This window comes from Podarcis bocagei, assembly GCF_964188305.1.
Source record: "Podarcis bocagei genome assembly, contig: HAP1_SCAFFOLD_224, whole genome shotgun sequence".
Lineage (NCBI taxonomy): Eukaryota > Metazoa > Chordata > Lepidosauria > Squamata > Lacertidae > Podarcis > Podarcis bocagei.
Genome location: NW_027670224.1, coordinates 6,620 through 77,913, shown reverse-complemented (window position 1 = coordinate 77,913; position 71,294 = coordinate 6,620). Strand labels below are relative to the sequence as shown.

Below are 71,294 nucleotides of genomic sequence, written 5' to 3'. Positions count from 1 at the left end.
CCGCAGTATCTCGAGGAAGCGGCACCTGTGGGAGCCAAGCACATTTTTGCACCACAGGTGTGGGCGGTGCGTCGCGCTTTGCAGACGGATCCGTTCGCACAGTCCAAGATGGAAGAGGTGCGGAGAGGCACAGCGAGGGACGACGAGTTCCAGATACGCGACGGCCTGCTAACCCGTAAAGGTGCTCTCTATGTTCCGGGAGACGATCTCCACGCAAAGGTTCTGCAGCAGTTGCACGACCACCCAGCGCTGGCCACTTCGGCAAGGAAAAGACGGCGGAATTAGTGGCCAGAGACTTTTGGTGGCCCCAGATGCGAGGGGAGGTCGCGGACTACGTCGCCAGGTGTGACACTTGCCAAAGGTCCAAGCCAGTGCACCAGAAACCAGCGGGACTGATGGAACCGTTGGAGACGCCACTGCAACCGTGGCAGAGGGTGGCGCTGGACTTTGTCACTGATCTGCCCAGTTCGCGAGGCAAGACGGCGGTGCTTGTGGTTGTAGACCTGTTCACCAAGATGGCGCATTTCATTCCTTGCGCGAAGGTGGCGACTGCGGAGCAGACCGCCAAACTGTTCATAGACCACGTGTTCAGGGTGCACGGCTTGCCGCGATCCATCCTGTCCGACCGCGGTCGCCAGTTCGTTTCCAGTTTTTGGCAGAAGCTCCTGGGTATCCTGAACGTCAAGATCAACTTAGCGTCGGCGAGACACCCGCAGACCAACGGCCAAGCGGAAAGGGTCAACGCCATCATGCAGCAGTACCTGCGCTGTTACGCCAATCAGAAGCCTGCGACTTGGGTGGACTACTTGCCGATGGCCGAGTTTGCCTACAACAACACGAAGCAGGCGTCCACGGGGGTGACGCCGTTCTTCGCCAACAATGGGCGGCATCCCAGAACCTTTCCGGGAGTGGAGACGACGGTGCAGGGAGCGACGCAGGGAGCGGAGCATTTGGCCGCAGAATTGCAGGAGGTCCACGAGGAGCTCCGACGGCACTTAGAGCTGGCTAAACACGCCTACAAGGTGCAGGCAGACAGGCACAGGAGGGCAGGGGAAGACATACAGGTGGGGGACTGGGTATGGTTGGCAGCCCAGGCGGCGCCTACCAAGTCGTTAGCCAAGAAGAAGCTAGGACACAGACAGCTGGGGCCATACCAAGTTGAGGCCAAGATCAACACCGTAGCTTATCGGTTGACCCTCCCAGAAGGTTCCCGAATGCACCCGGTCTTTCATAGGTCGGTGCTTACGCCCTACAAAGCCCCACACAGGTTTCAGGAGCCAGGGACGGCACCGGACCCACGCAGGGAGTCCCCAAGGGGGGGGGAAGTCACCGAAGGCCGAGACACTCAACGAGGTCACAGAAATTCTGGACTCGAGATGGGGGGAGGAGGGAGTAGAATACCTCCTCGCCAGAGAGGGTACCCCGGCCAGTGCCAACAGTTGGGTGCCGGGCTATGCTCTGGAGGAGCCCCTTCTTAAGGACGAGTTCCATGCACTCTTCCCACACAGGCCCATGCCAGCGGAATTTTTCGACGACTGGCTTTTTACGCCTACACTTTCAGGCAGCACCTTCCGGGGGTTCTCCTCAGCAGAGGAGACCACGCCAAAATTGAGTCCTCCAAGGGGATCGTGCTCGGGGGTGGACACGGATCGCTCTTACTGGTGGGACGACCAACCAGAGGATGAGTGGCGCAGGAGATTGCTGAGGGGGCCCTGGCAGACAGCAACGTCCGAAGAGACAGGGGGAGGGGAGGACATGGACGTGTTAGGAGAGGACCTTGGTTTCGAGCACACAAGCAATGAGCTGGAAGCAGAGACGATTGACGTCGACGAACTTTATCCAAGATCTACCCCAGCGACTGAGGAGCTTCCGGAACCTGCACCCGAGCAGCGGGAGGGGGGAAGGGGGGGCTTCGAGGGGGGGATGGATGTCAGGGGTACAGGGACAGAGGCACAGGGAAGGCAGGAAATGGAGAGCGATGGAGAGGAATCCCAGGAGAGCGAGGAAGAGGATAGCAATGACGCAGGGGATTCCATGAGTCTCTCCAGCAAATCAGAGGATTCCCAGAAAGGGGCGCCTGTGGTAAGGGCAAGGGGAGCCCCGGGGGGAAAGTGTCAGGAGCGGGGGGCCAGCAGGGGACCCCAAAGCGGCAGCTGGGAATCAGGGCCAGCCTCCCCACCAGAGCGCAGCGAGGGAGGGGGAGGGTCCAGTGTGTCAGAGGGAGCAGCTCCGGCGACAGAGAAAGGGGAGGGATCAGAGCAAGCCGTTCTCCCAGAAGGGGAGGAAAGCAGTGAGGGGAGTAGCATAACTGTCAAAAGGAAGGTCAGAAGTTGGGCGCGCGCGCCAAGTTCAAATGAGGAGGCGCGCGGGAGAACAGGGAGCCCGGAGGAGGAGGGGCCAGGACCCAAAGCCCGCAGGAGGGGGCAGGAGCAGTCTGGAGACTCCGCTTCAGGAGAAAGCAGGAGGGGAGGAACCCCGACGGGCAGAAAGACCCTGCGGAAAAGGAAAGAGAGAAAGAGGTGGGGCAGCGTTAGCTTATTAAACTGGTGTAGGGGTGGGACCGATTCAGAGGGGACTTCTAATGTCTAGGAGAAAGAGACGCGGGGCTGCACGCCTCGGTTGTGGAACCCATAATGAACTGCAATAAACACCCTTGTATATAAGAAGAGCTTGGCGTTGGTCTTTTGTGAGCTGAGACCTGAGGCAGCCCTGACAACACCAAACTGGGAGGGGTGGCTAACACCCCAGAGGACAGGATCACACTTCAAAACGACCTTGACAGATTAGAAAACTGGGCCAAAACAAACAAGATGAATTTTAACAGGGATAAATGTAAAGTATTGCACTTGGGCAAAAAAAATGAGAGGCACAAATACAAGATGGGTGACACCTGGCTTGAGAGCAGTACATGTGAAAAGGATCTAGGAGTCTTGGTTGACCACAAACTTGACATGAGCCAACAGTGTGACACGGCAGCTAAAAAAGCCAATGCAATTCTGGGCCTCATCAATAGGAGTATAGCATCTAGATCAAGGGAAGTAATAGTGCCACTGTATTCTGCTCTGGTCAGACCTCACCTGGAGTACTGTGTCCAGTTCTGGGCACCACAATTCAAGAAGGACACTGACAAACTGGAACGTGTCCAGAGGAGGGCAACCAAAATGGTCAAAGGCCTGGAAACGATGCCTTATGAGGAACGGCTAAGGGAGCTGGGCATGTTTAGCCTGGAGAAGAGGAGGTTAAGGGGTGATATGATAGCCATGTTCAAATATATAAAAGGATGTCACATAGAGGAGGGAGAAAGGTTGTTTTCTGCTGCTCCAGAGAAGCGGACACGGAGCAATGGAGCCAAACTACAAGAAAGAAGATTCCACCTAAACATTAGGAAGAACTTCCTGACAGTAAGAGCTGTTCGACAGTGGAATTTGCTGCCAAGGAGTGTGGTGGAGTCTCCTACTTTGGAGGTCTTTAAGCAGAGGCTTGACAACCATATGTCAGGAGTGCTCTGATGGTGTTTCCTGCTTGGCAGGGGGTTGGACTCGATGGCCCTTGTGGTCTCTTCCAACTCTATGATTCTATGATTCTATGCGCCTGCTGGATGTCGAGGTTAGTTTCTCGACGGCCAGACATCCAGAAACCACGGACAAGCAGAGAGAGCTAACAGCATACTTCAACAATATCTACACTGCTACGTCAACGAGAGGGAGAATGATTGGGTGGACAACTTAGCGCTGGCTGAGTTTGCATACAATAACGCAGAACATGTGTCCACAGGGATGAGTCCGTTTATGGCGAATTACGGGTGTCACCCCAGGGCTTTCCCAGGGGAAGGGGAGGGAAGTTGGAGTGTTCCTGCAGCTGAAAAATTTGTGGAAGAGATGGAGGCTTTACACCAACAGCTTAAGCTAAACCTGGAAAGGGCCAAGGAAGAGTACAAGAGGCAGGCAGACAAGCACCGCAGAGAGGGAGAAACCATTAGAGTGGGGGACCGGTTGTGGTTGTCTACCAAAGGGTTACCTTTCAAAGGAGGGTGCAAGAAACTACGGCCAAAGAGACTGGGACCGTTCGAAGTAGCCCAGCAAGTTAACCCGGTGGCCTTTAGGCTCAAATTGCCATCTCACATGAAACTGCACCCCGTGTTCCATAGGTCCTTACTCTCACTGTTCAGGGAGGGGAGGGAATTTCTGGGTCAGCAAAGTGAAACACCCTTGCATCCACAGATGGAGGAAAGGGAACTCAGTGGCCATGCAGCTGAAATTCTCGATTCCAGGTGGAGAGGGGGGCGAGTGGAATATTTGGTGGCGTGGGAGGGGGAGTCAGAAGCGGAAAACACATGGGTCACAGCAGAAGAGATTAGGGATGAGTATCTGCAGGAGGAGTTTCATAGCAGGTATCCGAGAAAGCCCAAACCACCAGAGAGATTCTGGGGGGAGCAATTTGGCACCACCGATGAAGAGGAAGAGTTTGAGGGTTTTCCCGCCTCCGACCAGGAGGAAGGGGAATTATCCGAAGAAGAATCCGACTGGGGAGATTGGGGAGAGAGGAGAGACAGCAGCAAATGGAGAGGGATGTTTGAATCATCAGATGGACGGGAGAGTTCCTTCCGGGGGCTTCCTGCATCACCGTCCGAGGAAAGGACGGGGGAGGGGGAGGGGGAGGGCCCTGGGAGTGAAGTGGATGTCAGGGAACTGACATCAGAGCATAGTGGAGAGGCGAGGCTCCCAGATTCTGCAGGAGAGGGGACTAGTAAGGGAAGAGAGAGAACGTCCTCTGGGGAAAGAAGTCCAGGTGACACCAGGAAGAAGGGAGAGGCAGAGAGCAGTTTGGAGGGGAGGCTCCGAGACTCTTCCAGTGAAGTCAGTGGGGAGGGTGGAGGACCACCACTCGGCACGCCCACTCTGCGCAGAAGGCTTCCGCGCAGAGAGGTGAGGCGAAGGTTGTCCGTTAAGGAATTCTTATGCTGGAGGAAATTTAGGAGACGCCCACTCACGGATTCTGCTAGCGACTGAGCAGCAGCGCCAAGGCTGCTCAGTCAGGGAAAGACACAACCGACCCTAAGCAGTTTGGAACAGCTAGAGGTTTACACACAAGCAACCCCAATTCCCGTGACAGCAATTCGTGAGTCCCTTACGTTGCTTGTGTGCAAGAGGACCGGGGTACAATCATGAGTCAAACCGGAGGAGCCGGCGCAGGAGAGGGGGCCAAAGGCGGACAGAGTCTGGAGGAGAGAAACTGAGACTTGGAGCAGCAACTGGCTCTACTAGCGGCGCGGCTGGATGAAAGGAGGACACATGATGCCCAGGGGAAGATTACCCCCATCTCAAGAAAGGTACCGGGACTTGTGCAGAAGTTTGGGGGCAACCCCAGAGATTATAACGCTTTTAAGACAGAAGTGCAGTATGCGCTGGAGCTGTAGTACGATGACTTTGCCCACGATGGGGGAAGAGTCGCTTTCGTGGTGGGGCACCTGGAGGGGCGGGCCAGAGATTGGGTTCGACCCTTAATGGCAGCGGAGAACGCGGCCTTGAAGGACCTGAGAAAGTTTTTTAGCGCGATGGATCACATGTTCTCGAGCGATGTTGAACTGAGCGTGACGCGCAAAGAACTGATGGGGTGCAAACAAGGAAACCAGTCAGTGAGAGAGTACTGGTTGAGATTTGCTATGCTGATCCATAAACTTGGGTGGGATCTGAGTTCGGAACCTATTCAAATGTTGTTTGAGGAGGGCTTATCCCCTTGGGTGAGAGACGAACTTTCCCGCTCACCCTGCCCGGAATCGATGGACCAGCTGACCAAGTTGGCGCTCGCTGTAGGAGTCCGACAAGAGACGCGCGCTCTGGAAAGGCGGGAAGGGAGAGCAGAGCGTTGGCATGACAACTGCATTCCAGACATGCCAGCGTCTACTGTGCCACCCGAGGAGCCAATGGAGATTGGAGAAGCGAGCGTGCGCGGGTTTTCAAACTCCAGCGAGGCGCGTAAGAAGGAGGGGAAAACCAGTAAGAGGTGTTTCCGCGGACTTCCGGGTTGACGCGATCTGGAAATGGCGGATTCCCTCCGAGCTGCGGAGGGAATCGGCTCTACCGAGGATGGGTCTTTGCTGCGCCGGCGACGCGGGGACCCTTAAAAACCGCAGGCGCGGAAGCCTGCGGACTGAAGACTCGGCGGGTGCCTTAAGCGCCCCCCCTGATTCGCAAAGAGCCTTTTTAAAGGCTGCGGAGGGGATACGGGGGTGGCGTGGCACTGAGAGTCGATCGCTACCTTGGTAGAGCGAAGCCGCGAGCCATAACCAGAGAGCGCCGACTTCCTTCCTTGAAAATCTGGACTGAAAGAACTACCCGTGAGTAAGACGGATTGGGACTTTAAAAATTTTTACCTTGAATTAGAGACGACCGGGGGGTGTGTTAAAAGGAAGTCCGCACCCCCCCCCCTTGCAGAAGATCTAAGCAACGACATAAGAGCTAAGCTGGAGAGCCTACCCTTGGTGGGGTGAGTTAAAAAGGACATTAACTTCCAAGATTTAACTAAAGGAAATTTTGGGCTGGAGAGTGGAGTTTTGGAAACCCTCCTTTTGCTTTAAACAACCCCCCCTCCCGGGCTCGGGAACGTCCTGCCTTTGTGCCTGTGTAAGAGCTGCGGAGTTTGACAGCTGTCAAAGCTGCCAAACGGGCGGTTTAAAGTGAGAAATTGTCATTTAAGATCCCTCTGGACTAAGACGAGTTATAATTGAGCTAAAACTGTTGGAAACAAAGTAATAACAATCAGTTAAAGGATTGTTGGTGAAAAGGCAACTAAGTAACCAGATTCCCCCTAGGGGGAATTCTGTGAAACTACAATGGATACAATGGCTGTGGAAGGAAAGTTACTAGTGGAAATCGAAAGGATGTTTCAATTGGTGGGAATCTTACAGGAGCAGAGCTTGGCCATGAATAAACAACTTGAGACTATGACCTTGGGAACAGGCAACTCTGCTCTTTGTATTGAGGACCTCAATGAGAAAGAATCCACAGCTGATTGGGAAACAATATCTACAGAGCTGGAAGAGACTAAACAACAAGAAAAAGAAGAAGTAATCCTGGGAAGCAACAACCAAAAGTTGACATCTGTGGAATACAAGCAAGGAGACGCTGGGAACATATCCACCACAAGTCTGCGAAAGATACAGAAGAAGAAGGAGGAGGTCCCAAGACAAAATGGAATACAGGAATTTAAAACAAAGAAATATGATTGGGGCCTCCGTTTGGACTTAGACTTTGAAGAGATAGACTTTGTGGAAATTCTTCAGCAGCTACCTTTGAATCTTCTTGTGGGAAGAGGATATATTTTGATGGTGAAAGAACTTTTCCCAGATCCGACGACTGACATAAAGGACTACCAACAGGACAGGCGGAGAGGGACGGAAAGAGATTTGAAAGCCTCGGACGTGAGGAACCCAGGCTGAGAATCTCGAATTTGGATTTTTATTGGGAAGGGACAAAAACCGGGGATGGGAGGGAGGGAAGAAGAGATTCTTAAAAACTCTTAAGACTTTTAGGTTTGGTTAAGATGACTCTTAATCTAAGATAAAATGAAAATCGATGGAAGAGAACTTAAGTCCAACTTATGAAAATCAATTTTTATTATAAAAAAGGTAATAAGATGAATAAGATTGTTAAGAGGAGAAATATCAACTTGCTGATATAATCTTGAAACTGGGATGCACGAGGGGAGGTGGGGGGAAGTCAGGGAACAAGGTTATGAAACGGGGATTTGCTGATTCTATACATGTTTTTGGTCTTTTGTTTTTTCTTTGTGTATGTTTTGTCTATATAAAAGCAGAAAACCAAATAAAAATTTTATAAAAAAGAAAAAAGAAAAGAAAACCAGTAAGAGGTGTTTCCTATGGCAGCAGCCGGGACATTTTGCCAGAGCCTGCCCTCAGAGGAAGGCGTGGCAAGGAATGGTGGGGGCAGTGGGGAGTGAGGCGGGGAAAAAAGAGGCACCGGGAAACGGCCGTGCTTGGCTGCAGGAAGGAGGGCACAGCAGCCAGGCGAGCAACCAGTAGAAGTGCCCAAACCAGACCCTCCCCGAGCAGCCATCGTCATAGAGGTGGTGCTAGAACTCCCAAACGGACACCCCATCAAAGTGAAGGCGCTGCTGGATTCAGGCAGCTCTTGCAACTTCTTTAGCAAGGATTTTGCGCTAGAACACCAGCTACAGGTGGTGCCTCTAGAACATCCCCTGCAAGTAACCACGATTGATGGGAGAGAACTTTTGGGAGGGGAAGTAACCAACCAGACCCCTCCCATGAAAATGACAGTTCCCAGACACACTGAGACCATTGCCTTTCACGTAGCCACCTTAGCAGGACCACCCATCATACTGGGAATGAGTTGGCTGGCACTGCACGACCCAGTAGTAGGGTGGCACCAGCGGACAGTCACCTTTGGGTCAGCTCACTGCGTAGAGCATTGCCACGGAGGGGAAACCCCGAGGATGGCAGTAGCCAGGGTGGCAGGGATGGTGGTGGGAGAAAAGGGGAGGCTACCACCTCAGTATGCAGACCTGGAAGAAGTCTTCAGCGAGAGAGAGGCGGATAGACTACCCCCTCACTGGCCCTTTGACTGTCAGATCAACCTACTCCCAGGGGCTCAGTTACCAGTGGGTAAGCTGTACGCCATGTCAGACAGGGAGATGCAGGAGTTGCGGAAGTTCATTGACAAGAATCTGAAGAGGGGCTTTATACGTGAATCAAGGGCGGTGGGGGCAGTCCAGTGTTCTTTGTGGACAAAAGAGACTCCAAAGAGCCCCGCTTGGTCGTAGATTACAGGTCCGTGAACCGGGTGTCGGAACCGGTGACCTTCCCAATGCCCAGGATTGATGACATTTTGGCCAGGGTAAGGAAAGGGAAGGTTTTTACCAAGTTGGACCTTCGGGGGGCGTATAATTTGATAAGGATGAGGGAGGGGGATGAATGGAAAACCACCATGTTCACCCCTCTGGGGGCCTTTGAGTATCTCGTTATGCCCTTCGGATGACAATCGGGATCCAGCACATTTCAAGCTTCCATGCACCAGGTGCTGGGGTCCCTGCTGTACAAGAATTGTGTGGCCTTCCTGGACGACGTACTTATCTACTCAGAGAACGAGGAGCAGCATGTGAAAGATGTCAGGGAAGTGCTGAAAAGGCTGCAGGAGCATCAGCTGTGGGTCAAACTGGAGAAATGCCAATTCCATGCACGAGAGGTGGAGTTCCTGGGCTACAGGTTGTCAGACAAAGGTCTGGCAATGGACCCAGGCAAGGTGCAGGCCGTGCTAGAATGGAAGCCTCCCAAGAACCGGAAGGACGTGCAGAGGTTCTTGGGGTTTGCAAATTTCTACAGGAAGTTCATCAATAACTTCGCCCATCTAACGGCACCCATAACGGATTGTCTCAGCAGCAAGAAGAAGTTCGAATGGACGGAGGAGGCCCAGCGTTCCTTTGAAAAGCTTAAGAGGGCGTTCGCATCGGAAGAGCAGCTCCTGCACGTGGATCTGCGGAAGCCGATAAGGCTAGAGACGGATGCGCCAGACAGAGCTGTAGGGGGGATATTGCTTCAGCAGGGAAATGGGGAGTGGAAACCGTGTGCCTTCTTTTCCAGGAAGCTTAACAAGTCGGAGCAAAACTACACAGTGTACGATCGAGAACTGCTGGCAATTCACGAGGCTTTTCGACGGTGGCGACATTTTCTCATAGGCGCACAGCACAAAGTCCAGGTGTGTACTGACCACAAGAACCTGGAGTATTGGAGAACGGCAAGAGTGCTCAACCAACGACAGGTGCGGGGGGCTCAAGAGTTTTCCAAGTTTAATTTTGAAATTAGGTACGTGCCTGGGAAGGAAAATGTCAGAGCAGATGCCCTCTCTCGCAAGCCTGAATACGAGGAAGGGGAGGGAGGACCAGAAGCACGTTATGTCATACCCGAGGACAGGTGTGTGTGGGGGGGAGTGTTCGTAGGGAGGCAAGAGCTGGCCGGTCTGACGAGGGATGATCAGTATGCACAAACCAAGATCCGGGAAATTGGTATCACTGGGGAAACTCAGGGGGGGGGGGTTCGAAGTAAAGGATGGGGCACTGTACTATAAGGGTGCATTGTACATACCTGAGGGGGATTTGAGGAGCAGAATACTCAAGCAATTGCATGACAACCCCACGGCAGGACATTTTGGACAACATAAGACAATGCTACTGGTCACCAGGCAGTTTTGGTGGCCACGGGTGAGGGAAGATGTGAAGGAGTACGTACGTGGGTGCCAGTGCTGCCAGAGAGCGAAGGGGGAGAGGACAGCACCTGCGGGGTTACTGGAGCCCTTACCCACACCAGAGAGGCCATGGGAGGTGGTATCAATTGACTTTATGACGGATTTACCAAAAGCCAGGGGGAAAACGGCAGTAATGGTGGTAGTTGACTTGATGACCAAAATGTGCCATTTTATTGCGTGCTCGCATGCGGTGACTGCAGAAGAAACAGCAAAGCTGTTTGTAGAGCATGTTTTCAGGTTGCATGGCGCCCCCTTGAGGATTTTATCCGACAGAGGACGGCAATTCACGACCAGATTCTGGAGGAAGCTTATGAGTCTGCTGGACGTCGAGGTTGGGTTCTCAACGGCCAGACATCCCGAAACCAACGGACAAGCAGAGAGAGCGAACAGCGTACTTCAACAATATCTACGCTGCTACGTCAGCGAGAGGGAGAAGGATTGGGTGGACAACTTAGCGTTGGCTGAGTTTGCATACAATAACGCAGAACATGTGTCTACAGGGATGAGTCCGTTTATGGCGAATTACGGGTGTCACCCCAGGGCTTTCCCCGGGGAAGGGGAGGGAAGTTGGAGTGTTCCCACAGCTGAAAAATTTGTGGAAGAGATGGAGGCTTTACACCAACATCTTAAGTTAAACCTGGAAAGGGCCAAGGAAGAGTACAAGAGGCAGGCTGACAAGCACCGCAGGGAGGGAGAAACCATAAGAGTGGGAGACCAGGTGTGCTTGTCTACCAAAGGGTTACCGTTCAAAGGAGGGTGCAAGAAGCTACGGCCAAAGAGACTGGGACCGTTCGAAGTAGCCCAGCAAGTTAACCCGGTGGCCTTTAGACTCAAATTGCCATCTCACATGAAACTGCACCCCGTGTTCCACAGGTCCTTACTCTCACCGTTCAGGGAAGGGAGGGAATTTCTGGGTCAGCGAAGTGAAACACCCTTGCATCCACAGATGGAGGAAAGGGAACTCAGTGACCATGCAGCTGAAATTCTCGATTCCAGGTGGAAAGGGGGGCGAGTGGAGTATTTGGTGGCGTGGGAGGGGGAGCCAGCAGAGGAAAATGCATGGGTCCCAGCAGAAGAGATTAGGAATGAGTATCTGCAGGAGGAGTTTCATAGCAGGTTTCCGAGAAAGGTTTCCGAGAGGTTCTGGGGGGAGCAATTTGGCACCACCGATGAAGAGGAAGATTTTGAGGGTTTTCCCGCCTCCGAAGAGGAGGAAGGGGAAGTGTCAGAAGAAGAATCCGACTGGGGAGATTGGGGAGAGAGAAGAGACAGCAGCAAATGGAGAGGGGTGTTTGAATCATCAGATGGAGGGGAGAGTTCCTTCCGGGGGTTTCCTGCATCACCGTCCGAGGAAAGGACGGGGGAGGGGGAGGGCCCTGGGAGGGAGGTGGATGTCAGGGAACTGACATCAGAGCAGAGGGGAGAAGCGAGGCTCCGGGACTCTGCAGGAGAGGGGACGAGTAAGGGAAGAGAGAGAACGTCATCTGGGGAAGGAAGTCCAGGGGACACCAGGAAGAAGGGAGAGGCGGAGAGCAGCTCGGAGGTGAGGCTCCGAGACTCTTCCAGTGAAGTCAGTGAGGAGGGTGGAGGACCACCACTCGGAACGCCCACTCTGCGCATAAGGCTTCCGCGCAGAGATGCGAGACGGAGGTTGTCCGTTAAGGAATTCTTATGCTGGAGGAAATTTAGGAGACACCCACTCACGGATTCTGCTAGCGACTGAGCAGCAGCGCCAAGGCTGCTCAGTCAGGGAAAGACACAACCGACACTAAGCAGTTTGGAACAGCTAGAGGTTTACACACAAGCAACCCCAAATCCCGTGACAACGAATAAGCTTTGATTGGGCTTTTTTCAATTCGCATGGTGTTATTTCGGTGTGCACCAGAATCACCCCCAACCAAAGCAAAAATGCCTTTTGTTTCCATCTACATAAAAAGAAGATGATAAAGCTCTGATTGGGCTTATTTCAAATTGGTGTTTTTGGGGTTAGAATGCACATTCACACAAAAATCGCAGAAATGTTTGTTACCAGCCCAAATCAAGCATAGGTGTTTTGGTTCCCTCTCAATAGAAAAAGGACGAATAAGCTTCGATTGCTCTTTCGGTGTTCATTCACCCACAAATAGCAAAGCGGTGTAATAAGCCTAAACAAAGCCAAACAGGTTGTTTTGGTTTCGAACTACATAGAAAGAAGAATCTTGGATTGTGCTTACTTCATGTCGTGTTCTTTGCTGTTAATGCACATTGACACAGAAATCGCAGTGTGTGCAATGAGACCAAAATAACACAACACCATCTTTTCGCTTCCATATGCGTAGAAAGAAGTCGAATAAGCTTTGATTGGGCGTTTTTCAATTCGCATGGTGTTATTTGGGTGTACGCCAGAATCAGCCCAAACGAAAGCAAATAGGTATTTTGGGTTCCATCTACATAAAAAGAAGATGATAAAGCTCTGATTGGGCTTATTTCAAATTGGTGTTTTTGGGGTTAGAATGCACATTCACCCAAAAATCGCAGAGTGACATGTTTATTATCAGCCCAAATCAAGCATAGGTGTTTTGGTTCCATCTCAATAGAAAAAGGACGAATAAGCTTCGATTGCTCTTTCGGTGTTCATTCACCCACAAATAGCAAAGCGAAGTGTAATAAGCCTAAAGAAAGCCAAACAGGTTGTTTTGGTTTCCAACTACATAGAAAGAAGAATCTTGGATTGCGCTTACTTCATGTTGTGTTCTTTGCTGTTAATGCTCATTGACACAGAAATCGCAAAGTGTGTGCAATGAGACCAAAATAACATAACACCATTTTTTCGCTTCCATATGCGTAGGAAGACGACGAATAAGGTTTGACTGGGCTTTTTTCAATTCGCATGGTGTTATTTGGGTGTGCGCCAGAATCACCCCAAACGAAAGCAAATAGGTGTTTTGGGTTCCATCTACATAAAAAGAAGATGATAAAGCTCTGGTTGTCCTTATTTCAAATTGGTGTTTTGGGGATTAGAATGCACATTCAACCAAAAATCGCAGAAATGTTTGTTACCAGCCCAAATCAAGCATAGGTAAACATATGGTAACATCTCAATAGAAAAAGGATGAATAAGCTTCGATTGCTCTTTCGGTGTTCATTCACCCACAAATAGTGTGGCTTGATGATGCAGTCTGGCACGTTTCCCTGCGCCACACTGGACTCCTGAAACAAGAATCACACACAGAGAAACCACTCCCGTATGTGAACATAACCACGCCTCAGAATGTGAGACGTCACTCAGAACTGTTTAACCCTGTAAGTTCTGATTCTCTTCACACCCCCTCTCGTCTCGCATCCTGAGGGAAACTGTGAACACACATCTACAGACCTCTTTGAGTTCAACTCCCTTCCCATTGCCTCTTGCCCCCTTCTGGCATCTGTCTCAGGCAACTGTTGAACCTCCTCAAAACTCCCAGGTTCGCACTGCGCGAAACCAACCCATGCGCTGGTGACCTGAAACCTCTCAGGTGGCACCCCCTTTGTTGTGCGTGCGGATCGTCTGAGCACAGTCTCAGGTGCTCCTCCTGACCCACTGGGGCCAGCAAGTGTGTCTTCTACATCTGAAGACTCCCCCTCTGACTTACTGCGTCTTCGGGCCTTCTGCACTTTGCTAACAGGAGATGAAGGCTCACTCTTGGGCTCTCTATTAACAACCTGTGGAGAAACCCAACCCTGTTCTTGACTCTGTTCAGAGACCTGGTCCTCAGCAACAGGTTCAGCCTCTGGCTCTCCCTCCTCCTCAGAATCAGACAGACATTCTGAGAGAACATCAGGACCCTCATTGAGTCTTGACCAACCATTCTGTTCACAGAACTCAGCATGTTTGCTGATCAGAAGCTTGGTCTGATCACCTTCTTGATATGCAAACCTCCACCCCTTTGTCGCAGGCTCATATCCACAGAAGATCATTTTCTGGAACCTCGGATCACCTTCCTTCTGTTGGGCCTTTGGCACAAGCACCCAGGCTTCGCAACCAAACACACGGAAGAAATGCACCTGCGGTTTTTTCCGGTGCAACAAGAAAAACGGTGTGTCACCTATAACCGAGTTATAGGACCTATTCATCGTAAAGTTGGCAGCCCTCCAAGCCTCGCTCCAAAAGCTCTGAGGCAAACCGGAGTCACACAGTAGAACCTCAGCAGCTTGAGCGAGAGCTCTACTCTTGTGCACTGCCACGCCCCTCTCCTTGGGAGAAGTAGCACCCGTCACCCTGTGACGTATTCCCTTCTGGCTGAAAAACCTCTGCAGAGCAGACCCAGTAAACTCTTCCCCTCGGTCGCTCTTGAACCCCTGAACCTTGTTGGAGAACCGTAGTTCCACTTCCGCAACCCAGTCTTTAATCAGTTGCGCTGCCTCGCCATGCCGCTTCAACGAGAAAGACCAGCCATTTTGGCTAAAATCATCTGTCAGCGTCAGCACAAACCTGGCCCCGCCCAGACTCAGACTTTGCATGGGACCACAAAGGTCTATGTGCACAAGCTCAAAAGGTTTTGTGGTTACCCTCTTACTTCTGAGATAACTGCACCTTTGTACCTTTCCCTTCTGCATGCCCTACAATCTAGGGATTTACCACATGCTTTCAGTTTGCAACCTTTCGTGCATCTGAGCAACTTCTGGACATCTTCCAAACTGCTGTGCGACATTCTCCTGTGCCACAAGTGAACACAAGAATCATGAATGGGAACACTAGCACACTTCGCCTGTGCTGTCTCGGCGTCTCCCTTACCCTCCAGAGGTGTCTCCAGAACAAATAGGTTGTTCTGACATGCAACACTGACCAGTTGTCTCCCACCCCTGGAAATGGAACAGACATCATTTTCAAAGCAAACCTTATAACCCTCCTTTACAAGAGCAGGTACAGATAAAAGACAACAATGCATCTCTGGCACAACGTAGACTTCCAGCTCCGCCTGTAAAAAAGAAACAAAAACATTTCCCACGTTAGACAAAGGCCTCTGTGACCCATCAGCAAAAATAACAGTTTTCCCAGCTGAAACAGCTCTGCAGTTCCGCATTCCGCCACTAGGTGGTGGCTTCAGGTGATGGCTGGCTCCTGAGTCGATGACCCAGCGCATCACTTTGTCCTCACTGGAGTTGTTCCATAGCGTTGCCATGGAGGCAGTTAGGTGATAAGAACCGTCTTCACTCCCTGAGTCACGTCCTCCCTTCGCTTTCCCACGCTGGCCTCCTCTCCTGGACTGGCTGCCATGGAAACCTGGCTGACTGCCATGGGAAACGACCTTGGAGACATCCTGCCCGGCCTCTCTGGCTCTCTGCGGACAGGAACGACGCAGATGGTCAACAGACTCACAGACAAAACATCGACGAATGGGAAAAGCCTGAACCGTGTCTTCTGCTGGCTTGGCCCCCCTTCTCTTACAACTTGCAGGGCTCTCTGTGCCAGTTTGGCCCTCTCTTCTCACGGGACTCCCAGGACGCTTTCCTGCACCCCCTCTGGTGGGTAAAGGGCTCCCAGCACTTGGCCTCTTTCCAGGCTCCTCACACAGACACGTTGCAGCATCCACACAGCCCCCAGACTCTGCAAAAGCAACAGTAGCAGCAGCAGCAACAGCAGCAACAGTAACAGTAACAGTCCCTTCGCCCCCCTGTGGGGCCTCCCAGCTCCTCCCAGCTGTGTATCGGCTCTCAAGAAAATGGCCGGCGCCATCTTGCCTCTCCCCTCCGGATGCAGCCACTTCTCGGCCCTTGCTTCCCACTCCAGCTCCACAAGCTTCTTGGAGTGCTAGCCAAGCGGCCTCTGGCCTTCTTGCACCCAGGACAACAGGCACCAGATGAGCATCCACATTTTCTGCCAAAAAAGCAAGCACACTCTTCTCAACTTCACTTTGCTTTGCAGCTCTCTTAGCCTCTGCTTTCCCAGCTGCCTTCGGTATCGGCTGGACAACATCCCACAGCCGCTCCCCAACTAACAGCAGCTCTGCTTGAAAGCTCCACTCCAACCAAGTTTGGCTAGTCAGTTTCTGACATGGCAGCTTAAGCTCAAAGCCATGTTCCTGGAACTGAGACATTGCCTCCCTTCTGTTGGCTTTTCCAAAGGTACTCACTCAGCAGCCAAACTGGGCACTCCGGACGACGTGGCTCCTCAGCTCCCACTCCATCAGCCTCCTCCGATCTGCCTCAAACGTTAGGCAGGACTCTAGCTGGCTTTCACACACACCAGCACGACCTGGCAACAGCTTCAAAAGCTTGGCTGACTTCCATAACCTGTGGCTTGATGATGGAGTCCGGCACGTTTCCCTGCGCCACACTGGACTCCCGTGGGTAGCTCACTGTCAGTTTCCTTCAGCAGAGTCTCCGCAGTGGTAGAAAACTGTTGCAATGTGTGTGTAATAAATCAGACTGTACGCAGCCTTGTTGCTTATCTCCAACAGTCTTTAATCGTGTAGCAAAAACATCATAAATCAGCCAGGCGAAAGAGGGCATATCTTTCGACTCTCGGTCAAACCAAAACAAGAATCACACACAGAGAAACCACTCCCGTATGTGAACATAACCACGCCTCAGAATGTGAGACGTCACTCAGAACTGTTTAACCCTGTAAGTTCTGATTCTCTTCACAAATAGCAAAGCGAAGTGTAATAAGCCTAAAGAAAGCTGAACAGGTTGTTTTGGTTTCCAACTACATAGAAAGAAGAATCTTGGATTGCGCTTACTTCATGTCGTGTTCTTTGCTGTTAATGCACATTGACACAGAAATCGCAAAGTGTGTGTGTAATGGGAATTGGGGTTGCTCGTGCGTAAAGGATGTTGAAGTTCTAGGCAACGTTGCCTGGCTAAACCTTTCCCTGGCTGGACAGCCCTTCCTCCATGGCTTTGTCAGTCGCTGGCAGAATCCGTCAGTGGGCGTTTCCTGAATTTCTTCCAACATAAAAATTCCTTGACGCCCAGTCTCCGCCTAGCCTCCCTGCGCGGAAGATTTCTGCGCAGAGTAGGCATAGCCAGAGGAGGTACTGGACTCTCCCCGCTGGTCTCTGTGGAAGAGTCTTGGAGCCCTCTCTCCGAAGTCCTTCCCTGGTCCCCTTCCTCCCCAGTGTCACGCTGATAACCTTCCCCAAAGGGAGTGTTCTCTCTCCCTCTGCTGGTCCCTTCTCCTGCATGGTCGGGGAGCCTTACCTCCACTCTAGGCTCCGATGGCAGTTCCCTGACATCCACCTCCCCCCCCCGAACCCCCCTCACCTCCGTCCCGTTCCTTTGGCCTAAGTTCCTCCCTTCCCTCTGACGGCGATGTGGGAAATCCCCGGAAGGAGCTACCCCCATCCTCTGAAGATTCAAACATAGCTCTCCACCTGCTGCTATCTCTTCGTACCAGATCACCCTCCCAGTCCGATTCCTCACCCTCCGATTCCTCTCCTTCCTCCTTGTCGGAGGCCGGAAACCCCACAAACTTTTCTTCCTCATCTGTAGTGCCAAATTGCTCCTCCCAGAACCTCGCTACTGGTTTGGGCTTCCTTGGGAACCTGCTGTGAAACTCTCCCCTGAGATCCTCATCCCTGATGGTCTCCGCAGGAACCCACGTGTTTTCCGACTCAGGTTCCCCCTCCCAAGCCACCAAATACTCCACTTCCCCTCCTCTCAATCTTGAATCAAGTATTTCCGTGGCTTGACTGCTGAGTTCCCTCTCCTCTATGCGTGGGTGAGTGGGGACCTCTCTCTCTCGCCCCGGAAATTCCAGCCCCTCCCTGTACAGAGAGAGTAGGGACCTATGGAACACCGGGTGTAGTTTCATACTGGTCGGCAACTTGAGCTTGATTGACCTGCTGGGTTACCTCGAAAGGTACCAGCCGCCTGGGCCGCAACTTCTTGCACCTTCTTGCACCCTCCCTTGAAAGGTAACCCCTGGGTTGACAACCACACCTGGTTTCTCCTTCCCTGCGGTGCTTGTCTGCCTGCCTCTTATACACTTCCTTGGCCCTTTCCAAGTTCATTTTAAGTTGTTGGTGTAAGGCTTCCATTTCTTCCACAAACTGCTCTGCTGCTGGCACACTCCACCTCTCCTCCCCACCCCCTGGGAAAGCCCTGGGATGACACCCGTAATTGGCCATGAACGGGCTCATCCCCGTGGACACGTGTTCCGCGTTATTGTACACAAATTCTGCCAGCCCCAGTTTATCCACCCAGTCGTTCTGCCTCTCGCTGACATAGCAGCGTAGATATTGTTGGAGTATACCGTTCGCTCTTTCCGCTTGCCCGTTGGTCTCTGGGTGTCTGGCCGTCAAGAAGCTCACCTCGACTTCCAGCAAGCTCATGAGCTTCCTCCAGAACTGGGAAGTAAATTGCTTCCCTCGGTCGGACAAAACCCTCAAGGGGGCACCATGCAGTCTGAAGATGTGATCCACAAACAGCCGGGCAGTTTCCTCTGCCGTCACCGCATGCGAGCAAGCGATAAAATGGCACATTTTTGTTAACAGGTCAACAACCATCATGACAGCTGTTTTCCTTCTCGATTTGGGCAAATCTGTCATAAAATCTATGGACACCACCTCCCATGGTTTTCCCGGTGTGGGCAGAGGCTTGACAACCATATGTCAGGAGTGCTCTGATGGTGTTTCCTGCTTGGCAGGGGGTTGGACTCGATGGCCCTTGTGGTCTCTTCCAACTCTATGATTCTATGATTCTATGATTCTATGATTCTATGATTCTAAGGTTCCAGTAGTCCTGCGGGCGCCCCCCTCTCCCCCTTTGCTCGCTGGTAGCAGTCACACCCTCGTACGTACTCCCGTACATCTTCCCTCACCCTTGGCCACCAGAACTGCCTGGTGACCAGCAACATGGTCTTGTGTTGACCGAAATGCCCCGCCGTCGGGTTATCATGGAGTTGTTTGAGTACCCTTCTCCTCAAGTCATCCCCTGGTACATATAGTGCTCCCCTGTAATATAGTACCCCATCTTTCTCCTCAAACCCCCCATGGTTTCCCCCTGTGCCTCTGAGTTCCCGGATTTTCGTTTGGGCGAACTCGTCGTCCCTCGTCAGTCCTACTAGTTCTCGTGTCTCAACTAACACTCCCCCCCACACCCATCGGTTCTCGGGAATCACATGTCGTGCTTCTGGAGGTCCTTTTCCTTCCAGATACTCCGGCTTCCGGGAGAGGGCGTCTGCTCTGACGTTTTCCTCTCCCGGCACGTATCGAATCTTGAAGAAAAACTTGGAGAATTCTTGAGCCCACCGCACCTGTCCTTGGTTGAGTACTCGTGCAGTCCTCCAGTACTCTAGGTTCTTATGGTCCGTGCACACCTGGATCTTGTGCTGCGCCCCTATTAACAAATGTCTCCAGCGCCTAAAGGCTTCATAAATAGCCAGCAGTTCTTGATCATACACTGTGTAGTTTTGCTCAGACCTGCTCAGCTTCCTCGAGAAGAATGCGCACGACCTCTAGCTGGACTTGTCTCCCGGCTGGAGAAGCACCGCCCCTACCGCTCTGTCTGACGCGTCTGTCTCCAACCTCATTGGCTTCTGCAGATCCACGTGCAATAGGTGCTCTTCCGAAGCAAACACCTTTTTTAGCTTTTCGAAAGATTGCTGTGCCTCTTCTGTCCAGACGAACTTCCTTTTGCTACTGAGACAATCGGTGATGGGTGCCGTTCCTCATAAGGCATCGTTTCCAGGCCTTTGACCATTTTGGTTGCCCTCCTCTGAACACGTTCCAGTTTGTCAGTGTCCTTCTTGAACTGTGGTGCCCAGAACTGGACACAGTACTCCAGGTGTGGTCTGACCAGAGCAGAATACAGTGGCACTATTACTTCCCTTGATCTAGATGCTATACTCCTATTGATGCAGCCCAGAATTGCATTGGCTTTTTTAGCTGCCGCGTCACACTGTTGGCTCATGTCAAGTTTGTGGTCAACGAAGACTCCTAGATCCTTTTCACATGTACTGCTCTCAAGCCAGGTGTCACCCATCTTGTATTTGTGCCTCTCATTTTTTTTGCCCAAGTGCAATACTTTACATTTCTCCCTGTTAAAATTCATCTTGTTTGTTTTTGCCCAGTTCTCTAATCTGTCAAGGTCGTTTTGAAGTGTGATCCTGTCCTCTGGGGTGTTAGCCACCCCTCCCAGTTTGGTGTGATCTGCAAATTTGATCAGGATGCCCTTGAGTCCATCATCCAAGTCGTTGATAAAGATGTTGAATAAGACCGGGCCCAAGACAGAACCCTGTGGCACCCCACTAGTCACTCTTCTCCATCTTTTCGCTTCCATATGCATAGAAAGAAGACATATAAGCTTTGATTGGGTTTTTTTCAATTCACATGGTGTTATTTGGGTGTGCGGCAGAATCACCAAAAACCAAAGCAAAAAGGTATTTTGGGTTCCATCTACATAAAAAGAAGATGATAAAGCTCTGATTGTGCTTATTTCGAATTGGTGTTTTCGGGGATAGAATGCACATTCACCCCAAAATCTCAGAAATGTTTGTTACCAGCCCACATCAAGCATAGGTGTTTTGCTTCACTCTCAGTAGAAAAAGGACGAATAAGCTTCGCTTGCTCTTTCGGTGTTCATTCACCCACAAATAGCAAAGCGGTGTAATAAGCCTAAACAAAGCCAAACAGGTTGTTTTGGGTTCCAGCTATATAGAAAGAAGAATCTTGGATTGTGCTTATTTCATGTCATCTTCTATGGTGTTCATGCACATTGACCCAGAAATCGCAAAGTGTGTGTAATGAGACCAATATAACACAACACCGTCTTCTCGCTTCCATATGCATACAAAGAAGACGAGTAAGCTTTGATTGGACTTATTTCAATTCGCATGGTGTTTTTTAGGTGTGCACCAGAATCACCCGCAACCAAAGCAAAAAGGTGTTTTGGGTTCCATCAACATAAAAAAAAGATGATAAAGCTCTGATTGGGGTAATTTCAAATTGATGTTTTTGGGGTTAGAATGCACATTCACCCAAAATCGCAGAGTGACATGTTTTTTATCAGCGCAAATCAAGCATAGGTGTTTTGGTTCCATCTGAATAGAAAGAGGACGAATAAGCTTGGATTGTTCTTTCGGTGGTCATTCAACCCTAACCCTAACCCTAACCCTAACCCTAACCCTAACCCTAACCCTAACCCTAACCCTAACCCTAACCCTAACCCTCACCCTCACCCTCACCCTCACCCTCACCCTATCCTAACCCTAACCTTAACCCCAGCAAAGCGTAGTGTAATAAGCCTAAACAAAGCCAAACAGGTTGTTTTGTGTTCCAGCTACTTAGAAAGAAGAATTTTGGTTTTCGCTTATTTCAAGTCGTGTTCTTTGGTGTTAATTCACATTGACCCAGAAATCGCAAAGTGTGTGTAATGAAACGAAAATAACACAACACCCTCTTTTCGCTTCAATGTGCGTAGAAAGAAGACGAATAAGCTTTGATTGGGCTTATTTCAATTCGCATGGTGTTTTTTGGGTGTGCACCGGAATCACCCCCGACCAAAGCAAAAAGGTTTTTTGGGTTCCATCTACATAAAAAGAAGATGATAAAGCTCTGATTGGGCTTATTTCAAATTGGTGTTTTTGGGGTTAGAATGCACATTCACTGAGAAATCGCAGAGTGACATGTTTATTATCAGCCGAAATCAAGCATAGGTGTTTTGGTTAGATCTCAATAGAAAGAGGACGAATAAACTTGGATTGTTCTTTTGGTTGTCATTCACCCTAACCCTAACCCTAACCCTAACCCGAACCCGAACCCGAACCCGAACCCGAACCCAAACGCTAACCCTACCCTAACGCTAACCCTATCCCTAACCCTAACCCTAATCCTAATCCTAATCCTAATCCTAATCCTAATCCTAATCTTAATCTTAATCTTAATCTTAATCTTAATCTTAATCTTAATCCTAATCCTAATCCTAATCCTAATCCTAATCCTAACCCTAACCCTAACCCTAACCCTAACCCTAACCCTAACCCTAACCATAGCAAAGCGAAGTGTAATAAGCCTAAACAAAGCCAAAAAGGTTTTTTTGTGTTCGAGCTACATAGAAAGAAGAATCTTGGATTTCGCTTATTTCAAGTCTTGTTCTTTGGTGTTAATTCACTTTGACCCAGAAATTGCAAAATGTGTGTAATGAAACGAAAATAACGCAACACCGTCTTTTCACTTCCATATGCATAGGATATGGTTCTATCTGAATAAATAGAGGTTGAAAAAATTTCTATTGTTCTTTCAGTGGTCAATCACAAGAACCCTAACCCTAACCCTAACCCTAACCCTAACCCTAATCCTAACCTAAACCCTAACGCTAAGCCGAACCCGAACCCGAACCCGAACCCAAAACCTAACGCTAACCCTAACCCAAACGCTAACCCTAACCCTAACCCTAACCCTAACCCTAATCCTAACCTAAACCCTAACCCTAACCCTAAGCCGAACCCGAACCCGAACCCGAACCCGAACCCAAAACCTAATGCTAACCCTAACCCAAACGCTAACCCTAACCCTAAACCTACCCTAACGCTAACCCTAACCCTAACCCTAACCCTAATCCTAATCCTAATCCTAATCCTAATCCTAACCCTAACCCTAACCCTAACCCTAACCCTAACCCTAACCCTAACCCTAACCCTAACCCTAACCTTAACCCTAGCCCCAACACTAACCCTAACTGTCACCCTAACCCTAACCTTAACCCTAAGCACAGCAACTTGGATTGTTCTTTCGGTGGTCATTCACCCTAACCCTAACCCTAACCCTAACCCCAACCCCAACCCTAACCCTAACGCTAACCCTAACCCTAACCCTAACCCCAACCCTAATCCTAACCTAAACCCTAACCCTAAGCCGAACCCGAACCCGAACCCGAACCCAAAACCTAACGCTAACCCTAACCCAAACGCTAACCCTAACCCTAACCCTAACCCTAACCCTAATCCTAACCTAAACCCTAACCCTAACCCTAAGCCGAACCCGAACCCAAAACCTAACACTAACGCTAACCCAAACGCTAACCCTAACCCTAAACCTACCCTAACGCTAACCCTAACCCTAACCCTAACCCTAACCCTAACCCTAATCCTAACCCTAACCCTAACCCTAACCCTAACCCTAACCCTAACCCTAACCCTAACCCTAACCCTAATCCTAATCCTAATCCTAACCCCAACGCTAACCCTAACTTTAACCCTAAGCACAGCAACTTGGATTGTTCTTTCGGTGGTCATTCACCCTAACCCAAACCCAAACCCTAACCCTAACCCTAACCCTAACCCTAACCCTAACCCTAACCCTAACCCTAACCCTAACCCCAACCCTAACCATAACCCGAACCCTAACCCTAACTGTCACCCTAACCCTAACCTTAACCCTAATCACAGCAAAGCAAAGTGTAATAAGCCTAAACAAAGCCAAACAGGTTGTTTTGTGTTACAGCTACAGTGGTGCCTCGCAAGACGAAATTAATTCGTTCCGCAAGTCTCTTCGTCTTGCGGTTTTTTCGTCTTGCGATGCACGGTTTCCCATAGGAATGCATTGAAAATCAATTAATGCGTTCCTAGGGAAACCGCCTTCAGACCAGGTCCGGGGACAGTCTGTCCCCGGACCTCTTCTGAAGGCTGGGGGGGGGACAAGGGCTTTTCTTCCCACCCCCAGCATTTTAAAAAACCCTGGGACAGCGGAGGACTTCTCCGCTGTCCGGGGCGATTTAAAAGCCCCTGGGAAGGCAGGCAGGGGGGACAAAGACTTTCACCCCCTGCCCGCCTTCAGAAGGTGTCCCCGCCCCCCCGCCCCACTTCGGAACAGCTTTCCGAAGTGGGGCGGATGGGGCAGGTGTCCCCGCCCCCCCGCCCCACTTCGGAACAGCTTTCCGAAGTGGGGCGGCGGGGGCAGGTGTCCCCGCCCCCCCTCCCCACTTCGGAACAGCTTTCCGAAGTGGGGCGGCTGGGGCAGGTGTCCCCGCCCCCCCCACTTCGGAACAGCTTTCCGAAGTGGGGCGGCGGGGGCAGGTGTCCCCGCCCCCCCTTCGGAACAGCGTTTTAAAATGCTGGGGGTCGGGAGCGAAGCGCTGCCGACCCCCAGCATTTTAAAATCTCCCCGTGTCCCGGGAAGATTTTAAAATGCTGGGGGTGGGGAGCGAAGCGCTGCCGACCCCCAGCATTTTAAAACCTCCCCGGGACAGAGGGAGATTTTAAAATGCTGGGGGTCGGCAGCTAACGCTTCGCTCCCGACCCCCAGCATTTTAAAATCTCCCCGGGACAGAGACTTCTCTGCTGTCCCTTGGAGATTTTAAAATGCTGGGGGTCGGCAGCGAACGCTTCGCTCCCGCCCGCCAGCATTTTAAGATCGCCCGGGGCAGGCGGGGGGGGGGGAGAGGCAGGCGGGGGGAGCAGCGCTTCTCCTCTGTTCCCGGGGCTTGCGGTGGGAGGAGGGTTTTTCCTCCCCACCGCCAACATTCAGAACAGCATTCTGAATGTTGGTGGTGGGAAGAGGAAAACCCTCCTCCCACCCCAAGTCTTCAGGAAAGCCATCTGATGCCCGGCGGCGGGAGGAGACGTCCCCCCCCCCGCAGGGCATCGGAGCTTCGTTCCGATGCCTGGCGGCGGGAGGAGACGTTCCCCCCCCGCCGGGCATCAGAGCTTCGTTCGGATGCCCGGTGGCGGGAGGAGACGTCCCCCCCCCCGCCGGGCATCGGAGCTTCGCTTCCCGCTGCCCCCGGACCTCTTTTGAAGCAAGGGGCTGCGGGGAGATAGCGATCTCCCTGCAGCCCCTTGCTGCAAAAGACGTCGGGGGAAGCGGGAAGCGAAGCGCTTCTTCCCCGCTGCCCCCCGGACCTCTTTTGAAGCAAGGGGCTGCGGGGAGATAGCGATCTCCCTGCAGCCCCTTGCTGCAAAAGAGGTCGGGGGAAGCGGGAAGCGAAGCGCTTCTTCCCCGCTGCCCCCCGGACCTCTTTTGAAGCAAGGGGCGGTGGGGAGAAGCGATCTCCCCGCAGCCCCTTGCTTCAAAAGAGAAGACCCGCTGTCCCCGGGGCAAGCTTCGTTTTGCGAAGCAAGCCCATAGGGAAATTTGTCTTGCGAGGCAACTCGAAAACGAAAAAACCTTTCGTTTTGCGAGTTTTTCGTCTCGCGAGGCGTTCGTCTTGCGGGGTACCACTGTACATAGAAAGAAGAATCTTGGATTTCCCTTATTTCAAGTCGTTTTCTTCGGTGTTAATGTGCATTGACCCAGAAATCGCAAAGTGTGTAATGAGACTAAAATAACGCTTACATATGCGTAGAAAGAAGACGAATAAGCTTTGCTTGGTCTTATTTCAATTCGCATGGTGTTTTGTGGGTGTGCACCGGAATCACCCCCGACCTAAGCAAAAGGGTGTTTTGGGTGCCATCTACATAAAAAAGAGATGATAAAGATCTGATTGGGTTTATTTCATAGAATCATAGAGTTGGAAGAGACCACAAGGTCCATCGAGTCCAACCCCCTGCCAAGCATATTTCAAATTGGTGTTTTGGGGGTTAGAAAGCACGTTCACTCAAAAATCGCAGAGTGACATTTTTGTTATCAGCCCAAATCAAGCATAGGTGTTTTGTTTCCATTTCAATAGAAAGGAGGACAAATAAGCTTGGATTGTTCTTTCGGTGGTCATTCACCCTGATCCTAACCCTAACCCTAACCCTAACGCTAACCCTAACCCTAACCCTAACCCTAACCCTAACCCTAACCCTAACGCTAACCCGAACCCGAACCCGAACCCTAACCCGAACCCCAATCCTAAACCTAACCCTAACCAAAGTTTAATAAGCCTAAACAAAGCCAAACAGGTTGTTTTGTGTTACAGCTACATAGAAAGAAAAATCTTGGTTTTCACTTATTTCAAATCGTTTTCTTTGGTGTTAATGCACATTGACCCAGAAATCGCAAAGTGTGTGTAATGAAACCAAAATAACACAACACTGTTGTCAGGGGCTCAGGAACAGAGGTACAGGGGAGAGAGGAAATGGAGAGCGAAGGGGAAGAATCTGAGGGCAGCGTAGGGGAGTATGACAGCAACCCGAGAGATTTCATGAGCTTCTCCAGCGAATCAGAAGATTCCCAGAAGGAGGCGCCGATGGTCAGGGCAAGAGGGTCCCAGGGGGAACACACCAGAAACAAGGGGCCAGCGGGGACTCCCAAAGCAGCAGCGGGAGATCAGGACCAGCTTCCCAACCAGAGCGTAGTGGGGGGGAAGAGTCTCAGGTGTCAGGACCAGCGTCTCCTCCAGAAGGGAGAGAAGATGAGTCAGGGCTGACCACGCCTCTATTGGAGAGTGGGGGAACGGAGGGGAGGTCAGGTCCAGCTAGCCTCCCAGAAGGGGGAAGCAGTGACAGGAGCAGTGTAACGGTCAGGAGGAAGGTTGCCGGCTGGGCGCTCGCGCCAAGTTCGAATGTACAGGCGCGGGGGACAGCAGAAAACCCGGATTGGGAGGCAGGTCCTAAAGCCCGCCGGAGACAGGGGGAAGACTCAGGGGACTCAGCGTCAGATGAGTCTAGGAAGGGCGAGACCCCAGCTGACAGGCGGAGCCAGAGGAGGAAAGAGCAAAGGACGAGGTGGAGCAAGGCTAGAGTCTTAAACTGGTGTCTGGGGGGAGGAGATTCAGACGGAGCTTCGACGGTCTAGAGTTTCAGACGTAGAGCTGCGCGCTACGGTTGTGAAGGTGAAACTGAACTTCAATAAAGACTTTTGTATATAACAACGAACTGGCGTTGGTCCTTTGTGAGCTGGGACCTCGGGCAGCTCTGACAACCGTCTTTTTGTTTCCATATGCGTTGAAAGAAGACGAATAAGCTTTGATTGGGCTTATTACAATTCGCATGGTGTTTTTTGGATGTGCACCGGAATCACCACCGACCTAAGCCAAAGGGTGTTTTGGGTGCCATCTACATAAAAAAAAGATGATAAAGCTCTGATCGGTTTTATTTCAAATTGGTGTTTTGGGGATTAGAAAGCACGTTCACTCAAAAATAGCAGAGTGACATTTTTGTTATCAGCCCAAATCAAGCATAAGTGTTTCGGTTCTATGTCAATAGAAGGAGGACGAATAAACTTGGATTGTTCTTTCGTGGTCATTCACCCGAACCCGAACCCTAACCCTAACCTTAACCTTAACCTTAACCTTAACCTTAACCTTAACCTTAACCTTAACCCTAGCCCTAACCCTAACCCTAACCCTAACCGTAAGTGTCAGAGCTGCCCGAGGTCCCAGCTCACAAAGGACCAACGCCGGTTCATTGTTATATACAAAAGTCTTTATTGAAGTTCAGTTTTGCTTTCACAACCGCAGCGCACAGCTCTACGTCTGAAACTCTAGACCACTGAAGCTCCGTCTGAATCTCAGCAGTTGAAGAAGAAGCAAAAAAGGTTTTCTTGTGTGTGTGTGTTTCTTTGTGGCTGATTAGCTGTTCTCCCTGTGCAAAGGTCAGAGGGGGCAGGGTTTCTGTTGAGGCAGGGGATTAGCTGTGGGAGGAGCTTATCAGACCTAGCAGGGCAGCAGTTGAAGAAGGAGCAAAAAAGGTTTTCTTGTGTGTGTGTGTGTTTCTTTGTGGCTGATTAGCTGTTCTTCCTGTGCAAAGGTAAGAGGGGGCAGGGTTTCTGTTGAGGCAGGGGATTAGCTGTGGGAGGAGCTTATCAGACCTAGCAGGGCAGCAGTTGAAGACGGAGCAAAAAAGGTTTTCGTGTGTGTGTGTGTGTGTGTGTGTGTGTGTTTCTTTGTGGCTGATTAGCTTTTAGATTTAGGGGAGCTAGTCTCAAACGTTTTTTGGGGGAGACCTAGGTTATTTTTTTTCTTGTGGGGGGAGTTATTTGTCCTGTGTTCACGCTTTTTATGATGGAGGACCGCTGTAGCCACCCCCAACGACACGTTCTCAGGATGGAGGGGGAGGGAACAGCTGCAGTCGCCTGCAGTTCCTGCACAATGTTTGCCATCTTGCCAAAGGTTGCAGGCAGCTTTACCTGCAGCAATTGCATGTTGATTGCCCTCTTAAAAGACAAAGTCCAGCAACTGGAGGAACGTGTAGCTACGCTCCAAAGAATTAGAGAGCTGGAGCTCTTCTTGGAAGCAACAGAGCACACCGTCCCCACCAAGGAAGAGACAGGGGACTCCCCTGAGAAGGAGGCTAGTTCACCAACACAGGAGCCAGATATATGGAGAAACGTGACTCAAAGAAGTAGGAGGCCCAGGGTTCGCTCTGATTGTTTAGAAATACACAATCGCTTTGAGGTCCTCTCCCCTAGCATGGAAGACGAAGAGCAGACTCCATTTGAGGATCTCTCCCTCATTACAGTCGATCAGGTATATGAAGACGAGCAGCAAAGTCAGTCCTCAGGGAATGTGCAGGCGACCTTGGAACGGACAGCTCACGGAAGAACCCCGACCAAACCCAAGAGGAGGCGTGTAGTGGTGATAGGGGATTCCCTACTGAGGGGAACAGAAGCAGTGATCTGTGGGCCTGACAAGATGTCACGGGAACTGTGCTGTCTCCCCGGGGCTAAGATCCAAGATGTAACTGAACGACTGCAAGGAATCATAAAACCCACTGACAAATACCCCTTCCTCTTGGTTCATGTGGGAACCAATGACACTGCAAGCAATAGCCTCCAGAAGATCAAAAGAGACTAGGAGGCTCTCGGCAGGAAATTGAAGCAACTAAATGCACAAATTGTCATCTCATCTGTCCTCCCAGTTGAAAGACGTGGCCCAGGGAGAGAGGGAAAAATAGTGGAAGTGAACAGCTGGCTTCGTAAATGGTGTAAACAGGAACGGTTTGGATTCTTAGATCACAGACTGCAGTTTCTTGAAGATGGACTTCTGGCAAGCGATGGGCTGCACCTCACAACGGTTGGGAGAAATGTTTTTGCCAAAAATCTCAGAAACCTCATCAGGAGGGCTTTAAACTGACTAATGTGGGGGAGGGAGACAGTGCTCCTGAAGGTAGGAGTCTATCAATTGATGAAGATGATCATCCAAATGTCATAGACCAAATGGAGCAAACAGCACGCAGACCTAGTGGTGGGAGGAAAAAATCCTTAAATAAGAGACACGGGGGAATGATTAATGGACTTCAATGTCTGTACACTAATGCGCAAAGCATGGGAAATAAACAAGATGAGCTTGAGCTCTTGGTACAGCAAACTAAATATGACATAATAGGTATCACTGAAACCTGGTGGGATAAGTCCCACGATTGGAATGTAATAATGGGGGGATACAATCTATTTCAGAGAAACAGACCAGACAAGAAAGGAGGAGGAGTGGCGTTATATGTCAGGGATGTATATACCTGTGAAGAGATCCAAGATTTAGATCCTCAAAGCCAAAGTGAGAGCATTTGGGTCAAAATTAAGGGAGAGAAGAATAACAGAGATCTCATTGTGGGAGTTTACTATAGATCCCCAAGCCAAACGGAGGACATAGATGATGCCTTCCTGGAACAGATGGCCAAGCATGCAAAAGGAAGGGAGATAGTAGTAATGGGGGACTTCAATTACCCGGATATTTGTTGGATGTCAAACTCAGCCAAGAGCATAAGGTCAACAGATTCCTCACTGGCCTTGCAGACAACTTCATTGTCCAGAAAGTGGGAGAAGCAACAAGAGGAACAGCCATTTTAGATCTGGTCCTAACCAATGTTGATGACCTGGTTAGTGGGGTAGAAGTGGAAGGATCATTAGGCGCGAGTGATCATGCTCTTCTGAAGTTTACTATACAGCGGAAAGGAGCAGCCAAGCATACTAGGACTCAATTTCTTGACTTTAAGAAAGCCGACTTCATAAAACTTAGGGAAGTGCTGGGTGAGATCCCATGGACAGTAATACTAAAAGGAAAGGGAGTTCATGATGGCTGGGAGTTTGTTAAGAGGGAGATAGTAAAAGCACAACGTCAGGCAATACCAATGAGACGGAAACATGGAAGGTGCCTAAAGAAGCCAGGGTGGCTATCTAAAGAACTTTTAACTGAGTTAAGATTTAAAAAGGATGTGTACAAAAAATGGAAAAGGGGGGAAACCACCAAAGAGGAATTCAAACAAATAGCCAGCATGTGTAGACACAAAGTCAGAAAAGCTAAAGCACAGAATGAACTCAGGCTGGCTAGAGAGGTTAAAAGCAACAAAAAAGGCTTTTATGGGTATGTTCCTAGCAAAAGGAAGAACAAAGAAACAGTGGGGTGACTCAGAGGAGAAGATGGTGAAATGCAAACAGGGGACACAGAAAGGGCTGAACTCCTCAATGCCTTCTTTGCCTCAGTCTTCTCCGATAAAGAAAACAATGCCCGACCTGAAGAATTTGGAGCAAATGATTCAGCAAAGGAAACACAGCCCAGAATAACTAAGGAGATAGTACAAGAATACTTGGCTAGTTTAGATGTATTGAAGTCTCCAGGGCCAGATGAACTGCATCCAAGAGTATTAAAAGAACTGGCAGATGTGATCTCAGAACCACTGGCAGTCATCTTTGAGAATTCCTGGAGAACAGGCGAAGTCCCGGGAGACTGGAGGAGGGCAAATGTTGTCCCTATTTTCAAAAAGAAGAAAAGAGAGGACCCAAATAATTACCGCCCAGTCAGTCTGACATCAATACCTGGGAAGATTCTGGAGCAGATCATGAAGCAAACAGTCTGTGAGCACCTAGAAAGGAATGCTGTGATCACCAATAGTCAGCATGGATTTCTGAAAAATAAGTCATGTCAGACTAACCTGATCTCGTTTTTTGACAGAATTACAAGCCTGGTAGATGAAGGGAACGCAGTGGATGTAGCCTACCTAGAATCATAGAATAGAATCATAGAATCATAGAGTTGGAAGAGACCACAAGGGCCATCGAGTCCAACCCCCTGCCAAGCAGGAAACACCATCAGAGCACTCCTGACATATGGTTGTCAAGCCTCTGCTTAAAGACCTCCAAAGTAGGAGACTCCACCACACTCCTTGGCAGCAAATTCCACTGTCGAACAGCTCTTACTGTCAGGAAGTTCTTCCTAATGTTTAGGTGGAATCTTCTTTCTTGTAGTTTGGATCCATTGCTCCGTGTCCGCTTCTCTGGAGCAGCAGAAAACAACCTTTCTCCCTCCTCTATGTGACATCCTTTTATATATTTGAACATGGCTATCATATCACCCCTTAACCTCCTCTTCTCCAGGCTAAACATGCCCAGCTCCCTTAGCCGTTCCTCATAAGGCATCGTTTCCAGGCCTTTGACCATTTTGGTTGCCCTCCTCTGGACACGTTCCAGTTTGTCAGTGTCCTTCTTGAATTGTGGTGCCCAGAACTGGACACAGTACTCCAGGTGAGGTCTGACCAGAGCAGAATACAGTGGCACTATTACTTCCCTTGATCTAGATGCTATACTCCTATTGATGCAGCCCAGAATTGCATTGGCTTTTTTAGCTGCCGCGTCACACAGTTGGAACCATTGATGAGCACTCTTTGGGTTCGGTCAGTCAGCCAGTTACAAATCCACTGAGTCGTAGCATAGTCAAGACCGCATTTTACCAGTTTCTTTACAAGAATATCATGGGGCACCTTGTCAAATGCCTTGCTGAAATCAAGGTAGGCTACATCCACTGCATTCCCTTCATTTCATTTACCTTGATTTCAGCAAGGCATTTGACAAGGTGCCCCATGATATTCTTGTAAAGAAGCTGGTAAAATGCGGTCTTGACTGTGCTACCACTCAGTGGATTTGTAACTGGCTGACTGACCGAACCCAAAGAGTGCTCATCAATGGTTCCTCTTCATCCTGGAGAAGAGTGACTAGTGGGGTGCCACAGGGTTCTGTCTTGGGACCGGTCTTATTCAACATCTTTATCAACGACTTGGATGATGGACTCAAGGGCATCCTGATCAAATTTGAAGATCACACCAAACTGGGAGGGGTGGCTAACACCCCAGAGGACAGGATCACACTTCAAAACGACCTTGACAGATTAGAGAACTGGGCCAAAACAAACAAGATGAACTTTAACAGGGAGAAATGTAAAGTATTGCACTTGGGCAAAAAAAATGAGAGGCACAAATACAAGATGGGTGACACCTTGCTTGAGAGCAGTACATGTGAAAAGGATCTAGGAGTCTTGGTTGACCACAAACTTGACATGAGCCAACAGTGTGACGCGGCAGCTAAAAAAGCCAATGCAATTCTGGGCTGCATCAATAGGAGTATAGCATCTAGATCAAGGGAAGTAATAGTGCCACTGTATTCTGCTCTGGTCAGACCTCACATGGAGTACTGTGTCCAGTTCTGGGCACCACAGTTCAAGAAGGACACTGACAAACTGGAACGTGTCCAGAGGAGGGCAACCAAAATGGTCAAAGGCCTGGAAACGATGCCTTATGAGGAACGGCTAAGGGAGCTGGGCATGTTTAGCCTGGAGAAGAGGAGGTTAAGGGGTGATATGATAGCCATGTTCAAATATATAAAAGGATGTCACATAGAGGAGGGAGAAAGGTTGTTTTCTGCTGCTCCAGAGAAGCGGACACGGAGCAATGGATCCAAACTACAAGAAAGAAGATTCCACCTAAACATTAGGAAGAACTTCCTGACAGTAAGAGCTGTTCGACAGTGGAATTTGCTGCCAAGGAGTGTGATGGAGTCTCCTACTTTGGAGGTCTTTAAGCAGAGGCTTGACAACAATATGTCAGGAGTGCTCTGATGGTGTTTCCTGCTTGGCAGGGGGTTGGACTTGATGGCCCTTGTGGTCTCTTCCAACTCTATGATTCTATGATTCTATGATTCTATGATTCTATGATTCTACAGAAAAAGATGATAAAGCCCTGATTGGGTTTATTTGAAATTGGTGCTTTTGCGGTTAGAATGCACATTCACTCAAAAATCACAGAGTGACATGATTGTTATCAGCCGAGATCAAACATAGTTGTTTCGGTTCTATGTCAATAGAAGGAGGACGAATAAACTTGGATTGTTCTTTCGTGGTCATAAACCCTAACCCTAACCCTAACCCTAACCCTAACCCTAACCCTAACCCTAACCCTAACCCTAACCCTAACCCTAACCCTAACCCTAACCCTAACCTAACCCTAACCCTAACCCTAACCCTAACCCTAACCCTAACCCTAACCCTAACCCAAACCCAAACCCTAACCCTAACCCTAACCCTAACCCTAACCCTAACCTTAACCCTAACCCTAACCTTAACCCCAACCCTCAGCCTAACCCTAACCCTTACCCTAACCCTAACCCTAACCCTAACCCTAACCCTAACCCTAACCCTAACCCTAATCCTAATCCTAAACCTAACCCTAACCCTCACACTAACCCTAACCCTAACCCTAGCAAAGAGAAATGTAATAAGCCTAAACAAAGCCAAACAGGTTGTTTTCGGTTCCAGCTACATAGAAAGAAGCATCTTGGATTTCGTTTATTTCAAGTCTTGTTCTTTGGTGTTAATGCAAATTGACCCAGACATCGCAGTGTGTAATGAGACTAAAATAATGCTTCCATATGCGTAGAAAGAAGACGAATAAGCTTTGCTTGGTCTTATTTCAATTCGCATGGTGTTTTGTGGGTGTGCACGGGAATCACCACCGACCTAAGCAAAAGGGTGTTTTGGGTGCCATCTACATAAAAAAAAGATGATAAAGCTCTGATTGGGTTTATTTCAAATTGATGTTTTGTGGGTTAGAATGCACATTCACCCAAAAATCGCAGAGTGACATTGTCGTTATCAGCCCAAATAAAGGATAGGTGTTTTGGTTCCATCTCAATAGAAAGAGGACAAATAAGCTTGGATTGTTCTTTCGGTGGTCATTCACCCTAACCCTCACCCTCACCCTCACCCTAACCCTCACTCTCACTCTCACTCTCACTCTCACTCTCACTCTCACTCTCACCCTAACCCTAACCCTAACCCCAACCCCAACCCCAACACCAACACCAACCCCAACCCCAACCCCAACCCCAACCCCAACCCCAACCCCAACCCTAACCCTAACCCTAACCCCAACCCCAACCCCAACCCCAACCCCAACCCCAACCCCAACCCCAACCCCAACCCCAACCCTAACCCTAACCCTAACCCTCACTCTCACCCTAACCCTAACCCTAACCCTAACCCTAACTCTAACCCCAACCCCAACCCCAACCCCAACCCCAACCCCAACCCCAACCCCAACCCTAACCCTAACCCTAACCCTAACCCTAACCCCAACCCTAACCCTAACCCTAAACCTAACCCAAGCCCTAGCAAAGCGAAGTGTAATAAGCCTAAACAAAGCCAAACAGGTTGTTTTGTGTTCCAGCTACATAGAAAGAAGAATATTGGATTTCACTTATTTCAAGTCGTTTTCTTTGGTGTTAATGCACATTGACCCAGAAATCGCAAAGTGTGTGTGATGAAACCAAAATAACACAACACCGTTGTCAGGGGTTTAGGAGCAGAGGCACGGGCAAGGGAGGAAACAGAGAGCGAAGGGGAGGAGGCAGAAGAAAAGATGAGTGATGACGACGACCCGAGATCTCCTAGTCTTTCCAGTGAATCAGAGGATTCACAGAAAGGAGCACCAGTGGCCAGGGCAAGGGGGGCACCCCAGGAAGATAGAGCCAGAAGGGACTCAGGGGGGAGCAGCTGGAAATCGGGACCAGCGTCACCGCCAGGAAGCAGGGAAGAGGAAGGGAGCCAGGGGGGAAGCGCTGGCAGCTCACCACAGGAGGGAGGGCATGAGTCAGGAGTGGCCACACCTCCATCGGGGAGCGAAGAAACGGTTAAGAGGAAGGTGGAAGGTTGGGCGCGCGCGCCAAGTTCAAATGCAGAGGAAGGCGGCGCAGTAAGCAGCCCCGAGAGGGAACCAGGTCCTAAAGCCCGGCGCAAGGAGGCAGGAGGGTCCGGGTCAGCGTCAGAAGAATCCCGGAAGGAGGAGGCCGCGGGGGGTAGAGGGACCCAGAGGAGGACAGTCAGGCGGAAAAGGTGGAGCAAGGCTAGGATATTAAGTTGGTGCTCACGGGGCGGAGACTCAGACGGAGCTTCGCCGATCTAGCTACTAGACGTAGAGTTTGCGCGCAGCAGCGTGAGAATGGAAACTGTAATTCAATAAAGACTTTTACTTAATGATCGCTGGCTAGCGTGATCCTCTGTGAGCTAGGATTTTCAAGCAGCTCTGACAGTAAGCTCCGTCTCCTCATTGTGGGCATCTACAGCCTCGAGGAGGGGAGAGAAACAGGTGCCTACTAGCGAGCTCACGAACGGCAGACGACATGACGGCTGAGCAGCAGATAGAGGACCTCAGAAAAGCAGTGGCACAACTGAACGCCGAGGTTCTCGCATCCAGGAAGAGAGAGGAGGAGGCAGCTGCCGCCTGCAGGGATCTCCAGGTCAGGTTAGACGTGCTGACAAAGCAGACACCCCGGCAGGAGGGAATTGGGTTGGCGAGACGGGCAGGCGGGCTAGTCTCTCACTTCGATGGGAACCTGCAACAGTATCCCAACTTTAGAGCCGACGTACTGTGCGCACTGCAACTGCTGCATAAAGACTTTAGAGATGAACAAGAGAGAGTGGGGTTCATCATGTCCCATCTGCATGGGGATGCGAAAGCATGGCTACGCAATTTATGGAGAGATAAGGATCCGGCGCTCCAGAATGCGGATGCCTTTATTAAAGCGATGGATGGGTGCTTTTTATCAAGTATTGACGTGGATCTTGCACGGAAGGAGGTGCATGGGCTGAGACAAGGGAGGGCCAGCGTCAGGCAGTATCATGCCCGCTTTTTCGCCTTGGTCAGTGCCCTGGAATGGGACAGAGATTCGACCCCTGTAAGAGACCTCTTTTGGGAGGGGCTGCACAACTCGATTAAAGATGAGATCGCGAGGGGGGAGAGACCCCGAACCACCCAGGAGGTCGTTCAGAGGGCACTGGCAGTGGGGGTGAGGCTGGAAGGACGTCCGTGGAGCAGGGACGAAGGGCGTGGAGGGCGCGAACCAGCCGGGGGCCCCTCCTTCCTTCCCAGAGAAGCAGCGCGGGCGCAATCCACGCCTCCGCCAGGAGGAGGAGCCGAACCTATGGAGGTTGGAGGTGCAAGGGCTCAGTCAGCAACCAGAGCCCTAGCACCGGCAGCAGTGAAAGCGAAGCCTCCTAGAGGGAACAGGAAGTGTTACGTCTGTGAGGAACCAGGGCATATGGCAAAAGAGTGTCCCCAGAGGCCCCACAAGCTCACTGCAGCCTCAGCAATGGTGACTGCAGCAACGCAGCAAGGAGGACCACAGCAGGGAAACGACGCAGTCTGGCTGGAGGAAGAGGCACTGGGGCCCAGCCAGACGTGTTAGTGACGCAGTCCCCAGAAATTTTGCAGCCCGTGAACCCCCTCCCGCCCAAACCAGTAGTGCGGCTCACAGCATCTCTCCAGCTGCCCAATGGAATCACCATAGACGTGCCAATCACCATCGACTCAGGCAGCAATGCGGACTTTATAGGGCAGGACTTTGTCGACAGGCACGCTGTGCAGTTGCTGCCAGCCACACTGCCCCTGCAGGTTGTCACGGTGGATGGCAGGGAGCTGCTCGGGGGGCAAGTGGTGAAGCAGACGCCACCAATGGTGATGCGACTTGGGAATCACAGAGAAATCATCAGCTTCAACGTCACTCAACTATCTGACACGCCCGTTGTATTGGGCATGAGTTGGCTGGACAAGCACAGCCCAACGATGGCTTGGTACCAGAGGCAGCTGACCTTCGGCTCTTCCTTTTGTGCTGAACACTGCATCGTGCCCAGGCAGGAAGGAGAGGAAGAGGAGTCACAGCTGCTGCTAGGCACGCTGCAAGCGATTCCCCACAAGTACGCTGAATTTTTGGAAGTTTTCTGCGAGAAGGAGGCAGACAGGCTACCCCCTCACAGACCATATGACTGCAAAATTGACCTGCTGCCGGGGGCGGCGCTGCCTAAAGGGAAACTGTATTCCATGTCAGAGGACGAACTGCAAGAACTCAAGGAGTTCATTGATCATAATTTGCAGCGCGGCTTCATCCGGGAGTCCAAGGCAGTGGGGGGCAGTCCCGTATTCTTTGTTAAGAAGCGGGACACGCCCCAAAAGAGACTCGTAGTGGATTACAGGATTTTGAACAGTGTGACTAGGCCATCGGACTTCCCCATGCCCCGAATTGACGACCTCCTCGCGAAGGTACGGAAGGGCAGAGTGTTCACCAAGTTGGACCTGCGGGGGGCGTACAACCTCATTCGCGTGCGGGAGGGTGATGAGTGGAAGACAGCCATGTTCACGCCACTGGGGACCTACGAATATAGAGTTATGCCTTTTGGATTGCAAAATGGCTCCCACGTTTTTCAAGCATTTATGCATCACGTGTTGGCGGGACTTCTCTACAAGACGTGCGTCTGTTTCTTAGATGACATCCTGATCTTTTCGGAGTCGCAGCAGGAGCATGACAAGCACGTCAAGGAAGTGCTGAGCAGGCTAAAGCAACATAGGCTCTACGCCAAGCTGGAGAAGTGCCAATTTGATGTGACGGAGGTGGATTTTCTGGGCTACAAGCTGTCTGACAAGGGGCTCGCCATGGACAGCGCCAAGGTTCGAGCGGTGCTGGATTGGAAGAGCCCGCGCAACCGGAAGGAGGTCCAACGGTTTGTCGGCTTTGCGAACTTCTATCGCAAGTTTATCAAGGGCTTCGCGATGCAGACGGCGGCCATCACTGACACGCTTAGCTCCAAGAAAAAGAAGTTCATTTGGACAGAGCAGGCGGAGCAGTCCTTTCAGGCACTCAAGCGTCTCTTCGCGTCGGAAGAGCAGCTGCTTCATGTCAACCCCAGCAAGCCGATGAGGGTGGAGACAGACGCTTCGGACAGAGCCGTGGGGGCGGTCCTGCTGCAGAAAGACCCGCAGGGGGTGTGGCGACCGGGAGCGTTTTACTCCAGGAAGCTCAGCAAGTCCGAGCAGAACTACACCATCTGGGACAGGGAGTTGCTGGCCATTCACGCAGCGTTCAAGGCGTGGAGGCACTTTCTGATCGGCGCCAAGCACACGGTGCAGGTTTGCACGGACCACAAGAATCTAGAGCACTGGCGCACGGCACAGTTCCTGAATCAGAGGCAGATACGTTGGGCTGAGTTCTTTGCGAACTTCGACTTCCGAATAGAGTATGTCCCGGGGGACACCAACATCATGGCGGATGCTCTCTCCCGTAAGCCACAGTATCTGGAGGAGGCAACGCCAGCGGCCGCCATGCACATCTTCGCACCGACAGTGTGGGCGTGCGCTGCGGCGACAGTTGACCTGGAGGCGGTGCGACGAGCGTTGCAGGATGACTCCTTCGCGCAAGCAAAAATGGCAGAGGTGCACAGGGGCACGGCGGCGACCGACGAGTTCCAACTGCGAGATGGATTGCTCCTCCATAAAGGGGCGTTCTACGTGCCGGGAAACGAACTTCGCGCCAAGGTACTGCAGCAGCTGCACGACGCGCCCACGGCCGGGCACTTTGGCAAGGAGAAGACGGTGGAATTAGTCGCCAGAGACTTCTGGTGGCCCGGAATGAGAGGGGAAGTCGCGGACTACGTGGCGAGGTGTGACATCTTAAAGGTGTGACATCTTAAAGGATTAAGATTGGTATGATATTGGGAATACATAAGAGAGAGAAAAGCAGGAACAAGAAACAAAAAATTTCTCCTGACAAGCCAAAACATGGGAAGTCTCTTTATATCATTCAGAATGTTTAACTGCTTTTATTATTTGTACAGTGGTACCTTGGTTTAAGACCAGACTAGTTTACGACCATTTTGGATTACGACCAACTCAAACCCAGAAGTGCGTGCCTCGGTTTGCGACCTTTTTTGGATATTATGAACCGAGTGAAACGGGACAAACCCCAGAAACCTGAAAAGTGGCAAACATTACTTTGATACCCAGACAAGATAAGGACATAGCAAATCCTAGAAATGTCCGACCGATTTCATTATTAAACTGCGACTATCAACTGCTTGCAGCAATATAAGCAAACAGACCTTAAAAAGTTATGAATGATTGAATGCATCCCCGGCTGGCAGTTAAAAGATAATGTTAGAAATCATAATATATCCAGCTGGCTCAGTGGAAGGAAGCAGTATTTTCCGGTTCCTGCCCTCAAGACTTTAGCCGTGACATTTTGTCCCACTGCCAGAAAAGCACCTCTAGCTCCCTCGTTTCTGTGGCAACGCTTTTTGGGATGTGGTTCTTTGCAGGCCCATTTGTATTTCAATAAAGGCCTATCTTTCCACTTGGAGACTTCCTCCTTTTTGGGGGGGTTTCTGTGGGTAACCTCCAGTCTAGGAAACTCTTTTTGAATTTATCCTACATATATGAGACTGAAACACTATAAATATTGGTAGAAACAACTCTACTGTGAAGTTCAGTTTACAGATGGGGGGGGGGGATATTCCAAAGCAGAGCCCATCTTTTTCACGGGATCCAACTGTTACAGAAATTATGGGGGGGGGCACATCTTTAAAGTTGTTAAATGTTACAAATATTATGCATAAAGGTATACTTTCGACTTAACAGCTCAGGGATGTTACCTAGCTTAAAAATCATATAAAATCAACTCCTTTGCCATTTTCCTTCATTCCACTGCCAATTTGCTTCACTGGCCAAGGACTTGGAAAGCACTCGGTCCCCACCATAATCCCTCAAGCGGGAGGTCACATATGCAAAGGAAGGTACTCATAGGTGTCAATCGCTGGGCAAAGGCACTCCTCCGGACTTGCCCAGGTGGCAGACTATGCAGACCCAAGTTCTATTGTCCCTTTGTAGCAGGTGCTTAGAATGTACTTCCCAACACATATCCTGTATCCGCCTGTTGCCCCAACACATTCCTCCTAGTTGATCATGTATAACCCTCCCCTTTTCTGATGTAGGAATGATGTAGCGATGATGCTTAATGAACTGTATGCTGGGATAAGATGGAACCTTTGAAAAGTCCTTGTCACCCCATCCTTGGGATTCAAAATTCCTCTTTGACCCTGTTGCGCAATAAACTTTGGTCTACAGCAATTTGCTCCAGTTGGTGGCTGGACTCCTTCCTTTATTCTGGCTCTGCCCAACCAGCTGGGGGACTGAGCAGCCTTGCACATAGATTTTCCCATAACACTTCTTAAACTTGGGACTGTCTGCATGTGACCCCATCTCTACAGCTCCCATAAACACCACAGAGAAGGTGGCCGGAGCCTGAAAGGCGAAAGCCTAGGCCTCGAATGCAGGTCTCAGGGATGCTTCCCCAGTTTCCCCCGTGGAGACCTGGGACCCCTTCTCCTTCGGAAGGGACCTCCGAGGAGGAAGCCAGGGCAGATATAAAGTTCCTTTCCCCACTTGCCAGGAGCCTGAGCTCCATTTGGGGTCCCTCCTTCCGCACCCCAAGGTTCCTCCAAGGCCTTGGGGAAGGAAACTGAGGCAGACTCTGCTTGTTCCCCAGGGCCCTGGGCAATTTCCCTAGAGTCCCCCCCCCCACTGCCTCCTGAGACCCGCAGGGATCCGGAGTGGGAGCGACTTCTCCTGTTCCGCCTGAGGGGGAGGAACAGAGGTCTTGGCCCATTTGGGGGGGCAAGCGAGGGCCATCCAGAAAGGGCTCCTGGGACCCCGAGGGGCCAGAAGGGGAGTCTCCAGCCTGGCCTTTCCCCTGTTCCTGCAGGTGGAGCCCTTCTCCTAGCGCTGACTCTTGGGGTGACAAAGGTGTCTTTGGCTGGGGAGGATAAACTAAGCGTCCCAGAATCCTTTTCGTGAGGCGGAGGAGAGGATGGGCTCCAAAAGGATGCCTTCTTTGGGGGGGGGAGGGTTAGTCAGCCAAAATCAATAGATGGGGGGCGGTTCAAAGAGGGCTTGGAGCCCCTCTCAACCTGGCAGAGAAAAACACCCCCCCACTCCCTCCCTCCCCCCCCCGGCTGCTGCTCTCCTCTCTTCCCGGCTCAATCCACCCACTTCCGGGTTCTCTCTTGCCCTCACCCAATCGCCATGCACAGAGCACCCTGCTCCCCTCCAATTCCTGACCGGTCTGGAAGTGAAGCTGCGGAGGAGGCCCAGGAGGCGGTCCCAGGAGCTCCCCCTTCCACAACAACCCTGCCAGGCTGGCCTCTGGCATGTCGCCCCCTTTCCAGCAGGCGAAGCTGCAGGGACCACTCACTTCCTGGCCCTCCAAAAATGGAGGAGGCCTTGGACCCTGGATGAGCCTGAGAGGAGCCTTGAGGGGGGCAGAGAGGGGCTCTTGCCCCTTCCCAGACTTCTCCTCCAACCATTTATTGCTACTGTTTATCAAACTTGGCCACCCTCACCAAACAGACCCACAGCATGCAGTTCTTTTCAAGGCGTGTTTATTCTCCAGGTTGGCTCTGCCCCACGGGGCTTACAGTTGTAGCAGGAACCCCCCCACCCCAATCATTCTGTTTGCACAAACTTCACACACACTCACACTCACACACTACATACGCCACATTTCTGTTATAAATTCATAGAAAATCAACCATACATCGGATTTGCACTGTTCCATTTTTTACTCCATGTGACAAAGACTATCAAAGGATCAAAGGGGGGTGCTTGGTTTCTGGTCAGCCATAATCTCTTCAGCATACCAGCACATCCACAGGAGCCCTGCCCAGTTGCTATGTCAACCCTGATAATCCCAGACAGAAGACAATCAAAATCACAAAGAACAGTGGATTCACCACGGGCTGAAACAAAGGACAATGATCAGATCTTCCCTCTGGGGGCAGGAAACTGCAAACTCCCCATTGTCACCTGGAAAAGTACTCATGGGGAGGGGGAAAGGAGGAACCAGCCAGGTGACAGGACACTCAGGTTACCACCACAACTCCTCCCTCAACCCCTCCTTTCTGTAATGAATGCATGATGTCAACCCTTTCTGTAACGTATGCATGATGTCAACCCCTCCTTTCTGTAATGTATGCATGATGTTTCTGGGGGTGGGCTTGACCTAGAGGAGGGGAATTTCAAAAGTTTTTATAAGGTCTTGCAGCCCATTGTTCTGGGTCTTTCCTCTCTCCTGCAAGTGAGGGGAACACCCTGATGCATCAGTTCAATAAAGGCCAAGCCTACAGGCTGCTGTTTTGCTCCAAGTTATCCTGGTTGGTGTCTTTGTTTTGTCCAAGGGAGCCCTCAGATTTTTCCGTTAACAGTTGGCGACCGCGACTCAGGGACACTTGGTTCTCCTGTAAAGGTGAGAGGGGAGATAGAAGGGATCGGGCGCCACTGGGCAACCTTAGCCCAGGGATCCTTCTTCCTCTCCCTGCCTCCTCTTTGCGGGCGGTAATCAATCGTCACCAAAAGCTCAACCAGGGGAGCAAAGGCAAGGTCAAGCCGGCTAAAAAGAAAAGGATCCTGAGATTTGCGGGGGACATCTTCGAACGTGAGTATGGTTTGAAGTCAAATACATTGGGAGGGGGGTGGAAAAGTAACGTCCCCACGACAGCCAGACTTTCCTTCTTTCATTTCTGACGGTATCCTTCGGAGTCGGCCGGGTACGTTCTCTCTCTCTCTCTCTCCTTTTTTCCCCCGATTCTCCCCCTCGGAGGGTGGCCAGGGAAATCGCGGAACTTTTCTGTCTGACGTTATCTCTCGGGGTCGTCTAGGAACGTCAAATCCTTTCCCTTTCTCTTCCCCAATTCCTTACGCGGAATGTGACCGGGGAAATTGTGGTACTATTACTGTTTTCCGATGTTCCCCCTCGGGGTCGTCCAGGAACGTCTTAATCTCTCTCTCCTTTTCTCCCCCGTTTTCCGTCTTGGAATTGAGTCCGGGAAAGCGTGGCTCCTTTACTGTTTCTCTGACGTCTTCCCTCGGAGGCGTCCCTACAATTTGTTTTCTCGACCCCCGATCTGGCACTGCACTGCACAGGCGTCCAGTAGGGAGCCCGAACTTAGTCCAAAAGGCTAGGCAGGAGGCTGTTGTGGAGGGTAGAAGGTAGAAGTTTTCGGGCCAGGTGTCCCGAGGTAGAAGTTTTCGGGCCAGGTGTCCCGTGGTAGAAGTTTTCGGGCCAGGTGTCCCGAGGTAGAAGTTTTCGGGCCAGGTGTCCCGAGGTAGAAGTTTTCGGGCCAGGTGTCCCGAGGTAGAAGTTTTCGGGCCAGGTGTCCCGTGGTAGAAGTTTTCGGGCCAGGTGTCCCGAGGTAGAAGTTTTCAGGCCAGGTGTCCCGTGGATGAAGTTTAAGTTCATGTATAAGATTTATTGAAATGAGTTTGTAGCTTGAAGATAAGTAGGAATTGTGTTAGTCAATGGTACTTTGAGTACTGAAAGGATCTTCTATCTGTCCCCCCTTTCTTTCCCATTGCCTTTCCTCCCTTGTGTGTGTGTTTCCACTCTTTCTGTCTTTAGCGTACTTCGTTAACGAAAAAAGCCCAATAATAACATATGAGAGAATGGGAGCTCGCTAAACACCCTAGCTGGACTCCTCCTGGCAACAAAGCTTCCATGAAGCCTTTTTGCCCCAGAGAGGACTCTAATATGCCCCTCCAGCTTGTCATTTCCAATTAGAGAAAAATAGAAATAAAATAAAGGGGCAAAAATGGTTAAGTTTGTGTTGTTAAACTGTAGCCTAGAGCTGGAACATGAAACTGTAAACTTAATGGTGCTCAGAAGGCAGTAGATATAATAACAGCCCAGCATTAGAGATCTTAGTTTCTCTTAAAAAAAAAAAAGAAGAATAAAATTAAAAAAAATGAATAAGAGATGTACTCAAAGATTTAGAAATATTTCAAGGGTTTGTATTTACATTGGCCTTGGCATCCACAGACTGTTCTTAAATGCACATAGTTTTAAATTGCAAGCTTGCTTCAAAATTTTAAATCTAAGAAAGCCATGTTGCGCCTTATCAATCTTAAAACAAAACAAAATGGAGAATGGAGTGTGCAAATGTTTGTTATTTGAGAGAGGCTCTAAAAGAGAGTTTCCCTCCCAAGTGGTGAAATCCTGTATACGTGCTACTTGTGTTCTGAAAGGGGGATTACCCCACCTCTTTCTTCTAGTTTTAAGTGAGGAGGGTGATTCTAAGTCTAATGGCAAATGATGTTTGTTGTAACTTTTGAGTTTGTGAGAAGGTGAAGTTAACCTAATGTTTCTGCTGCAAAAGCCTAGTTGAGCACAACTGCTCTCTCAAACTAAAATGCAGTGTATGTATTTCATTAAGCGTATGCCTATAAAAGTATGGTGTTCATTCTAAGAAAAAAAATATTTGAGTCCAGTTTTAACTTTGATTTGGTTGGACAGAAGAGTTATTGTAAGGCTCCTGATATCAGTCTCTATAAGGCTTCATGGCCTCTTTTGTTAGAAAATGCCCCCCTCCCCCTTGTTTCACCCTGCCTATTTCAGTTGGTTTCTCCCTTCTTACTTCTGTGCTAGGTAAATTTACTCCCGAGTAAGCTTCCTTTAAAGGAAACTGCAAAGGGGGGAGGGGGCAACACTTGTGTATTCCCTTTAAAAAAAATCAAATCTAGGGCTGCTTTAACTGTGCTTTATAAGAGATCCTCTCCCTATCTTACGAAAACTGTTCACTTCTTCCTTAAATATCATTTCAAACTCACTCAAACTATCTCAAGATCTGCAAAAAGGGTTCTGTGTAAAGTTATGTACTTTTATTTTCCTCTTCCTTAGTACATGATATGAGCATAGATGTTTCCTTTCCCAGCTGGAAATCTGTACTTAAATGGTGTATGCCTCTTTGGTAGTACAAATCTTGCTGCGAAATCTTGCTGTGAACCCTATATTTTGGAGGGTTGGACTAGATGACCCCAGGGTCCCTTTCAACTCTCCCAATTTGTGGCTGTGTGGAAGACCATGTGTCTGCAAGCATTGGAGGGTAATTCTTAAATTCTGGTGTGGTAATGGAGTTGAAATTCAGCCTAGCTTTGCTTTTTAGTTTTAAAAGGTGCGAGATGAAGCCATGATGTTTTGAAGCACAACTGGTAACATCAAGCATTTGGGTGATTACAGTGTTTATCATTTTGTCTACTATTAAAAAATCAGACCTCAAAGTCAGCTCAATACATAGACGCCTTGACCATCCATCCTGTAAATAAAGGGCAGTAGAATTTGTCTGCAAATGGTAAGGCTGAAATGGCTGAGAATGTTAAAAAAAAAAAAAAATCCTATGAATTCTAACTCTGGCCATTTTTACTCATAAATAAGAGAGCGGTTGATTGTTCCGCGAATGGCCAGAAGGATATTAGCCCTTTCCTGTACATAAAGGAAGCAGTCTCTTGCTTGGGCTGAAATTGCTAGTTTTGGTGAATACTTAAATTGCTGAGTTCCTCTTTTTCGTTTAAAATCAAACCCTGTTTTCAAAATCTACTCCTTGCCCTTCCCTTCCCTTATTCAAATGGTAATTTAGCCAAAGGATGCAACATTTTCAATAGTATAAAAGGTTTGCTGAGACATGAACTCTGCACATGCACAGAGGCTAGATCAGCTAAAGAAGAGAGGGAGAGGAAGGGGGGAACTGTAAGGGGGGAGAGGAGGTTTCTTCCAAATGTAAAAGAAAACTCGGAACCATTGAGGAACCATTGAGGGAAATCACCCTTAATCTGTCTTTGCTCCAGGGGCTATTTAAGACAAAAGGCTAAAAAAACAAACAAAAAAAAACAAAAAAAACTAGCCCATCAAAAAGTCAAGAGCTTTCCAGGTTCCAAATCTTAACATGCCAAATTCTTTTCACAGGTAAATATCAAAGCATTCCCCCCCTCAATGGGAATTTTAGGAACAGCATTTCCTGACAGACTTCTCACATGAAATAATTTTCCCTTTTAACAGGATATGTGAACCCCGATAACAAAGTGTTTGTCCCTTTTTCCTCCCACAGCAACTTTCTTTCTGTTCTGTGAAACAAGTCTGAATCCCTGCTACAGTTTGACTTCCATCTCTTTGTGGCTTTGACACTTTTTTTTAAAGTTACAAATAATCTGTTTTCATTTATTTAATCTGTCTCTCCATGATGTCTATGAAGTTAATCGAAGCACAACCAAACATTGTTTGTGGAATGGTATTTGTTTACCTTTTTGCCTGAGCATTTCTTATTAATTCTGTCATCTTGGCTAGTGCAAGGTACTTGCACAACTTTAAATTGCCATTCATTTTTTTTCCTTGGTATTAAGTCATTTTCCAGTATTGTCCTATAGCCGATGTTGTCACTTCAAGAAACACTCTTTTATTTTCATTGTTACTTCAGATTTCTTAAAATTGTGTGTCTTAGCATTTATTTATTTTTCGTTCCTCATAAGTCATTGTGTGTGTTTCATTATTATTTTAACCTTGTATTTTTTACAGTTCTCTTTCTCTCCAAAGTGAAGGAAAGCAAACGAACTTGGCAGATAATAACAGTAGTTATAGGAAAATGTGATAATAATATTGGAATGAATGAAACGCTTAATGTGCTAAGATTTTTTATTATTTGCAGCTTCCCATGAAAAATGGAGGACATCCTTCTTGTCTAACTGTGTTTTTAAGTCGCCCCAAAACCCTGCCCCTTACAGGATATCACTTCTACAGATGTGCAATGATGAAAAGCAGCAACAACCCAACCCCTTCGCCATCACAAGACCTGCAACGCCAGAGTTTTCAAAGTGCCCACAGCTATCTCTTTCAAAGGATATAGACTGATGGGGAGTGGGCCTGACAAAGGGGGGTGGAGTTGACTTGCAAGGACATCTTTTCACTTGAACCTCAAGCCTCTGTGCTCCAGGATTCAAAAGATACATGCGTAAAAGATCACAATTGTGTCAAGATATGCAACTGATATTTAATTAGTTTGTTTTGTATTAAGTGTTATTATGTAGGAATGTTGAAATGTGTCTGACAGTGTGTTACTTCCACAAGGGGGGTATTTTTGTGTGTAATTTTTATGTTTAATGTCTTATTGCTTGCACACCAATTCTCATGCATTTTATACTTTCTGATAGCTCACACTATTGTGTAGTCCAATGTTTAGATAACCACATTTCATTGTCCCACCTGGCACTCTGCCAACTTTCCCTATCCATTTTAAAATGTGCAAAAACTTGCTTTACCAAGGAGAAGCTTATAAGATACATGAAGATGCACATGCTTTGGTTTAGCAGGAATGATCCCTTATAGAGTTAAATTGACTTATTTGGACAAAGTGCCCTTTTAAGAACGGTTTTCCTTTACAGACTGGTTTGAAAGGTTGAGAACCATGGGCACATAAATTCAAATTGGACTCAGTTTGAATTGGGCAAGTGTATCCAGGCTGCAATTAGCTTTTTGGTCCTTAAAGTGCAAGTGATCTGCGAGACCAGAGCCTGTAATAATAATAAGAAATCCCATGGATTTTGGCCAAGGCGAAGACATTTCTCTCAGGACGTGTCCGAAACCTGTGCCAGCTGTGGTGGGTGCCAGGCTACATGATGAATATGAAAGCCCTAAGTGGATTCACCAGGGATTGCCACTACTGCGACACCATGCCGATGTGAGACCACAGAAGAGCTACCTTGACACCTGAGAACACACAAATGGCGGGGGGGAAGCAAACTGCACTTTTCAGTCATTAGTGGACCTTCCTGCCTAAATGTAAAGCATAGATCACTATTGAGAAAATATTTCTTCCAAGGTGCTAGAATACCACAAGTAACTGAGCAGTGCACTGTTACACCATTATATTTCCATGCAAATATCCTTAAAGTAGCATGATATCCAAGTCCCTTTCAGGTTCACATGGACACACACATCTGGGACGGAGAATACCAGGTTATTATTTACCACCTTAAATTGTGCGGAGAAAAGGATTGCAAAGTAGCCACCTTTGCAATCTTATCTCCGAAGGGGGGAACTGTAGCAGGAACCCCCCCACCCCAATCATTCTGTTTGCACAAACTTCACACACACTCACACTCACACACTACATACGCCACATTTCTGTTATAAATTCATAGAAAATCAACCATACATCGGATTTGCACTGTTCCATTTTTTACTCCATGTGACAAAGACTATCAAAGGATCAAAGGGGGGTGCTTGGTTTCTGGTCAGCCATAATCTCTTCAGCATACCAGCACATCCACAGGAGCCCTGCCCAGTTGCTATGTCAACCCTGATAATCCCAGACAGAAGACAATCAAAATCACAAAGAACAGTGGATTCACCACGGGCTGAAACAAAGGACAATGATCAGATCTTCCCTCTGGGGGCAGGAAACTGCAAACTCCCCATTGTCACCTGGAAAGTACTCATGGGGAGGGGGAAAGGAGGAACCAGCCAGGTGACAGGACACTCAGGTTACCACCACAACTCCTCCCTCAACCCCTCCTTTCTGTAATGAATGCATGATGTCAACCCTTTCTGTAACGTATGCATGATGTCAACCCCTCCTTTCTGTAATGTATGCATGATGTTTCTGGGGGTGGGCTTGACCTAGAGGAGGGGAATTTCAAAAGTTTTTATAAGGTCTTGCGGCCCATTGTTCTGGGTCTTTCCTCTCTCCTGCAAGTGAGGGGAACACCCTGATGCATCAGTTCAATAAAGGCCAAGCCTACAGGCTGCTGTTTTGCTCCAAGTTATCCTGGTTGGTGTCTTTGTTTTGTCCAAGGGAGCCCTCAGATTTTTCCGTTAACACAGTCTACAGCAGAATCTACACAGAATGGGGAGGGGGGCGAGTTCTGGGCTCTGGGGGAGGGAAGGGGGGCAGGTCCTAGTCCGTATCGAGAGAGAGGGCCGAGGGGAACGAAAGCTGCTCTGCCTGGCCGTCTCTGCAGGGATGTTGCGGGGAAACGGGCTCCTTTTGCACCCAGGTCTCTAGAGGGGATAAACCTGGGTCTGGACTGTACCACTTCAGGTCCCCCAGAGGGGGAGGTAAAGGGACACCCAATGACCCACATTCTGTAAGTGGAGGATCCCTGATTGATTTATTTGGGGGGGGGGAGGGATATGCCAATCTTGCTCAAGTCAGCCTCCCCTCCTCCAAAAAGGTTCTCTCCCACAATCCCAAAGACAACACAGGCCCCCCTCAAGAGTCTCCCAGAGCATGTGCAGAGTTCAGAGATGCTTTTGTTGCGATTCCTGTCTTGCGGAAGGTTGGACTACATGACCCTCAGGGCCCCCTCCCAATTCTACACTTAAATAATTTCACAGCACGGAAGTGAGGAGGGGCAGGGACTGTCAGAAAGGGGGGCTTTTGCTATGCAGAGATCTGGCCCCCCCCTTAAAATCAGAGCTGTGAATCTGCAGGATGCGAAGCCAAGCAGACCCCTGACCCCAAAAAGGCAGGGGAAGGGGGCTTCCCACAAGGGACCAGTGGGGCAAGACTGGGCAGCCAAAGAGGAGGGACCCAGGAGTCCGGGGGCCTACGATCCACTTTGCTCTTTCAACGGGATCCGGAGACAGGCAACAAACCAAGCCGGGAGCAGGGTTGCCCAGAGTCCGTTACTGCAGAAAGAAGAGAAATCCGTGAGATACTGACCCGATTCAGAGAGGAAACATTAGCTGGCTGGGGGTTGCAATTGCAGGAATTGCTCCACAACAACCCTGTGAAGCAGGCAGACTGGATCCTGCCCCCCGGGACCCCTGAGAGCTTTATCATGGCCAGGGACTGGGGATTCGAACCCAGATCTCTCTGCCAGGGCCTAGTCTGGCCCTCTCACCACTGCACCGCACTGCCTCTCAGTGGGTGGCACAGAGATGTTTTTTTTAAAAGAATATAAAAATGAAGAATCGAGAGAACTTGGCAGTCTTGGGCGTATCTTGGACACTGACCTCGGATTTGGGCTTCTCCGATTTGGGTTTTTCTTCAGAAGCTGAAAAGGAGGATAATGAAGCAGGGAAAGGTTAATGACCAGAAAACCCAGGGAAATGGACAGGAATACTTGAAAGCATGCAGAAAGCTAAAAAGGAAATCAACATTTCTGAGCCGCTGGGCAGGGATGTTTTTAGCAGGCGACCAAAGAGAGTCTGGCCAAGGCGCCTGGTTGGTATCAAGAGGCAGGGAGTTCCAAAGAGCCTTGGAGCCGGGAGGGACCCCGAGGGTCATCTAGTCCAACCCCCCGCAAGGCAGGAATCTTGAACCCACAACGCTGATATCAAGAGTCTCAGGCTCTCCCGGCTGAGCTTCTTGTACTGGCAAATGTGGGAAAGGGGAGTCAATTGGCCAGTGCCAGTTCCGCCATTCAAAGGGGTCAGGTGGTGGAGGAGAGATTTCTCAACTGCTTTTACTGTCAATATTTGCATGGTCTTAATAGATTCTGAATAGTCTCCCCCAGGAAAATATTTCTATTTTTCATTATAATAATTAGACTTGAGGGAGGCTGGGTTATTTGTTTTGGTTCTCATTTTTATCATGTACGTTGTGTTTTCATCGTGCATTTTTATGCCACAAACTGCCCGGAGATCCAGAAAAGGAGGATGCTGTGTACATTTATAGAATCCTAGAATTGTAGAATCAGAAGGGACCCCAGGAATCTCAGCTAAAGTATCCCCTAAAATATTGACCAAATGGTAAAATAGGACCATATTGATAACAAAAATAACAGTACAGAAGGGGTGGGTGGGAACAACCTTACCCCATCGGAAGAAGGACCGCAAGACCCCCAGGAGCACAATGGCGACCAGGAACAAGCCGATGGCGTCCTCCAGGGAGGGGCCCAGGGACCCTGGGTGGGGGGAGAAGGGGCAGAGGCAGAAGGGGGGCGTCAGAGAGGGAGAAGGGGGGCGATGTCAGACCCCCACCCTGCCTTGGCCACCCAGTGCAGGTCCCAAAGCTGCACCTTCGCCCCACCCCCCATATCCTCCACCCCATGCCCGACTTGATCAGTGCCAATTCACAGAATCCTAGTTGGGAGGGCACCCCAGCGGTCATCCAGCCCAACCCCCTTCAAGGGAGGAATCCCAGCTAAATCACCCAGGACAGGCGACCTCCCAACCTCCGCCAGTCAGGAATCGCACCCGCAGCCAATCTTCTGGGCCTTGCTACCCAGCCCCCAGGGGACCCCGGCACAGACCCCCAAGTGCAGACCCCCACCTGCCACATGGAGCACGACCGCCTTCTTGACCCCCGCCTCGCCCAGCCCTGCATGGCCTACATGGCAGACGTAGGAGACCCCGTGGTCCTCGGTCGGGACGGGCAGCAGGCGGGCGAAGCTGGTGAAGCTGAAGGTGCCGTCAGGAGCCTGGCGGTGCCCCGAGTCCCCGATGTCCAGGAAGGCGTCCTGGGGGGCGCCGGACCCCCTCCGCTTCCAGCTGACCGAGGCACCCAGAGGGAAGAAGCCGGAGACCTCGCAGGCCAGCTGGGGCCGGGCACTGGGGGGCACGGAGAGCGTCGTGGGGCGCAGCGTCACCTGGGGGGGCTCTGCAGGGCGAGAGGGAGTGAGCAGAGCGCCCCCTGCTGACAACCAGGAGCACTGCAGGCTCCCAGCTGCCGGGAGGGGAGAGGGGGGCTCTTGGATTCGAATCCTGAGGAAGACAGGGTCCCCGTTGGCTTGACCAAGTGGCCAGGCGCTTCTTCAGGAGCCTCCCAACCCAGGGGCAGTCTCTCTGGATCGCTTGGTTCTTAGAAGCGTAGAATCAGACAGGTGGAAGGGATCCCCAAGGGTCATCTAGCCCAACCCCTGCCAGGCAGGGATCTCAGGGCAATTGGGCCACTGCGAGGTTGAAGCACTCTCCCTATGTTCTTTTGGCGCCTCCAGGCCCAGGAGCAGTCTATCTGGATCCCTAGGGCCTGGCCGGCATTTGGCCACTGTGAGAATGCAAGATGCTGGCTCCATGGGGGTCCCTTTGGGCAGTGGACCCCCTTTCCCCTTCCTTCCCTCCGCCCTCCCTGCAAGGGAGACCCCCCCGGTCGCTCACTCACCCACCACCTTGAACTCGAGCGCCTGCTGGGCGTGCAGGTGGGGCAGGTAGACGGTGCAGATGTAGGTGCCCTCGTGGCGGACGGCCACGCTCCACAGGCGCAGGGAGGCACCGCCGCCCTCGGCGTCCAGCAGCAGCTCATCCCCCTCCTCGGCCACCGACACCCCCCGCGTGGCTCCGTCGAAGGCCAGCACCACCTTCCCGGCCCCCCGGAACTGATGGCGCCACTCCACCGAGAAGGCCGAGGCCGGCGCTGAGAAGCCGCAGTGCAGGACTGCCGGGCGCCCGAGGCGGGACTCCAGGCGCGGCGTCCGCGTGAAGACCGACAGCACCGCTGCGCAAGGAGGGAGGAGGGCGAGGTGAGCGGGAGAGATCCCCAGCGGTCATCTAGACCCACCCCCGTGCAAGGGAGGAATCCCAGAAGGGAAAAACAACAAACCCAGGGCTGTGTTTAGCAGATGCGGCGCCAGGCTGCAAATGTCCGCCCGATAGTGTTGGGGTGGCCGTAGCTGCGCACTGCCAGCCATTGTGGGGGGCGCAACTCTCCCTCATGCCAATGCAGGAGAGCGATCCCCCGAGAGGCCAGCGCCCTATGGGAAAGACCGCTCTGAACAAGCCCACCATCTATTTGATTTATTCATTTAATTTCGTGGTTCTCAAATTTGGGGGGACCCCCATGAACGCTCTCCCTTTCAGCCAGTGCCCTAAAAGAGGCATGGTTTGGAACAACTGTTTGAACGACCCAGTAAGATGAAAGCAAGATTTGAAAGAGCAACAATTACTTGCCAAATGACTCAAAATCCACTTCAAACTACTCCAAGTAGTTCAACCCAGCAGATGCCTTTGATCCAGGGATTTCTGCTTTCCGCTTGCCCCACGGTGCCCCCTATCTCCCGCCCCCCAGGAGGGTGGAACCAATGACATTGGACATTCCTCATTTAAATCATGGCCTTTCTGCCCCGCCTTCTCCTCCCAGGGGCTGAAGGCGGCCTCCCTCCCCTTCCCCTCCCCTTCCCCCGCGCTGACCCTGCCAGGCCGGCCTGCCTGAGAAGCACCGACTGGCCCTCGGTCCCTCTCTCCCAGGCTGCTGGCGCAGGGCTCTGACCGCTAGGCCGCTCGGCTGCTCCCCTTCCGCTCGCCAGGTGGGACCTGCGGTGGTGGTGACGCTGCTGACCCCATCCTGCTGCTTCCAAGGCGGGGCCTCCTCCGTGTGCAGGACGCTGCTGACCCCGAACTCGGCCTCGGGGGCCTGCATGCTGGCGATGAGCCACTTGCCCCTCTCCAGGGCGCGGGGGCAGCCCCCTCCGCCCACCAGCCCCTCCGCCCAGGCGACAAAGTGGGACTCTTGCGGCGCGTAAGCGTTGATCTCGCAGGAGGATTCCGCCTCGCTGGCATCCGGACTCAGCCAGGGCGGGGGGGGTGGCCGAGGCCTGACCGCCCCACAGGGCCCCTGAGGGGTCTGCCGGGGGGACAAAGCGGGGGGAGGTGAACCAGTGTCTGGGGGGGGAATGATGAGCCTTGTCTCTCCACTGCCGGACCCCCCCAACCTACATCGCAGGGGGTTGGAGTGGATGACCTTTGGGGTTCCCAACTCCACCGTTCTGTGTCAGCCAGTTCAGTTCAACTCGCAGAATCACAGAATTGGAAGGGACCCCCGAGGGTCATCTAGTCCAACCCCCTGCGATGCAGGAATCTCAGCGAAAACAAGATGCCCTCTAAGGAGGATTTGTTTTGTCTATTTAATGGGATTTAAACGCCAGTTAATAAACCAAAGCAACCAAGCAGTTTGCTTGGTTCAGATACCTCTGAATCGTGTAAATGCTGAGGTTGGAAAACAATTTGAAGTACATTCAGAATAAGCATAACTAGATGAAATTAATCCACAACAATAGGACTCCTGAGTTCCTGAGATGATTTCTTTTGTCCTTTCACTGTATTTATTTTTCCCAATTGGAACTATGAAATGGTGATTTTCTTGAGTCAAAATGAGAGTAACCCTGAACGTTTCTTAGAAAAAAAGCACTGAACCTATATACCAGAGAAGAATGTACGGAACTGTAGTTGTTTGCATATATAGTGATATACAGTGGTACCCCACAAGACGAATGCCTCGCAAGACGGAAAACCCGCAAGACGAAAGGGTTTTCTGTTTTGGAGGCGCTTCGTAAGACGAATTTCCCTATGGGCTTGCTTCGCAAGACGAAAGCCCATAGGGAAATCTCCGGGGACCTCTTTTAAATGCTGGTGGTGGGGAGCAAAGCCTTTCCCCCCCCTCCGGCCTTCAGAAGAGGTCCAGGAAGGCCGGCAGGGGCTTCCGGTCGGCGCCAGCGTTAATGGCGGTCCTCTTTCCGAGCTCCGGAGGAGGAATGCTCTGCGAGTTTGGGTCTGACCCGCTACGGCAAGCGGGGGACCCCTAAAATCACAGGCGCTGAAGCCTGTGAACAAGGAGACTCGGTGGGCACCAGAAGCGCCCCCCTTACTGCAGAAAGAGCCTTTTTAAAGGCTCCGGAACGGCATCAGGAGAGCGCGGTGCTGAGAGTCACTACCCAGCCCGCAGAGTGAAGCCGCGTCGCCATGAACGGAGAGCGCCGATTTCTTCCTGTAAATTTGGGACTGAAAAGCCTGTGAGTAAGACTGAACGTTATTTTGAAAAATTTTAAAATTGGAAATCTGGCTGAAAATGGGGAAGGTGAAAATTAAGGAAGTCTGCCTTCCCCCGACTGCATGACAGCTAAAGCAACGGAAATTTAAAGCTGCATCCGTATGAAACATCCTTTGACTACTTAAACCTGACATTGGATCTAGATCTCCCCTCTAGCAAGCAGGGCAGAGGGGAGGAAAAAAGGACATTAAGAACTGCATGATTTATTTAAAAGAAAAAAATCTTCTGCTGCCTTAACACCCTGAAACGGACTGCCAAATAAGACATTAGGGCACTGAACTGTCTTTAAACTTCTGGGAAAGTTACATGGTTGAAGTTTCGTTTGATACAAAGTTTTAAGACTTTATTGCTACAGTATATTGGAGTGTGTTGAAAGAGTATCTACTGGAAAAAGTGTCGCAGCATATATTTTCAAGCCTCCTGATATACTTGTTTTTAACTTCTTTGTTTCCTCACTTGGACATTTTGTTTTGCTCCCCCTAGAGGGCTTAAAGTAACGGTTGTAACAGTTTAAGACAGTGGAATTTTCCATCAGCGGACTGTTTTTGTGGGAACGTCCTTGGGACATGAGTGGTCCAGCAGAAGAGATAACCACCAGAGCCAAAGCTAAGCAGCAACAACAGCAACAACAGCAACAAAAGAAAAGAGGCTCAATTACAGGTTTAACTCCTACAGGAACAGCAGGACAAGAAAAAGTGACAGCTGCTTCCATGGAGTCAGTGACACAGGCGTTACTCAAGATAAATCAATCTTTGGAGACTTTGACAAAGCAGAGTACAGAAAATACACAGAAATTAACAGAACTAACAGCAAGATTGGACTTGAACACAAAAAGTGTGACAAGCAATACAGAATCTATAAACAGGTTGATTGAAGAAAATTCTGCAACACGTAAAATCGCAGAGGAAGCCAGAAGTGTTGCCGGAGAGACACAGGAGAAGCTAGAACCGATTGCTAAAAAGGTTTATGAACATGATGCAACTTTGTCTTTGATGGAATTACAGAGAAAGGAAAGAAATTTGAAATTAAGATTAATTCCCGAGAGCGAAGGGGACAGCCTGGTGGAGTTCCTAACACAAAAGTTTGCTGACTTTTGGGAAGATTTGGAGGAGGAAGAATTTAAGATAACAACAGCATTTAGACTGGGCAGGAGACTGAACAAAAAGACTCCGAGGGATTGTCTGATTACCCTTAGATCCAAGGAAGAAAGAGACAAAATATTAAAACTACATTATCAAAAGGCCTTGGAAATTGAAAATTCACCTATACAAATTTTTAAAGACATCCCTAAATATATCTTGGAGGTGAGAACCTTCTACAAGGATCTGGTCTACCTGCTGAAGAAGAACAACATCCTCTTTAGGTGGGAGTTCCCACAAGGATTGTCCTTTAACTACAAGGGAAAGAAGGTGAAAATAAAGACAATTCAAGATAAAGAGAAGTTTTTGGAGAGAAACCAAGAGGATCTACAGAAGGGAACGGTGGATCCAATTGCAGAACAAAGGAGAGCACTAGACATTCTGAACCTACCGTTTGGACTCAACCCACCACCATCAGAGGAAGAGCAACAACTTGGAGCGGTTGGAGGAGTAACAGAAAAATAACAAGATGGCCCTGCAATTCCTTAGTTGGAATTGCAATGGGCTGAACATGCCTTTGAAGAGACGCCAAGTGTTTCATATCTTGAAAAGAGAACAATTGAACTTCATTTGCTTACAAGAAACCCATGTAACCAGGGTACACAGGAAACTATTTATAAATAAAAGACTAGGACAAGAATTTATTTCATCAGACAAAGTCAAGAAAAGAGGAGTTGTGATTTACGTAAAAGAGAAATGGGCTCCAAAAATGATGTTTAAAGATGAACAAGGAAGATACCTGGCAGTTGAAATACAAGCACAAGGAGAAAAATTTTTAATAGTTGGAGTTTATGCACCAAATGAAGGCAAGGCGGAATTCTTTAAGAAGCTCCATGAAACTCTGATGGATTACCGTATTTTTCGCCCCATAAGACGCACCGGCCCATAAGACGCACCTAGATTTTAGGGGGGGAAATGAAGGAAAAAATTTTTATTTCCCCCCCCAGGTGCGCTGCGCTACACCAGGAGCTTGGGGCGTGCGGAGCTCAGCGCGCCCCAAGCTTCTGCGTGCCGGCAAGGTCTCCGCTAGCGTGGGAGAGCCGGCGCCTCTCCCAGGGCTAGCGGACCCCTGCGCTAATCCAGAAGCTTGGGGCGTGCTGAGGTCAGCGCGCCCCAAGCTTCTGCATGCCGGCAAGCAGTCCGCTGCCGCCCCAAGCCTTGCGCACCCGGCGGGACCTCCTGCCGGGTGCGGGAGGCTTGGGGCAGCAGCGGACTGCTTGCCGGCATGCAGAAGCTTGGGGCGCGCTGACCTCAGCACGCCCCAAGCTTCTAGGTGCGCGCAAGCAGTCCGCTGCCGCCCCAAGCCTCCCGCACCCGGCGGGACCTCCTGCCGGGTGCGGGAGGCTTGGGGCGGCAGCGGACTGCTTGCCGGCATGCAGAAGCTTGGGGCGCGCTGACCTCAGCACGCCCCAAGCTTCTAGGTGCGCGCAAGCAGTCCGCTGCCGCCCCAAGCCTTGCGCACCCTGCCTTCAGGGCGCTCGACGCTGCGAGAAGCAGGCTGCTATCCGCAGCCTAGGCAGCCCTGTGGGACCTCCCACAGGGCTGCCTGGGCTGCGGAATGGTTCCCGAAGCGTCGGGCGCTCTGCCTTCAGGGCGCTCGACGCTGCGAGAAGCAGGCTGCTATCCGCAGCCTAGGCAGCCCTGTGGGACCTCCCACAGGGCTGCCTGGGCTGCGGAATGGTTCCCGAAGCGTCGGGCGCTCTGCCTTCAGGGCGCTCGACGCTGCGAGAAGCAGGCTGCTATCCGCAGCCTAGGCAGCCCTGTGGGACCTCCCACAGGGCTGCCTGGGCTGCGGAATGGTTCCCGAAGCGTCGGGCGCTCTGCCTTCAGGGCGCTCGACGCTGCGAGAAGCAGGCTGCTATCCGCAGCCTAGGCAGCCCTGTGGGACCTCCCACAGGGCTGCCTGGGCTGCGGAATGGTTCCCGAAGCGTCGGGCGCTCTGCCTTCAGGGCGCTCGACGCTGCGAGAAGCAGGCTGCTATCCGCAGCCTAGGCAGCCCTGTGGGACCTCCCACAGGGCTGCCTGGGCTGCGGAATGGTTCCCGAAGCGTCGGGCGCTCTGCCTTCAGGGCGCTCGACGCTGCGAGAAGCAGGCTGCTATCCGCAGCCTAGGCAACCCTGCGGGACCTCCCACAGGGCTGCCTGGGCGGCGGAATTGTTCCCGAAGCGTCGGGCGCTCTGCCTTCAGGGCGCCCGATGCTCCGAGAAGCAGGCTGCTATCCGCAGCCTAGGCAACCCTGCGGGACCTCCCACAGGGCTGCCTGGGCGGCGGAATTGTTCCCGAAGCGTCGGGCGCTCTGCCTTCAGGGCGCCCGACGCTCCGAGAAGCAGGCTGCTATCCGCAGCCTAGGCAACCCTGTGGGACCTCCCACAGGGCTGCCTGGGCGGCGGATATTTTCCTGAAGCCTGGAGAGCGAGAGGGGTCGGTGCGCACCAACCCCTCTCGCTCTTCAAGCTTCAGCGAAAGTCTGCATTCGCCCCATAAGACGCACCCAGATTTTCCCTTCATTTTTGGAGGGGAAAAAGTGCGTCTTATGGGGCGAAAAATACGGTATTTGGATTACAATGTAATAATTATGGGAGATATGAACGGTGTGGTTTCTACAAACATGGACAAGGCACAAAGACTGACAATCTCCAAGGAAGGGAGACTTCCGAAGACCTTCTTTGAAATGACTGAAAATGTGGACCTAATAGACATATGGAGAACAAGGAACCCTCTTGAGAGAGAGGGAACTTTTTTCTCTCAAGCAATGATGACCTGGACCAGAATTGATCAAATGTGGATTACTAGTGGGATGGCTCCAAAGATTAAGAAGATAGAAATCTGCCCAAAAACTTGCTCCGACCATAACGCCGTGAAGATGGAAATGAAACTTACAACAACTGGTCAATTTAGATGGAGGATGAATGACACCCTGTTTCGAAATAAGGAGATCCACATGAAGGCCCAAAAAACTTTAAAGGACTATTTTGAAATAAATCTAAAGGCCGATGTGGAAAAAAGAGTGATCTGGGACGCAAGTAAAGCTGTGATGCGAGGATTTTTGATTCAACAAAATTCAATAAAAAAGAGAAAGCAGAATGAGAAGAAGGAAAAGATTTTGGAAAAGATAAAAGAAGGAGAGAAAAAATTAAGATCAAAACCAAAGTCCCAGGAGATTTTGAGAGAGATTAAGTTATATCAAACACAATATATGGAATTGATGAATCAAGAGATTGAATGGAAGATAAAGCAAATGAAACAAAAGACATTTGAATCGGCAGATAAATGTGGTAAACTTCTGGCTTGGCAATTGAAGCAAAGGCAGAAACTAAATACAGTTACAAGCCTAGAAGTGGATGGAAAGAATATATCTAAACCTAACGAGATTAGAAACTGTTTTTTGAGCTGTTTTAAAAAACTATACTCTCAAGGGCCACAAATTGAAGAGGACATAGATGAATTCCTTAGTAAATATGGATTACAAAAAATCTCTCATCAAAGCAAGGTGGATTTAAACCAGAGAATAACAGAACAAGAGATAGAGGGAGCCATTCAGGACATGCAACTGGGCAAATCTCCAGGACCAGACGGACTGACTTCCAGATATTACAAAGCTTTGAAGGAGTGGTTGGTTCAACCGTTAAAGGAAGTCTGCAACGAGATTTTAGACGGGGGGAAAGGCACCAGAGTCGTGGAAAGAAGCTTATATTACACTCATACCAAAGACAGAGACTGAAAAGACTCAACTTAAGAACTACCGCCCAATATCATTACTTAATGTGGATTACAAAATTTTTGCAGACATTTTGGCAAAAAGATTTAAAAGAGTGTTGATGGAGAAGATTCATAAGGACCAAGCAGGCTTTCTCCCTAAAAGGCATCTATCAGACAATGTAAGGAATATAATAGACATTTTGGAATTGTTAGAGGTGAATATAAACACCAAAGCAGTGCTGATTTTTGTGGACGCGGAGAAAGCCTTTGACAACATTTCTTGGAGTTTTATGAAAAAGAATCTTCATGGGATGGGGGTAGGCCAAGGGTTTGAGAATGGTATGGGTGCGATATACTCTGAACAAAAAGCTAAGCTGATTGTAAACAATGTAATAACTGAGGAACTAAAGATAGAAAAAGGAACACGACAGGGGTGCCCAATTTCCCCATTGCTCTTTATTACGGTTCTGGAGGTGTTGCTGAATATGATTAGAAATGACCAGCAGGTTAAAGGTGTACAGGTCGGAGCTAAACATTACAAGTTAAAGGCATTTGCAGATGACTTAGTACTGACTTTACAAGAGCCAAACACTAGTACCAAAAGGGTCTTGGAGATAATTCAACAATTCGGCCAGGTAGCCGGCTTCAAATTGAACAAACAAAAAACTAAAGTTTTAGGGGAAAACTTAACAGATATGGGAAAGGAGAAATTCCAAGAGGAGACAGGGTTGACGGTGGTTAAGAAGGTGAAATACCTAGGGGTTTATTTGACGTCTAAAAATGTGATTTTGTATAAGGATAATTATGAAAAATGTTGGTCAGAAATCAAAAAAGATCTAGAAATATGGTCAAATTTGAAATTGTCAATGTTAGGCCGAATTGCAGTGATTAAAATGAATGTATTGCCTAGGATGTTATTCTTGTTTCAGACCTTGCAGATTCTTGACAAGATGGAATGTTTCAAGAGGTGGCAGAAAGATATTTCGAAATTTGTTTGGCAGGGCAAAAAGCCCAGAATTAAATTTAAAATACTGACAGATGCTAAGGAAAGAGGGGGTTTTGCCCTGCCGGACTTAAAATTGTACTATGAGGCAGCAGCGTTTTGCTGGCTGAAAGAGTGGATGCTCCTCGAGAACATAGACATTTTGGATCTGGAAGGCTTCAATAACGCATTTGGTTGGCATGCATATCTATGGTATGATAAAATTAAGCTGCATAGTGCCTTTAAAAATCATATTGTCAGAAAAGCATTGTTTAATGTTTGGATAAGATATAAAGATCTGTTGGAAAACAAAACCCCTAGATGGGTGTCTCCTGTGGAGGCCAAGGCAGTGAAGAAACTCAATATGGAGGTCGGATGGCCGAAGTATTGGGAAATTTTGGAACAGGAGGGAGATAAATTGAAATTACAAAGTCACGAGAAAATGAAACATAAGGTACAAAACTGGTTTCAATATCACCAAATAATGGAGTTTTTCAAACAGGATAGGAAAATTGGCTTTCAGGTGGAAAAATCAAAACTAGAGACTGAACTGCTAGAACCCAATACTAAGAATTTATCAAGAATGTATAACTTGCTGCTGAAATGGAATACACAGGATGAAACAGTTAAATCGGCTATGATTAAGTGGGCACAGGACGTTGGTCATAACATTATGTCTGCTGACTGGGAATGGTTATGGAACACTGGTATTAAATTTACGGCATGTAATGCCTTAAAGGAAAACATTATGAAAATGGTCTATAGGTGGTACATGACCCCAGTCAAGCTGGCAAAAATTTATCATATGCCCGATAACAAGTGTTGGAAATGTAAAGAGACTGAAGGTACCTTCTATCACCTTTGGTGGACATGCCCGAAGATTAAGGCTTTCTGGGAAATGATTTATAATGAAATGAAAAAGGTACTTAAATGTACATTTCCTAAAAAACCAGAGGCCTTTCTCTTCGGCATTGTCGGCCAATTGGTGTCAAAGAGGGATAGAACTTTTTTGATGTATGCTACAACAGCAGCAAGAATACTCATCGCAAAGTATTGGAAGACACAAGATCTACCCACTCTGGAAGAATGGCAGATGAAAGTGATGGACTATATGACTATATCCCTTCCCTCCCCCCACACCCAGGGGGTCCCCTCAGCCCTCCTTGCCCAGGGAGGCTCCATTGGGACGCAAGCGAAGATGGCAGGAGCAGCAGGGCAGCAACGGGGCCGGATTCGGGACTCGGCCAGGAAAGCGAAAGCGAAAGCGGAGGGACTGTCCCGGGCCAAACCCTCCCCCCACCGCCCCGCTTGGCGACAGGCAGAAATCCCACCGGAGAAGTTTCCCCCGCCAGCCCCTTCCTCGCCCGCTGAGTTTCTGCCTTGCAGGGGGAGGAAATCTGACCACGGGGGCGAGGGACGCCTCCTCCTCCGCCCCCGGAGGGAACCCAGGCGTCCGGCCCCGAGCTCTCCTCCTCCCGCGCCCTGCGAGGGGGGGACCCAGGCGTCCGGCCCCGAGCTCTCCTCCTCCGCCCCCCCCGGAGGGAACCCAGGCGTCCGGCCCCGAGCTCTCCTCCTCCGCCCCCCCTCAGAGGGAACCCAGGCGTCCGGCCCTGAGCTCTCCTCCTCCGCCCCCCCCTCGGAGGGAACCCAGGCGTCCGGCCCCGAGCTCTCCTCCTCCGCCCCCCCTCAGAGGGAACCCAGGTGTCCAGCCCCGAGCTCTCCTCCTCCGCCCCGCCCTCGGAGGGAACCCAGGCGTCCGGCCCCGAGCTCTCCTCCTCCGCCCCCCCCCTCGGAGGGAACCCAGGTGTCCAGCCCCGAGCTCTCCTCCTCCGCCCCCCCCCCTCGGAGGGAACCCAGGTGTCCAGCCCCGAGCTCTCCTCCTCCGCCCCCCCCTCGGAGGGAACCCAGGCGTCCGGCCCCGAGCTCTCCTCCTCCGCCCCCCCCCTCGGAGGGAACCCAGGTGTCCGGCCCCGAGCTCTCCTCCTCCGCCCCCCCTCGGAGGGAACCCAGGCGTCCGGCCCCGAGCTCTCCTCCTCCCGCGCCCTGCGAGGGGGGGACCCAGGCGTCCGGCCCCGAGCTCTCCTCCTCCGCCCCCCCTCGGAGGGAACCCAGGTGTCCAGCCCCGAGCTCTCCTCCTCCGCCCCCCCTCGGAGGGAACCCAGGTGTCCAGCCCCGAGCTCTCCTCCTCCGCCCCCCCCCTCGGAGGGAACCCAGGCGTCCGGCCCCGAGCTCTCCTCCTCCGCCCCCCCTCGGAGGGAACCCAGGCGTCCGGCCCCGAGCTCTCCTCCACCACCCCCCCTCGGAGGGAACCCAGGCATCCGGCCCCGAGCTCTCCTCCTCCCGCGCCCTGCGAGGGGGGGACCCAGGCGTCCGGCCCCGAGCTCTCCTCCTCCCGCGCCCTGCGAGGGGGGAACCCAGGCGTCCGGCCCCGAGCTCTCCTCCACCACCCCCCCTCGGAGGGAACCCAGGCGTCCGGCCCCGAGCTCTCCTCCTCTGCCCCCCCCCTTGGAGGGAACCCAGGTGTCCGGCCCCGAGCTCTCCTCCTCCGCCCCCCCTCGGAGGGAACCCAGGCGTCCGGCCCCGAGCTCTCCTCCTCCGCCCCCCCCTCGGAGGGAACCCAGGTGTCCGGCCCCGAGCTCTCCTCCGCCCCCCCTCAGAGGGAACCCAGGCGTCCGGCCCCGAGCTCTCCTCCGCCCCCCCCCTCGGAGGGAACCCAGGCGTCCGGCCCCGAGCTCTCCTCCTCCACCCCCCCTCGGAGGGAACCCAGGCGTCCGGCCCTGAGCTCTCCTCCTCCGGCCCCCCCCCGAGGGAACCCAGGCGTCCGGCCCCGAGCTCTCCTCCTCCGCCCCCCCCTCGGAGGGAACCCAGGCGTCCGGCCCCGAGCTCTCCTCCTCCGCCCCCCCCCTCGGAGGGAACCCAGGCATCCGGCCCCGAGCTCTCCCCCTCCGCCCCCCCCACTCGGAGGGAACCCAGGCGTCCGGCCCCGAGCTCTCCTCCCATAGGCGCCGACTCCATGGGGCCTGAGGGGGCTCAAGCCCCCTCAAAAATTTTTTGCGGGGGGCCCAGCCCCCCCAATAATCTCAGGCGCTCTTCCAGCAGAGCACCGCCGCCGTCCCCCGCCTCCTCCCCACCTGCTCCCTCGCCAGCCAGCCAGCCAGCCGCGCGCCCTAGTCGGACAGCCCCGGCCGTCCCCCGCGAGATTAGGTAATCCCCGGGGGCGGGGGCTCCTGCCTCGCTGCTTCGCAGCACCACCGCCACTGCCAAGGCACTGCCGGGGGGAATTTCAGCCCCCGCGAGAACAGGGGAATCCCGACCGGCCACACCTCCCAGCCAGTCAAGAGCCGGAGCGGAGGGGGCTCGCCCTCTCTTCTCCGGCTAGCCCCACGTTTCCCGCATATCAGCTGTTCCGGAGCTGATTAATAGGCGCAGCACGCTCTCCCCTATTCGCTCACGAGGAGGCGGTGCCACTTTATTTGCATATTCATGAGCTTATTTATTATTCATGAGCTTTCCCGGGCCCCCCCAATATTTTTTATAAGTCTGCGTCCCTGGGGGACCCAGGCGTCCGGCCACGACCTACCCAGCAGCAGCAGCAGCGGGAGCCCCTTGGCGCGGAGCGGAGCGGCTTGGGCAGCCATGAGGCTCGGCAGGGAGAGAGCAAGGAGAGGCGGCGATGGCGGAGACTCCGTCCCGCTTCCCCTTTCGATTTCGGAGCCCCGAGAGGAAGGAGGGCGGGGCAGGAGGGAGGGGGAAGCTCAACATCCAAAAAACGAAGATCATGGCCACTGGTCCCATCACCTCCTGGTAAATAGAAGGGGAAGAAATGGAGGCAGTGAGAGATTTGACTTTCTTGGGCTCCAGGATCACTGCAGATGGTGACAGCAGTCATGAAATTAAAAGACGCCTGCTCCTTGGGAGAAAAGCAATGACAAATCTAGACAGCCTCTTAAAAAGCAGAGACATCACCTTGCCAACAAAGGTCCGTATAGTTAAAGCCATGGTTTTCCCAGTAGTGATGTATGGAAGTGAGAGCTGGACCATTAAGAAGGCTGATTGCCGAAGAATGGATGCTTTTGAATTGTGGTGCTGGAGAAGACTCTTGAGAGTCCCATGGACTGCAAGAAGACCAAACCTATCCATTCTGAAGGAAATCAGCCCTGAGTGCTCACTGGAAGGACAGATCCTGAAGCTGAGGCACCAAGACTTTGGCCACCTCAGGAGAAGAGAAGACTCCCTGGAAAAGACCCTGATGTTGGGAAAGATGGAGGGCACAAGGAGAAGGGGACAACGGAGGACGAGATGGTGGGACAGTGTTCTCGAAGCTACCAGCATGAGTCTGACCAAACTGCGGGAGGCAGTGGAAGACAGGAGTGCCTGGCGTGCTCTGGTCCAGGGGGTCACGAAGAGGCGGACACGACTAAACAACAACAACTATTTATACCCCGCCCGCACATCTGGGGTCAGGGCACGAGGCTGCTGTCTTGATGGCCTCTGAGCCGAGAATCACAGAGAATTCTGCACATGCTCTGGACCATCCGCATTCTGGGAGGGAGGGAGAGCGACCTGCTGGCTGCGCTCAGCTTGCAAAGGGTTAAATCGAACAGAGCTGGAGTCCTAGAGAGGACAGGAAGCAGAGACAGCAGGCAGCAGGTCCTCCAGAGCAAAATCCCCTTCCTCCGTGCCCAGCCGCTTTGGGCATCTCTTGTCTCCTCCTCGCGTGCTGCCTCTGTTTCCCTCCTGGGAAGAGTCCGGTGAGTCTCCTCTCTCTTCCCCCTTGGGGTGCCTGGGGGAGAAGAAGAAGAAGAAGAAGAAGAAGAAGAAGAAGAAGAAGAAGAAGAAGAAGAAGAAGAAGAAGAAGAAGAGGAGTTTGGATTTTGATATTCCTCCTTTCACTCCCTTTAAGGAGTCTCAAAGCGGCTCACGTTCTCCTTTCCCCTCCTCCCCCACAACAAACACTCTGTGGGGTGAGTGGGGCTGAGAGACTTCAGAGAAGTGTGACTGGCCCAAGGTCACCCAGCAGCTGCATGTGGAGGAGCGGAGACACGAACTCGGTTCCCCAGATTACGAGACTACCGCTCTTAAGCACTACCCAGAAGGGGGTCCCAGGGCTGCAGGGGGGTGTTCTGCTTCTGAATGGCAGGGGCAGACCCCCAAGTCTGGGAGCAGAGGGTCCTGCTGCCCCCCATTTCTCTCTGCCAAGTCTGGGGGGGATGGCCAGAATCCCCCTTGAAATGGGGGAGCCCCTGCCAGGCCATCCTTTCCCCCTGCCAGAGCCCCAAGGGAAGCCTTTCTGGGCAGGGGCCATGAATCAGCCATTGAAGAATGTTCTGAATAACATACTGAATAAAGGAACATTACCAATTACCAGTCTTTTAGAAAGAAGCATATATTACAATAATTCCAAAACAAGGTGCTGATCCATTTATGGTGAAAAATTATAAGCTAATTTCGTTATTAAATAATGATTATAAACTTTTTGCTAACATTTTAGCAAATAGGTTAAAAGAATTGGTGAAAGAATTAATTCATGAAGGTCAAGCAGGCTTCCTTCCTGGTTGACATATGAAAGACAATGTAAGAGATATGGTAGGCCTAATAGAATATTTGGAGACCTGGAATGACAAGCAAGCAGCTTTAATATTTATAGATGCATAAAAGGCCTTTGACAATATTTCATGGAACTTTATGAAAAATAATTTAGAGATGATGGACTTTGATCAACCTTTCCATATGGGACTGGGAGCTATTTATAACAACAACAATTTATTTATATCCCGCCCTCCCCAGCCAAAGCCAGGCTCAGAGTGGCTAACACCAGTAAAAATAGCACAATTTACATAACATCACAGTCAATTAATTAAAAAACATTCTAAAATCAGTTCAGAATCAAATTAATGGCAACCATTGGTGTCAGAGCTGCTTGAAGATCCTAGCTCACAGAGGATCACGCTAGCCAGCGATCATTAAGTAAAAGTCTTTATTGAATTACAGTTTCCATTCTCACGCTGCTGCGCGCAAACTCTACGTCTAGTAGCTAGATCGGCGAAGCTCCGTCTGAGTCTCCGCCCCGTGAGCACCAACTTAATATCCTAGCCTTGCTCCACCTTTTCCGCCTGACTGTCCTCCTCTGGGTCCCTCTACCCCCCGGGGCCTCCTCCTTCCGGGATTCTTCTGACGCTGACCCGGACCCTCCTGCCTCCTTGCGCCGGGCTTTAGGACCTGGTTCCCTTTCGGGGCTGCTTACTGCGCCGCCTTCCTCTGCATTTGAACTTGGCGCGCGCGCCCAACCTTCCACCTTCCTCTTAACCGTTTCTTCGCTCCCCGATGGAGGTGTGGCCACTCCTGACTCATGCCCTCCCTCCTGTGGTGAGCTGCCAGCGCTTCCCCCCTGGCTCCCTTCCTCTTCCCTGCTTCCTGGCGGTGACGCTGGTCCCGATTTCCAGCTGCTCCCCCCTGAGTCCCTTCTGGCTCTATCTTCCTGGGGTGCCCCCCTTGCCCTGGCCACTGGTGCTCCTTTCTGTGAATCCTCTGATTCACTGGAAAGACTAGGAGATCTCGGGTCGTCGTCATCACTCATCTTTTCTTCTGCCTCCTCCCCTTCGCTCTCTGTTTCCTCCCTTGCCCGTGCCTCTGCTCCTAAACCCCTGACATCCATCCCCCCCCCGAAGCCCCCCATTCCCCCCTCCCCTCCTTCCGGTGCTGGAGCTGGGGGCTGCTGTTGCAAAGGGACGAACGTCGGATATCGGTCGCTTCCCGTGGCGGGCCTCCATCTGAAGTCTTCCGGTTCTTCCTCCCTGCTCTCGTCGACGACGGTCACCTCCGCTTCCATCTCTGTGCCGCCGTGCTCGAAACCAGGGTCGTCCCCGAAAATGTCCATGTCCGTCTCTCCCTCACTTCCTCCTGGCGGCGTTGCTCGTCCTGAGCATTCCAGCCACTTTCTGCGGAACTGCTCCTCTGGCCTATCGTCCCACCAATACGAGGGTTCTGAGGCGGATCCCGAGGGTGACCCCTCCGGGGAACGGACGTCTCGTGTCGGCTCCTCGTCCGAGTCGAACCCCCGGAACGTGCTGGCCGAAAGCGTGGGCGTGAAAAGCCAGTCGTCGAAAAAGTCTGCTGGCATAGGTCTATGTGGGAAGAGGGCATGAAACTCGTCTTTGAGCAGAGGTTCGTCTAAGGCGTAGCCCGGCACGTAGATGGCCCCTTTACGGATGAGCAATCCATCTCTTAGCTGGAAACCGTCGGCCGCTGCCTTGCCCCTTTGCACCTCTGCCATCTTTGCTTGTGCGAAGGAGTCCCCCTGCAACGCTCGCCGCACCGCCTCTAGGTCCACGGTCGCCGCGGCGCACGCCCACACTGTCGGTGCGAAGATGTGCATGGCGGCCGCTGGTGTTGCGTCCTCCAGATACTGTGGTTTACGGGAGAGAGCGTCTGCCATGATGTTGGTGTCCCCCGGGACATACTCTATTCGGAAGTCGAAGTTCGCAAAGAACTCAGCCCAACGTATCTGCCTCTGGTTCAGGAACTGTGCCGTGCGCCAGTGCTCTAGATTCTTGTGGTCCGTGCAAACCTGCACCGTGTGCTTGGCGCCGATCAGAAAGTGCCTCCACGCCTTGAACGCTGCATGAATGGCCAGCAACTCCCTGTCCCATATGGTGTAGTTCTGCTCGGACTTGCTGAGCTTCCTGGAGTAAAACGCTCCCGGTCGCCACACCCCCTGCGGGTCTTTCTGCAGCAGGACCGCCCCCACGGCTCTGTCCGAAGCGTCTGTCTCCACCCTCATCGGCTTGCTGGGGTTGACATGAAGCAGCTGCTCTTCCGACGCGAAGAGACGCTTGAGTGCCTGAAAGGACTGCTCCGCCTGCTCTGTCCAAATGAACTTCTTTTTCTTGGAGCTAAGCGTGTCTGTGATGGCCGCCGTCTGCATCGCGAAGCCCTTGATAAACTTGCGATAGAAGTTCGCAAAGCCGACAAACCGTTGGACCTCCTTCCGGTTGCGCGGGCTCTTCCAATCCAACACCGCTCGAACCTTGGCGCTGTCCATGGCGAGCCCCTTGTCAGACAGCTTGTAGCCCAGAAAATCCACCTCCGTCACGTCAAATTGGCACTTCTCCAGCTTGGCGTAGAGCCTATGTTGCTTTAGCCTGCTCAGCACTTCCTTGACGTGCTTGTCATGCTCCTGCTGCGACTCCGAAAAGATCAGGATGTCATCTAAGAAACAGACGCACGTCTTGTAGAGAAGTCCCGCCAACACGTGATGCATAAATGCTTGAAAAACGTGGGAGCCATTTTGCAATCCAAAAGGCATAACTCTATATTCGTAGGTCCCCAGGGGCGTGAACATGGCTGTCTTCCACTCATCACCCTCCCGCATGCGAATGAGGTTGTACGCCCCCCGCAGGTCCAACTTGGTGAACACTCTGCCCTTCCGTACCTTCGCGAGGAGGTCGTCAATTCGGGGCATGGGGAAGTCCGATGGCCTAGTCACACTGTTCAAAATCCTGTAATCCACTACGAGTCTCTTTTGGGGCGTGTCCCGCTTCTTAACAAAGAATACGGGACTGCCCCCCACTGCCTTGGACTCCCGGATGAAGCCGCGCTGCAAATTATGATCAATGAACTCCTTGAGTTCTTGCAGTTCGTCCTCTGACATGGAATACAGTCTCCCTTTAGGCAGCGCCGCCCCCGGCAGCAGGTCAATTTTGCAGTCATATGGTCTGTGAGGGGGTAGCCTGTCTGCCTCCTTCTCGCAGAAAACTTCCAAAAACTCAGCGTACTTGTGGGGAATCGCTTGCAGCGTGCCTAGCAGCAGCTGTGATTCCTCTTCCTCTCCTTCCTGCCTGGGCACGATGCAGTGTTCAGCACAAAAGGAAGAGCCGAAGGTCAGCTGCCTCTGGTACCAAGCCATCGTTGGGCTGTGCTTGTCCAGCCAACTCATGCCCAATACAACGGGCGTGTCAGATAGTTGAGTGACGTTGAAGCTGATGATTTCTCTGTGATTCCCAAGTCGCATCACCATTGGTGGCGTCTGCTTCACCACTTGCCCCCCGAGCAGCTCCCTGCCATCCACCGTGACAACCTGCAGGGGCAGTGTGGCTGGCAGCAACTGCACAGCGTGCCTGTCGACAAAGTCCTGCCCTATAAAGTCCGCATTGCTGCCTGAGTCGATGGTGATTGGCACGTCTATGGTGATTCCATTGGGCAGCTGGAGAGATGCTGTGAGCCGCACTACTGGTTTGGGCGGGAGGGGGTTCACGGGCTGCAAAATTTCTGGGGACTGCGTCACTAACACTTCTGGCTGGGCCCCAGTGCCTCTTCCTCCAGCCAGACTGCGTCGTTTCCCTGCTGTGGTCCTCCTTGCTGCGTTGCTGCAGTCACCATTGCTGAGGCTGCAGTGAGCTTGTGGGGCCTCTGGGGACACTCTTTTGCCTTATGCCCTGGTTCCTCACAGACGTAACACTTCCTGTTCCCTCTAGGAGGCTTCGCTTTCACTGCTGCCGGTGCTAGGGCTCTGGTTGCTGACTGAGCCCTTGCACCTCCAACCTCCATAGGTTCGGCTCCTCCTCCTGGCGGAGGCGTGGATTGCGCCCGCGCTGCTTCTCTGGGAAGGAAGGAGGGGCCCCCGGCTGGTTCGCGCCCTCCACGCCCTTCGTCCCTGCTCCACGGACGTCCTTCCAGCCTCACCCCCACTGCCAGTGCCCTCTGAACAACCTCCTGGGTGGTTCGGGGTCTCTCCCCCCTCGCGATCTCATCTTTAATCGAGTTGTGCAGCCCCTCCCAAAAGAGGTCTCTTACAGGAGCCGAATCTCTGTCCCATTCCAGGGCACTGACCAAGGCGAAAAAGCGGGCATGATACTGCCTGACGCTGGCCCTCCCTTGTCTCAGCCCATGCACCTCCTTCCGTGCAAGATCCACGTCAATACTTGATAAAAAGCACCCATCCATCGCTTTAATAAAGGCATCCGCATTCTGGAGCGCCGGATCCTTATCTCTCCATAAATTGCGTAGCCATGCTTTCGCATCCCCATGCAGATGGGACATGATGAACCCCACTCTCTCTTGTTCATCTCTAAAGTCTTTATGCAGCAGTTGCAGTGCGCACAGTACGTCGGCTCTAAAGTTGGGATACTGTTGCAGGTTCCCATCGAAGTGAGAGACTAGCCCGCCTGCCCGTCTCGCCAACCCAATTCCCTCCTGCCGGGGTGTCTGCTTTGTCAGCACGTCTAACCTGACCTGGAGATCCCTGCAGGCGGCAGCTGCCTCCTCCTCTCTCTTCCTGGATGCGAGAACCTCGGCGTTCAGTTGTGCCACTGCTTTTCTGAGGTCCTCTATCTGCTGCTCAGCCGTCATGTCGTCTGCCGTTCGTGAGCTCGCTAGTAGGCACCTGTTTCTCTCCCCTCCTCGAGGCTGTAGATGCCCACAATGAGGTGACGGAGCTTACTGTCAGAGCTGCTTGAAGATCCTAGCTCACAGAGGATCACGCTAGCCAGCGATCATTAAGTAAAAGTCTTTATTGAATTACAGTTTCCATTCTCACGCTGCTGCGCGCAAACTCTACGTCTAGTAGCTAGATCGGCGAAGCTCCGTCTGAGTCTCCGCCCCGTGAGCACCAACTTAATATCCTAGCCTTGCTCCACCTTTTCCGCCTGACTGTCCTCCTCTGGGTCCCTCTACCCCCCGGGGCCTCCTCCTTCCGGGATTCTTCTGACGCTGACCCGGACCCTCCTGCCTCCTTGCGCCGGGCTTTAGGACCTGGTTCCCTTTCGG

At 51.2% G+C, this 71,294-nt stretch overlaps 1 pseudogene across 1 annotated transcript; it reads right to left on the bottom strand.

Moving 5' to 3' along the window:
* Window positions 1–49,122: 49,122 nt before the first annotated feature.
* Window positions 49,123–53,595, bottom strand: LOC308579593 (tapasin-like; annotated as a pseudogene). The gene is made up of 6 exons: window positions 53,198–53,595; window positions 52,050–52,382; window positions 51,222–51,548; window positions 50,764–50,853; window positions 49,961–50,001; window positions 49,123–49,633 (listed from the first exon to the last, which is right to left on the bottom strand). The product of its transcript is annotated as a tapasin-like (transcript).
* Window positions 53,596–71,294: the final 17,699 nt, after the last annotated feature.